Source organism: Agelaius tricolor, unplaced genomic scaffold, assembly GCF_023055355.1.
Source record: "Agelaius tricolor isolate 1412-34295 unplaced genomic scaffold, bAgeTri1.0.p SCAF_4, whole genome shotgun sequence".
NCBI classification, from domain to species: domain Eukaryota; kingdom Metazoa; phylum Chordata; class Aves; order Passeriformes; family Icteridae; genus Agelaius; species Agelaius tricolor.
Genome location: NW_027269264.1, coordinates 42,671,598 through 42,743,686, shown reverse-complemented (window position 1 = coordinate 42,743,686; position 72,089 = coordinate 42,671,598). Strand labels below are relative to the sequence as shown.

Here is a 72,089-nt window from a genome sequence, read left to right as displayed (position 1 = left end):
ATTTTTGAAAATATGAGCCAATACAAATCCATGTAGACTGATCATCCAGTTAAAATTTTCTACCTATTTTTTCTGAAATTTGTGTATCATGAGACAAGTCTTTGTGAGTCTGTGAAATTCCTAACAGTACCTGCATTATCTGAGGGGGAAGAGGAATGCTAGGACAGACAAAAATAAGAGCTGAGGAGCAGAGCACAATACTAATTGGTGTTTGCAAAGGAACTGAGATGTCTGTGAAGCCATCAATGATGTTAAGGCCAATGTGCCCCCTCTCATTTAACAGCCCTGCAGCTGAGCAACACCTTCCCCTTGCTCTGATATAAAGGAGAAAGTTTCATTCTGAGAGAAGAAGTGCAAACTGAGAGCAAAGGTGGCCACTCTGTAGTCTCTCTCCCGCTCCTTTCTAGCAATTCACTACTTCTCCTCCACGGCCAGAAGGGCAGAGAGATTGCAGCAGGCAGAGAAAAAGAATGGAAAGAAAACAGATTTGATAGTGCACACGGGATGATGGAAGATGTGAGCAGACCGGGATTGTTTGAATGGCAGAGAAAGACCAGCAGAGAGGGAAAGGACAATTTTTAGAAATAAGAATAAGGACAGAATTATCTGTCTTACAAAAATGTCCATTATCTGGATCACTCTATCAGCACAAGGGAGCTCTGATGTAGTACTTAGAGTGTACACTGGTGACAGTTCTGCTACATTTATGGCTTGATGGAGAATCGGAAAAGATGCAGTCGTGGGATTTCTCCACTGTCTATTTACTGCTTGCTACAGTTTCCAAACATTCATTAATGTAAAACAGATACTCATGAAAAAATCTTTCTACACTCATAGTGCAGACATTTATTTGTTCCAAAAGTCACACTGGAAGTAGTTTGTTCACTGCCTTTGTGTTCTCCTGGCTTACAAACAATCACAAAGAATGTTATGTGTCAGAAAAATAATTATTTCTTGGAAATATCTCAGAATAAATAAGAAAACAAGTAACAGAGAAATTTCAGTTTTAAATTATTCTTTTCATTTCCTGTTTTGTTCTTCCTGATACATTCCTGGGAGCCACTATATGTCACTCTTACAAATATTTAACTAAGAACACAGATGTTAAGACTGGAATATATCCATGCCAGCTGCACGTGGTACCACCTGAGCTCCCTATGAGTGGGCACAGAGCGGTGTTCAGTGTTTGTGATATTTTAACTGACTTATTCAGAGACAAGAAAAGAATTAGTATTTACAGGGCCAAAATATGAGAACTAGAGAAATATAATTATTTAAATAAAAATTATTTCATATGCTGGTTGAAGAGCAGAGAAGAACAAATTTCTGGCTTCTTATCCAATCACTGAATGCAACATCAAGGAAGAAAATATGTTTATAAGCCTTGAGATAGAGATAACAGCCTGAGTTTTTCTTCTTCCAGGCCAGTAACCAATCACTGAGCTTCAGAATCATGGTTCTTCCTGCCCTTGTGTTCCAGTTCTGCACATCTTTTCTCCACAGCTATACACCTTCAACAGAGTGGATGGATGCTGTCTAGCTTTTTCCCTGTCTCATGCTCTCACCAGGTAATAGTGAGGTGAAAGGAGCTGTCTGAAGGACTTGAAAGGTGTCATCTTGAGCCTTCTCAGGTACCTTGGGCAAAACTCTGTAACCTCTAAGTTATTGTATAACAGGCATCTGATTGTGATGTTGTGCTTTGTTATGTTTTCTGTTGGTTTAGGTTTTTTTTAAATATGTGTCACTGGGCTATTGCTCCCAGACAGACTGAAGTCCTTTTTTGTGAAGAAGTAAAAGCTATGAACAGGGAAAAGACTGAAGACCTAATATTTTTCAGGTGCTTCCCACTCAGGATCACTGCACATCTCTTTGATCAGCATGCTGACTGCAGGCAAGCCTTGTTATGGTGGATACGTACTTGGGACCACATACCTGTCCCCACCCCTGCAAAATGAGACACGTAACACAAGGTTACAGATTGACCTCACTAGCAAGAAAAAAAAAAAATTGGAAGACAAAATGTAAATCTTCTATAATGACATCATTTTTCATGGATCAAACTTTTACTGTATTTAAAATAAGGCATAATAAGCGCACAGCATTTGTGGTATTCAATAGCATGGACCTCAGGATCTCTGCATTTCATTCTGTGTTCTTTTTGTCTGTGCTATTTAATCCTCCAAAACTCAGTTTATGTGCTGTATTTTGTTCCTCTCCTTCTCTTCACTGCCATTACAGATTCTAAAATATTTGAGGCAGATTTTTTTATTATTATTATGTTTTTTATGGTGGCAAACATGCTAAGCCTGGATTCCTGCTGGGGACTGTAATGCTAATAATATCTCTGGTGATGTTCAAGGCAACCAGAACCAGGGCTTTTAAAGAAGGCACAATGAATATTGCCTTAGTATCTTTCTGTATCCATCACGAATGTACTGAGGCATACCCCGAGGGCCACTCTGGCCCTGTTCATGTCATTGATGCACAGAATCTGTTAAGCTTTTTATCCAGCCAGATGCACAGAAAACTGGGTAGCAGCTGGCTCTAAGACATGTTGAAGAGATGCTCTGTAGCCAGAGCACTACTATACTCTAGTGGAGCACACATCATGAGACAGTCCTGTAAAAAGGGCTGTGCATTCTCACTTCAGCTCTCAGGACACTGAGATATAGGAGCTTCAAGGATGGTCTCAGATTCATAATCTACTCCCACAGGGTGTACTGAACAGAGGTTCTTTACAAACATCTGCATACAGCAGTATCTGACATTTCCTCAGCTGTTGGATTTTTTATATCTACTTTTAAATGTATTCAAAATGTTGTATTTTGATAAATTAGAGGTCATATAAGCATTACTTTGCCAGTAAAATGTCCTACAATTGTCCCTTATATTGGGGTTCAGCTCACCCAGATCATCTTTACAACATAATCAATAGTTATAAACTACTAGTAAATATTAATTTTTTAATCTTCATTAATTTTAATAGTTTAATTGTTATTTTTAAGCTGTTGTAGGACTGACCCTGGTATTCAGTGATGATAAAAGTAAGTCTGAAAACCACAACTGTGTCATACATCCACCATACCTTTTTTTGCCATAAGTAATTGAACAGATAACAAGGAATTAATAGTCATTTCAGAATGTAATTGCATCAAGGTCTTTATTTAGTTAGCCAAAATTTTCATAGGTAGGTGTATTATCCAAAAAAAGGAAATATTTGTAGTAAATGAATAACATGCTTATTCTCTGTTGGAAAATTTCCAAAGATCTTTTTGATAGTGGCAGATTAGTTGCATATTTGTTTATGGGTGGGGGGGGGGGTTTCAGAGAACACAACACAACTAAAGAGGAAGTAAAATACAACTTAACTATGTTCTCTGATTACGGTTCTGATAGTAAAGTAAATCTGCTGCTCTACTGATTTGAATCCTAGTTATTCATAATTCTACTAGTACTGTCTAATCACAAGACACCTTTCTTTGAAAAAGACTGCAGTTTGTGCTTAGCATCCCTTAATTTCTCTTCTCTCTCACACTCTCCATGTTTGTTTCCATTTTGTTTCTATGTCATCAGAACATAAACTAGAAAAAAAAATTACTCGTAAAATTGTTCTTTTCTAAGATATACTTTAGCATAAGCATTAAATTTTCAACAGTATTTTAACTGTCTGTAAGTAATTTTGGGTGATCTTCATAATTTCTATAAAAATACTTCTGTCAATTAATTTGCAAAAAATTTGGTTTGTCTTAGGTAAAATTTTGTGAAGCTTATGTAAATTTTACTTCTGTAACTGGACATAGGTGAGCAAGGTATTTCCAGCTTCCGACCAACAGCATTCCAATGATTATGATATACTAATTTTCATTACTTTCTGGGGGAAAAAATATATCTAGTGGATGTATATTAGATGGAAAAAATATTTAAGTGTTTAAGCATGTGGGTTTTTTCTCATATGAAAATTTTATTGACCTGAGTAAAATAACAGCTTTGGCTAAAGTTTCTGACCCAGAACTCTGTACTGAAACATTTATAAAAGAGGTTAAGTGAATAAATCTACATATACATGCAGCCTGATAATCATCAACGTCATTGGTCTTCCGAGTAAGAATTTCTGGGTTTAGACCTCAAAATGCATACTTCTACAGTTTTAGAGAAGTCATACTTCTCTATTCCAGATAATCCTATTAATTTAAGCTGTGTTCATGTACATTCAATAATTTGTTTTTCTTCCATTAAATTATATTGAATCAGAGTAACTCACAGGAAGAAAAGGTAACAGGAAATTATGCTGAAACATTCATAAAAGATGAGCAAGTTGCAAGAAGCTCTTGACTTTCCATAAACAATTTCCAGAAAACCATTGCCCTTTATTTCCCTCAGCCAAAGAACAGCCCTTCTGAATTACATGTCCATGTTTCCTTTTGAGCTCTTAAATTTATAGAGGGCTCCAGATGCAAAGTGTGTTTAGATGCTCCCAATCTATATAAACAAAAACACTTCCAAAAGAGGCTAAAAATATTAATTCAATTCAACAATTCAAGCTGGTGATTTTCAGAAAGACTTTTTTTCCTCTTCTGTAGGAATGGAGTAAGATTTCACCCTAAACAACTATAATTGGTCTTTTGTGGTGATGACAATAAGTGAGAATTATTGTGAATGAATGAAAGATGTCAGGGGCTCAGGAAGCCACATACAACCTGCCTTCAGAAAGGCCTCTTATAACAGTGAACTTACTTGAGTCCTTAGAAATAGCCAAATGCTTGACCACTTTATAAACAGAGCTCTTAAAAGGGTCCACTTGCATAATAAATAATCTCAGAGTCAAAGGAAGAAAGTATTATCCTAATTTTTATGTGGTTTTTTTTTCACTTTATAACTGGTTGTTGGTGGGCAGGAGCACCTGCTAGATTTGCAGATCTAGCTCTTTCATGGATGAAAATTCATGTAAAAATCGCGTTTATATCTGCTGATATGTTAAAGCTTATGCTCCAGTATAATATTACACACAGAGCTACCTTAGAAACACATATTTTTCTGCTGGAACATAAAAATGCAGAGGTTGTGTTACTTTGATCTTTAAAGCTGAGAAGTATCTCTGGTTGTTGCACTGTAAGTAAACAAGAGGCCTCCTCTTCAATAAGCTGATATTTACAGCAGAATTTCACCCTTTTTTACTCAAAGCCTCCTCTTCAATAAGCTGATATTTACAGCAGAATTTCACCCTTTTTTACTCAAAGAAGAGTTCAGTGCATCTGTAAAATGCAAATAACGATTATTGCCTGCCTCAATGTTTTGCTTAGCTAAAAACTTTTGAGTGACTCCTGCAGATGACTCGCCTTGGCAATGACTTTGTGGAGTCCTTGAGACACTGCAAAATCAACAGTTGAGCATGGTATTTTTTTTTTTTTAAGCAGACAATTCCATCTTGCTATAAAGTTAATTCAAAGCCCATTTTCAGTAGTGTTTCTGAGGAGGTTCATGCATCTGGAATACCTAACCTTTGTCTTAAACTATTAGCCATTTGCTGAATTTTTGAATCACAGGTTCAGATTGGTGAAGCTCCACCAAGAAATTCAGGCCAGCTCTCTAGCAGAGATTTGAAAGAGAGGAAGGACTATTCTGCTCACCTGTTCTGACCTCATGTCATAATTCCTGAAATAAAACTGTTTTTTCCTTTTCACCACATAAGCAAATGTTACCAAACTCATCATTATGAGAATAATATTTACAGTACAGCCCAGATAAAGGGGAAGGAGGTCTGAAACAGATAAATAAGGCTGACCCCAAAAATTTCTGAAAAACCAAGTATGGCAAAATATAATAAAAACATCCTTATCTTGTCACACAGAGGTAGAAGATGGCTCATTGCAACATGTGGTGCCAGCATAAGGGTTTCTAATGTCACATAGCAAATCAATTTCTAAATTAAAGAAAAAAAAAGGCAATTTCATGTTTTAAAAATCTGATAAGATTTCTCCATCTGCCGTGTGCTACAGTTGACAGCTGCTTCCTTTTGCATAGCTAAGTTCAACATGACCTTAGCCAGACAGAGTGTGTAGGGTATAAGGCCATTGTTGAACATATTAGTGGGAAAGTATTAAAGCTTGGCAGAATTTTCTTGCTTTTGCCGTCTGTCTTTTACTCTGATTAATACCTATATCTTTCTATACTGTTCCTGTCTGTCTCATATTTCTTCTCTCTGGTAGATGCCTTTTAAGAGTAGCTTGATTCAGCTGTAGTTGACCTTTAATGGAGCAGTGCTGATTCACATCAAGTTTTTATAGGCCTGCAAGTTTCTGCACATATGTGGAGCAGGGGTCCTCTTTGACCTACAGGAGTTACAGAAAGAGACATTTTTGGGGAGGGAGGTTTAGTGGATATTTTCTTTTATAAGAGCAGTGCTTTTTTAAAAACAAAACAAACAAACAAAAAGCATTTCCTTTATTATAAGAAAGAAATCCCACACAAATTCAAGAGTGGCAAGAAAGTAAACAATTACTATGCTGAAATTAATATAGGCATAACCATGTTTTGTCACATACACTAAGACTGATTGTACTCTGACAGAAAAATATATTTATGAAAGCGATTGGAAAACTTCTGTTGTCGAGTGTCAAATCATCATCATTAGTGGCAACATCTGATTTGTCACAGCCTCAGTGTCAATTAGAAACACACTCTGGAAAGAAGCTTTTGTCTTTCCATTTTCTTGCCCTGCTTCCATCTTCCCTCTCTTCATTCTTCATTCTGACATGTTTTTTCTTTTATATTCTTTTCACCACTGGTTTCTTCCCTTCTTCCTTATTTTCTCAATTTCCAATGACACTACATTAAATTTCTTAAACATTTCTCTCACCTTTCCCCCTCCGTCATTCTGTTTGTTCCTCCATACATTTTTGCTCAATACATTTTTCTCCCACCCCTAAAGCCACATTCATCTTTTTTTATCTTTTTCCTACATCACATTCTCTTCACTTTAACCATTCCTTATACATACATTTTATGCTACAACATGAGTCAAATGCATATGGTCTTCAGATCAAATCATATCTAGTCTCTCTCCTAGGCCCTCTATTCATTTTAGTACCCCTGACAAGAGTGGGAATGACACCAGCTCTTTACTGATGGCACTTGCAGTGTTGCCCAGAGTACATGTTGAGTACGGTCCCAAGGTTAGAACACTTTTACTGGCCTGCCTTCTCCAGTTTTGCTTTCTTTTCCAACATGTCATGAAACTGAGTGGACCAGTGCACCCCAGACAACCTACAGGCAAACTGAAAAACTGTCCTAAAGACATCAAATTTCCCCTGACCTGCAGTTCAAATACATTATATACGTAGATAGGAAATTGATACCATTTAAAAATTCCTTATCTGCCACATGTGTTTTTGGCAGTGAAACTGTTAAAGCACACACTGCACTGCAGGATCTTCAGATGCTGAGTTCACCCTGTACATGTTTGTTTACCCAGGGAAACTGAAGCTGTGTGCAACACAGTTGGAAAAGTCACAATATGTGGATACAGCTAACCATACAGCCAGAAATACACACCTTACAGAGGAAGAGAACAAACGCTGACAAGCATCTCAAGCTCTTGCTACACTTAGTCATGGTACATTTCTTGTCATGAGCTGGGATGGAATACGAGATCCTGAGAAATACAAAGGAAACCACAAGTAGCTTTAATAATGATTATATGCTCCAGATGAATGACACAAACATGTAACACATGTACTGGTGGTACCTATTGCATTAATACTCTGACTAGCTTTCTATCTACATACTCATAACACCCAATACCACCATATTGTATGATATGCCTTTCATCTTTGTACATAATGGATGGCACATGTCCCATTAGCAGGAAAAAAATGCTAAGCCACAAGTATATTGTGCATGCTTGTTCCTAATGTAAGAGTTATTATTTATTGATGGCTTTTATTTGCCCCTGTTCAAAAGAGAGACCACTGAACAGTGGACAACACATAAAAACTCACCTCCACAGACCCTGCTTTTGCCTTCATGCATGAAAAATATTGTACAAAGGGTCACAGTCCATCTTTAATTCATCCCACTAACATTCTGGTTGCACTACCTTTCACTTAGGATTCTCGTATTTTGTACGTAGCCACTTTAACAAGTTTGTGCCTGCAGTTTTGAAAGTTGCAGTGTTAGCATTATGCAAATCCTTTTCAGTCGTTTTTGTTTTGATTTTGTTTTTATTTTTTCCTTTTGCAGTGAGGCAACCTCTCCTCCTCAGAAGTATAATAAACTGTATGTGGCTGAGATAGTCTGCCAAAATGTTCTTGTCTTTGGATGAATGAATTCTAACTTTTCCCTCTTTGGACTTGGTGTCCTTTTTGGATATCCCTACTGCTTCTCTTTTAATTTTACCAGATTTATTTGAAGGATCTAAGCAGTGATACCTAATTTTACTGGACATAATTTTTTGTTTACATTATTGACTCTCCTCAGATTATTAACCTAGCCTCTTTAACTTCCATGCAGATAACTCTGTGTTTGGTTTTAAAATGCATAGAAGGTTTTTCAGTTTTGTTGCAGTTGTCAATTTTATTATGTTCATTTAAGAAGCAATAAATACACCTTATAATGAACAAAGACGGGTGGTAGATTCTCTGTTGCGTCTAAAGTAGATCGCTGCCCATCAGACAAGACTAATTCTGAAACTTAGTGTCTTCCAGTTGTTATATTCCTTCATTTGTTTTGTGTTCGCTGCCGATGTTTGAGTCTAGTTGGGTTTTTTAGTTGTTTTTTATTTTGGGGTGGGTGGTTTTTTCCGTCAAGATTTTTTTGGGGTTTTTTTGGGTTTGTTTTTTTTTTTTTTTTTGTGTGTGTGTGTGTGTGTGTGTGTGTGTGCGTGTGGTTTTGGCTTTTTGCTTGGTGGTTTTGCTTTGTTGTCTTTTTTTATCGCCTGAAACCCCGTTGCGAAGGTCAGCGAGGCGCAGGGGAGGAAAGCGAGACTCTCGGAACGACAACCGGGCAGCGCCTTCCTCCGCACGGCGGAATTCGGACTTGGCGAGGCGCTGCAGCCGCTGCCGGAGCGGGCCAGGGCCGAGGCCGGCACCGGCGAACCCACCGCGCCCGAGGGAAGGCTCTTCGCTCCCAGCACGAGTTCCTTGGGCAGCAGCAGCCGGTTCCGCCGGCACCGGGCGGGCTGGCGGGCCCCCGGTGGCCTCGGCCGCGGGCGGGCGGCCCGTACAGCCCCGCGGAGCTGCCGCCCGGCCCGGCGAGATGTGCCGGGCACCCAGCGCCCTCCGGCCGGTCCCGGCGTGCCGAGGGCGGGCAGTCCTCCCTCCATCCCTCCATCCCTCCATCCCTCCCTGCCTGCCTCCCTCCCTCCCCCGCAGCCTTGGCGGCGGCCGCGGGCCCCGGCAGCGCCGGCGCCCTGCGCCCGCCTCGGCTGCTGCTCTGCTGCCGTGCTATGGTTACTGCCGCTGATGAGGACGACGTTATTAATTTTTTAGGTGGGGGGAGGGTGGTGTTTCGGGGTTTTTTCCTTTCCAAAGCCACACTCCAGAGACGGCGTTGTGGGCTGTTTTCCTGGGACGTGAAGAAGCGACCATTGTACCAGTATTAAGGCGGGATGCTGGTTGGGGCTATTTCAGAGAGAGAAATTTCCCAAGGGAATCATCCTGTTTATGACGGGGTAGAATTGGGGTGTCCCCTACGCACATTATGGCAGGATAGACTCGTGAGGGACAGGGTTATTCCCCTGCTGGCATCCCCTCTCTCCTGCCGGTTTTGATCCTTGATGTGGGACGGGCGCCCTTTGGGACCGGCGCAGGGCCGGGCTCGGGTCGCTGCCTCCTCCCCGCCGCCCACTGCGACCCCATGGCCGGCGAGGGGAGCGAAAGGGCCCGATCACCCTGGTGGGACCCCCATCAGAGCCGGCACTTGAAAGTGGGCCTGAAACTCCCTCGCTGCCTTGAGATTTCTGTTCACCCCGGAGACAAAATCGCCGCTGTATTTCCTGTCCTCGAACACTTCCTGACACTGGGAAGATAACAAAGGGGAAAGTTTAAAGCAATAAACATCCCCAAAGTGCCTCGCTCCCCATGTGCGTCCGGGGCTGCCGGCGCTAACGCCAGGCAGCACTCGGCTGACGAGAAACTGGGCTTTTCCATGCCTCGGCCCGACCCGCTCTCTGACACCTCCTTAACATCTTTTGGGGACCTTCTTCTCCCCAGAATTTGGCGGGGATTTATTTTCCCCACCTGCCAAAGACCTTACTCCCCTACCTAGGCTACCCATGCCAGCGTGTCCACTTCTGGCTGGATAAAAAAGCGGCTGCGGTGATGCCCGTCAGTCCTGAGGAGACGCTCCGAGTCTTCCTGAACTCCGAGAAAGGCTTTAGGAGGGAAAGGATGGCTGCGTTCTGCTTTTCTTTTATTTTCTTCCTTTTAAATTTGTTTTAATTAATCAGTAGCGGGATTTAATAAGCTTGATTGTATTATTAAAAGTCAGGAGGGTTTCCTGGGCGTGCAGAAGAAGCCCACTGACAGGTTTTCTTCTGTTTTGATAGATTTAGTGCTATTATGGTACACTTCTCCCTCACATGCAGTAGCTAAGACTTGAAGATTAAAGATCGCACACCTCTAGATGAGTCAAAGCCTACACCCCGGAGCAGCTAATTCATTTCGTGATTGATTTCCCCGCTGAGCTGTTTCCAGTTTCAGCCTTGTGCGAAACCTCTTCCCCTCTCGGCACATCCACAGCACGGGCTCCTCACCACGTTCCGCAAGACAGCGAGGGGAAATCTGAACCTCTGGGAACCACAATTCCAGACACTTCTTGCAAAGCATCTTTTTGGTCCAAAGCTCCTCAAGTTTTAAACCTTGAGCAGACTCAAGGAGACTTTCTGCGTGCCCGATTGGCGAGGCTGCGCTGAGCCACCGACGTACTGTGGGACAAAAATAGCTCTTCCGACCGGAGTGGGAGATTCCCTGTGTCCTGCGGCCAAGTCCCTTCTTCTGAACCCCGGGACGCTGAACGTGACAAGCCCCGGAGGGGCGGCCAAGGAGCCCTGGCTACCCCTGCGCAGCCGGCGCACGGCCGCCGCAGCCCGGTACTGCCTAAGCAAGGGCATCTCACCCTTCTCTCCAACCCCTAGAGAACCCACGTCCTCTCTTCCGAAACCAGCAACACCTCCTTAATCATTTCCCAAAGCTGATTTAGCTGATTTTTTTTTTTTTTTTTGTCTCCCTTGGGAGACCGTCCTGGTTTTTGCCACTAAGCAAACCCAGGACAGAATTTATAGCGGTTCTTTACAGGACGGAAAGGGTTTATCGCCACTGTCGGGTTGGGGTTGGGGGTTGTGATTTTCTTTTTTTTTTTTTTTTTATTTTTTTTGCCCCCGTTCCCTTCCCTCGAATGCCTATAATCTCATTTGAGCCCCTCAACGTGATGAAAGCTATTGATTTCTGTGCAGAGTCACCGACTTTTAGCAGACTTTCCCAGCCCCCATCCCAAAAGTAAATAAATACGATAGAGGGGAGGGAAAAAACATGTATTTTCGGAAGTGTCTCATATATGTACAAATCTCGGTTTACGTCTTCCTATTCACGTGTATACTGATATCCTTCACCAGGGTTTTCCTCTAAATACCTTATTCATTGAAACTGGCATTTCACTCATTATTCCACTCCCTTAAACCTGATTCTGATGCCGGCTAAATATAGAGCTTCGCCTTACTGGTAACGCAAATCGAATACACAGTAAGCAAATCAGTGGCATGGGAGGGGAAAAAACCCCTTGATCAAAGCCCTCCTTTTTTCCCAATCCTGGTTTGCGGGGCGGAGACAGGTTTCTCTCTTATTGCACATCATTTGCAACGATCAAGCTTAAAACGCCGTCACCTCTCCCAGAAGTAGTAGTTAAACCAAAAGTTAGGCGTTGGGGGTTAATACAATTACAATCAGATTGAATTATTTTCAATCAAGGGTCTAACGGTGAGAAATAAGATGTGTTATTTCAAATCTGTGAGGAGCTGTACTTTAAACAGGTCATTTTTTTAAGATATATACAAACATCTAAGACGGGAAAAAATGCCTAGAATGCAGTACGGGAAAGCACCTTCTCTCTTCGAGTCTCATAAAATCCTGGAATTTTCTTTTTCTTAGCCACTGGGTGATTTTTTTTTTTTAATTACTCGGACTTTTTTCCAGCTCGCAGCAAGCGAGGTCACCCCGGGGGGAGGTGGTGGGGTGGGGGACGGAAGGAGGCCCCTGCGTGCCCCTCGGGGAGGGGTAGAGGATGGCATTTGCAGCGCACCAGGAGGAAGGACACAAAAGGTCCGAGACGCGCCCGCGGCCGCCGCGCGGGGCCTCGCTCTCTCGCCCCGCGGCCAGCAGAGGTCGCCGCGCAGCCTGCGCGCCCCGAGCGGCGGGAGGCCGGCCGGGCACCGCGCTGCCCCGCGGAGCGCTCCGCGCCAGCCCCGCACGGGGCCAGCCCCGCACCGCACCATCCCCGCACCGCGCTGCCCCGCACCGCGCCAGCCGCGCACCGCGCCATCCCCGCACCGCTCACCGCGCCAGCCGCGCACCGCACCGGCTCCGCACCGCACCGGCTCCGCACCGCACCGGCTCCGCACCGCACCAGCCCCGCACCGCGCCCGGCAGCGGCAGGGCCGGCAGGGACACGAGCAGAAACCGGGCGCCGCCGCGCTCCCCGGGCCGGACGAGCGATGCAGGGACGACCCTGCAGCTGGGGATTTCAGTGATTTTGCAGGCTATTACTGGCGGTCTGCCCCAAACTTGTGCCGGACTGTCCGAAGCTGCCCGGCTCAGAAGTCTTTCAAACTGCTTTTTGCTTTACTCAAGTAACACAGAGAATTACAGCTACTACTCTGATACATAAATGCCTAAGTATTCATAGTTACACGTATACATAATATTTGATATATACCCATGTACATAACCACCCCCACATATCTGTATACCTCCAGTTTCTTGGGTGTGGAAGTGATCACCCAGAAGAGTTGCATATCACACCGTTTATTTAAACGTCGTATATGTAAATTAACTGTGTGCGCGTGTTTACAACCATATCTTTACCTCCTGACACTATCTCGAGATCATTTCAGGGTAGTTTAGTTATCTCCGCAAGCGGCAACACTGGGTCCCGCTTCTTGTTTGAAATAAACCTGGAGGGTGTGTTTGCTGCCTCAGCTTCGAAAAGAAAAACATCTTGCAAAGTAAGTTAGAAATGCAAGATGGTCCATTGACTATAGCTCTCTCAGCAGCATATGTGAGTTTCAGAACTATTTCTTGGCTGTTTCATCGCAATCAGACTTCCCTGTGGAAAATTATTCTGCATGAATATGGCTTTGCCTCTCTTAGACCCAAACTCGGTTGCCTCTTACAAACATGGGACATTGAAAACAAGTATATTTTCCTGATGAACAGTGATTGGAGGGCACTTCTACCCTGCGTTGATGAGGGCGGTATAATAGCCCATATGGAACAGAAGACAAAAATGGGATCTAAACAAACTCAAAGGGAACGTTTAAATCAGGGTGTGGAGAGGGGGGTGTCGGAAGAGCATGGGGCAGTCGTGCTCGGGTACGGTTTGCACAGACTAAAGGACGGGCACCGAGTAGCCCAAGTGGAATCTGCCCTTTGAAAAACACACAAAGAAATCAGTGCCCCTGTCTAAGATGCGTTTTGCCCAGTTTGGGAAACTTTCAGAGGACTGCCTTCTGGAATCCGAGGGGCGCCGTGCGCCGCTAGGCAGACGAAGGCGCGGACAGCGGACGGCACCTCTCCTGGCCGCTGCTCTCGGGTGAGGACTCCCCACATCGCCTCCAGGGAGCAGCGCCGCAGGTCCGCTCCGACAGCAAATCCGCGTCTTCTCCCCACCCCCTCCCCCTTTTTTCCTTTCTTTTCTTTTTTTTTTTCCCTTATTTTTTTTCTTATTTTCCCCCTCTTTTTTTAATAATAAGAACTTTAAGGGATTCTCTTTGTTGGAGAAAGGCAGAAGTTCTTGAGAGACAATTTAAGGTAAATCTTTGTACCTTCTTCGATCTTGTGTTTCACAGAAATATTGAAGATTTTATCCATGAATTTAAGAGAAAGAGGCTGGAGGAGAAACGTAAACAGTCCCATCTCGTGGCTGGGGTCGTGCTCAGCCAGCCCGCCCTACCCTCCCTCTTCAGGGGCATCTCCGCCTGGGCAAAGCAGAGCGTGGCACCCGCCGGGGAAAGATAAACGCTCCAGAGGAAAACACTTGGATTAACACCACCACCACCAAAAAACATATATATATATATATATATATATATATATATATATATACACATAGCCACACAAATATAGACATAGGTATATGTATACGTATATGCGTGTACATATATAAATATATGTATATGTAAATATACATATGGAAACAGTGCATGTGGCGCAGCAAGCCCGGACGGGGGAAGGGGTATAGGAGCCCGAGCGGGGGCCGGGAAGGAAAATGAAAGGTGTGACGGGAGATAAGCGACGTCGATGGAGGAGAGCGACAAGCCGAAAGTATAAAGGGAAATACAAATAAGGAGCGAGGAAAAGTTGGCCGCGCGAACCCGAGCCGGGCGGCCGCGCCGCCAGACGCTGAAATATGATAATGGAGCAGCTGCGCCGCGCGGCCCGCAGCCAATGGCCGTGCGCGGGCGTGACGTGCCCGCGCGTGACGTCGCGCCAATGGCGAGCGGGCTGAGTTGGAGCAGAGAAGTTTGAGTAAGAGATAAGGGCGAGGCGAGTGCCCGCGCCGCCAGCGCCCAGTCCGGCACCGCCGCGCCTCCGCACCGCACCCGGCACCGCACACCGCACGCCGCACCGCGCCTCCGCCGCGCCGCTCCTGCGCCGCCACTGCTCCGCACCGCTCCCGCGCCCGCGCCGCTACGCGTGGACGGATCCCGCCGCGCCCCCGGCGCCGCGCCCCGCACCGCGCCTCACCGCGCGTCCCCTTCTCTCTCCGCAGCCCTGACAGTGTCTCCCACGCCGGTGGTGTTTTGTACCATTTTCTTTTTTTTTTTTCCTTTTTTTTCCGATTTCGATTTTTTTTCCTTTTTTTTTTTTTTTTTTTTTTTTGCCTCTGTTAATACTTCTATTTTTTTATTATTATTATTATTCTTGTTTTTAGCGACAGCTTTCAAACCTACTTTGGGGTCTTAAAACGAAACCGTACACCATTTCACTGTGGACATTACACCCTCTTACAGATATGGGAGACATGGGAGACCCACCAAAAAGTAAGGCGGAATCTTTACCGTTGTTGGAATAAATGTGCTGTCTATTGTAATCGTCTCAGGCAGACGAACTGCTAAAGTGATGAACTTCATTTGAATGGTAGAGAAGGTGCCTTTGTTACCATGCCTGCATGCTTGCTCTGTCGTAGCCTTATATGTTAACAGCCTGGGGTCCTACTCTCTTTAAAAGTTTGGGGAGCAGACAGGATTTTGATGGGATCTCCAACCACGGAGCCTTAAATTCTTCTCGTGATAGACTGCCGTGAGGCTGTCTGACTATCCAGCACCTAGTCGGTCTAGGAATATTAGCATTAGACTTGCAAAAGAGAGCAAGTGACAACCGTAATGATGCTTGTTCTTGCTAGAAGCCTCGATTCCCTTCTTCTGAGGGAAAGGGCTCAGTGGGAAGTGCACCCCACCATGCTTCATCTTTTCCAGTCAGAGCCTCTTAAAATACGAAATGAAACACATAGGTACTCTCCTCGTAAGGCAGGGCGTTCAAACAAGTCAACAATAAAATAAAAATTGAACAACGTGGGAGTTTGGAGTTTTGATTCCATGCAAGGTTTTTGAAATTAGGACCTTCACTCCAAAGATTCTTCACATTTGCATTTTTAACATATGTTCCCCCTCCTTTCTAAGCGAGGCAAGGTTTTGATGGCACACTACAATTACCATCCAAAAGTGTAATATTCTTTAAAAAAAAAACCTCAAAAACCCAAACCAACACCCCCCCCCCCCAAATATACAAACAAACAAAAAAGGCAGAAACCAAACAACGCTCCCACAATACGCTTTATAAGGGAATTACATTAAAAGTGTGTTTATCTCTGTAGGAGAGTAAACGGTTAGTCAATCATGTATTTATTTTCATTTCAGAAAAACGTCTGATTTCCCTATGTGTTGGTTGCGGCAATCAAATTCACGATCAGTATATTCTGAGGGTTTCTCCGGATTTGGAATGGCATGCGGCGTGTTTGAAGTGTGCAGAGTGTAATCAGTATTTGGACGAGACCTGTACGTGCTTTGTTAGGGATGGCAAAACCTACTGTAAAAGAGATTATATCAGGTACGCCATTTACGTTGTTTAATTGTTTGGTGAGATTTTATTTTTCTTTTTAACTTTACAAATTTGACGGAGGAATTAAGAGGGAAAACTGTGAGGAAGCGGGTAAAAGATAATTGGTATGTCTTTATGTGTTTTCCCATGAAAAAAGTTAGTAGTGAAGTTTTTCTATTTCTTCTTTTCAAATGCACATATCTGTATTACTAGAACTAGGTTCGGGACCGTGTAGGACCTTTCAGAGGACTTTGGCAATGCATCCTGTGATTCTAACCAAGGGGAGAATTGTAGGTAACGAATGATATTTTCAATAGTGTAGTTACTATGAGCAACACGGAACAGATAACTTTCTAAGACGACCTGAGAAATGCATCTCTGTTTCTGCAAAGGCATAGTGGCATTCAAAAGAAAGGCACTTCAAGCATGTATGCCGTAAACATAAATACACGGGTAGGAAAAAAAATAAAAAAGTTAAAGAAAACCTTTCTTAAACTAGGCCTATCAAAAACAAAAAACTAAAAGAAAACAAAACCAAACCCCAAATTTCCTTCGGACTGGAAGATCCTTTTATGGGGACGTTAAAACCTCGACCGAAATGTTTCTTAACTAAAATAACTGACATTTAATCTTTTTTAAATATTAACCCCTTTGGTGATATCTGACTGGCTTTTCTTTCTTATCTTATCTGTACTGATGAATTAGACAGAGCAGATCAAATTGCCCATCATCTGTTCGCGAACAATTGGGTATATTTAGATAATGGAACCGCTTCCTTCCTCACATTAAAATCTGGTAACTGATAAAATGTGAGAGTTGCCAATGCTGACACTATAGAGAAACCAAAGCAGGAATTTCGAGTGTGTTTATTTTTTGTACTCCTGGGTCATGCTGATCCATTTCAGTGTCGCCTACTGGGTTTGCCAAATCATAAGTTTGTGTGACACTGAGGTATGAACAATTTTTTTTTTCTGCAGAAAGTTTTGGAAGTAAATCACCTAGCCACATAAGATATCTTCTGATTTCTGTATAATTCTGAATTGAAATAAAACCCTCGAGTCCTTCCTTCTCTATTATCTCTGCACAATTTATAAGTAGTCCATTCCTTCAAGCCATTGTGAGATTATTCTCCTTCTAAAATGGCAAAAAACAGAGCTTTTTTTTTTTTTAAATTCTTTACTTTTTAAAGAATGCTGGAACCGTTCTCTTAAATGTTGTCCTTTCTCCAAATCCAAATGAAAGGAAAATATATGGACCAAAATGTGTTCACTTACCTTCTTATAGCACTAAGCAGAAGAAATTTGAGCAGAAAAAAAAAAAAATCAGCTCTTTTAAATTCATACGGAATACATTTAATTTGCTACAATTTAAAAAGGAAAAAGTACATTACATGCAAGATGGCTTTGAATTAGACCATGAGCCAACCTCTATGTGTCAAACCTGTGGGCAACCACTGCGCAACTTTTGTACCTATGAATGCACCTACTTTACGATCACTCTGTTCTTTTGCTGTTCAGCCGTTTTTTTTTTTTTTTCTCCTTCTCAAAACTGTGTAATTCGGGTATATGTAGTTCTGAATATAGGATTAGTACACTTCTATAGCCATAAGAGCTAAAGAAGTGTATACTCAGAAGCATACGTAGGCAGACTGTGTCTCTAAGGAAGTATACTGGTGAGGAAATTGGTGGAGATAAATAGTAGCTCAGTTTTAGGAACAGTTTTCACAGTTTATGTACCAGCACATTTTTCAGTGCATGTACCCGTACATATGTGGCAAGATGTTAATTTTAACCATACCAAGGACTTCTGGCTAATAAGCACCCTGTGGGAGACTAGAGAGTGTGCAGTACGACACCCGAGTTGGAGCATTTTCTTATGTTTGTCTACTGGCGGGTGAGCTGTCGTCCTCTCTTCCATGGGAGACGAGGAGCCCGCCACCCACTCCAGAAAATCATAATTTGTTTTGTGGGGCTGTCAGCGAGAGGTTGCCCTCCCATTCCTACCGGAGCGTTTGAGCCCCGGCTCAAGGTGGGAGCGTCAGGAGGAGGAGAGACGGGGCAGGGACGCTGGGGTAGAGACAAGCTGCAGAGTCAGAGCACCGAAACTGCCTTTTTGTTGGGGGCGGGAGAGAGGATTTACGCTACTATACATGCAAGCTTGAGGAGGCATGTGTGTTATGCTTATATTGTTGTATTAAATTAAGCTGGTGAGAGGAGCCCAGGGGAAGAGAGCCGGCGCTGAGTTGACGGCAGCCCGCACACGCATCAAGCGGCACAAATCTTGAGTGGGTTCCGCGCGAAAAAGTATTACAATTTGGTGAAGCTGGCACGTTTGTGTCTCGGATGGCAGCTTCGGCAGTCTCGCCTTTCCCTGGTGTGCCCGGGTAGTCTAGTTCAGACCCAGGCCAGGCTAGGTCAGGTGAGGAGGCAAGGAGAGGGCAGGGATGGCCCCACTCCTGCAGCACCCGGAGCGCTGGGGCAAGAGGGAGAGGTTTCTTCTTGGGAAGAAACGGTGCCGGCTTTTTGTTTCTTCCTACACCTCTGCCTCCCAACTCTCCTCTTTCACCGGTGTGTTTGTGGCACTCCGCCTTTTATGGCACGGGGATCGGGGCACCGACTGAGAGTGAATCCGGCTTATTCCTTTCCTCTTCTGGCTTCTGTATTTTCCATGCTTTTTAAAGCAATGGGTTGCGTGTGGCGCGTCTACGCGGGGCCAGGGGCTGCCCACGAGCGGGAGTGAAAACCTCTTTCTTTTTCCCTTTCCTTTCTCCCCCCACTCCCCCCCCGCCCCTTCCCTGCCCTCCCCCTTCCCCCTCCCGTGCTCTCCCTGCTTCCCTCCCTTCTCCTTCTTTCTGGGCTGGGCCCTGCTCAGGTTATACGGCATCAAGTGCGCCAAATGCAGCATCGGCTTCAGCAAGAATGACTTCGTGATGCGCGCCCGCGCCAAGGTGTACCACATCGAGTGTTTTCGCTGCGTGGCCTGCAGCCGCCAGCTCATCCCCGGCGATGAATTCGCACTGCGGGAGGACGGCCTCTTCTGCCGGGCGGACCACGACGTGGTGGAGAGGGCCAGCCTGGGCGGCGGGGACCCTCTCAGCCCCCTGCATCCCGCTCGGCCGCTGCAGATGGCAGGTACCGCCCGCGCCCGGCGCCGCGGAAACCCGCGGTGTTGGCGATGCCAGGTCCCCCTCCGGGCGGCGGGGAGAGCCCCATGGTCCCAGCGGGTCCCGCGCCTCCGTGGAGAGCCGGGCCTGAGCGTGCGCGCCCGCGGAGAGGCGGCGGCGGAGGCGCGCCCCACGCTCAGGGCTGCTGCGGGTCCGGCTGCCGCGGGGAACGCCCGCGGTCGCGGAGGCGTGGGGCGGAACACCTGCGGAGGGGCCGCGCCCCGCCCGCCAGCCTGCCCTCCTCCTGCCCCCGCCGCGCACCGAGCGCGGGACTCCGCCACCACCCTCCCCGAGCCCGGGACAGCCCTGAGCCTGAGCCGGAGAGGGACGAGCTGCGGAGAGCAGGTCTGAGCTTTCAGACCCCTCCGCTGCCTCAGGAGCGACCGGAGAAACTGTTCTGAGCGCTGGAGGAAGTAGGGTCTGAAAAGAGATAGACTTCATAACTACAGGCTGGCGCTTAGGCTGTAATTTAAAACTGTCAACAAGCTAATCTTCGGTAATTGCCTTTTAAAGTGACTCTTGCCTTCTTGAAACGTTTCATGTAATTTGATGAGAATTTCATCTCAAAACTCAGCCTTGTAACTTCAGAGTCGCCCCACCTTACAACTTCATTCACACTTCCAGTTCGCGACGGGTACGTCAGACACTCAGAGACCCTTAGCTTTAGGAAGGGACACTTCTCTAAAGGCTGACTGGGCTGGACAATACAAGTGTGGCCGGCCTTTTTGCTATGCAAGTGACTGTGACTCGGAAAGTTATTTGTAAATGCAGCTATTCTAAAACGGGTTCATTTTCCTCTTCTGACCTGCTTTCAGGTGACAAATCTATATATAGGGAGAAATAATCCCGTAACTGGTCAGAGCAGAATTCTAGAGAGACTGTGCTCCCTATATCGTGTTTGTGCCATGTCTCCGAAAGGCTTAGTGTGTCGGCAGGTACAATACTGATAAGATTGGAAGCCTTCGTATTGTCGTCATCGCATTTGCTGATGTATTGTTACAATTAGAAAAGTCGGAACCCGACTGTACAAAAGCGAGCACTTCTGACTGTTAGCTAAACAGTTTTAGGAAAAAAAAAAAAAAAAAACAACAACAAACAAATACTGTTTTTATTTTTCCCTCGACTGGGTCAGATTACACATAATAGCTACAGCTACACAACGCACAGAAGAATAGCAGATCAACAGGAACACTTAGAGCTCTTGATGCGATGCCATCTGTAGTTCTGCATTTCTTGGCAGTTTCTTCGAGTTAGTGGGCTTGCTCTCCTTTTAAAAGCACTAGATAGATACTTTTAAATTATTCATCCCAACTATAAGAAAATGCACCTACCACCTCTACTTTTTAAGATAAACCCCATCTCCCGTGCTTTGAGATACGGAGCTCTCACAGGGCTTTTTTTCCATTGGCATGGTGAAGAGGATTTGGCTTGTTTTGCTCTGGTTTGGAAGCGTCAAACTGCAGGGAGCTGTTGCACGTTAACACTACTTCTGGCTAAAATGAGCTAGGTTCACTATACAAGAAGCAGACCCCAATTATGATTAATTTAAGTATTCTTTCATTAATTTTCGGGCCAAAATTCTGTTTGGGTGATTTGTCGAGAAAGAAATATATAGAACCCTCCTGCGCCTTTCCGAGCGCACATACACCTTAGCTAACTTGCCCTCCCCTGTCAAGTTTCATACAGGTTCAAGCTTCTGTCATTAGGGGTTTTAGGGGGGTGGTTTGTTTTTGCAAATTAATTGTCTGTGGAGTCAGAAATGTCAGTCACTCCACCAGTGCATAAAGCAGAGGAGGCTGCAGCAGCTCCGATAGATCTGAGTGCTTGAATGGCCTTTGAAAGAGGGTTCATCGCCCGCCCCCCCGCCCGCCACCTTCCCCTGTCCCACCAGCTTAGATTCATAGTCTCTGCGGACTCCCTGCTTCCTACTCATGGGGATCCTGTTCCTCCCTTCCCCTTCCCTTACAGCAGAACCTATCTCTGCCAGACAGCCAGCTCTGCGGCCCCACGTCCACAAGCAGCCCGAGAAGACAACCCGAGTCCGGACTGTCCTTAATGAAAAACAGCTTCACACCTTGAGGACCTGCTACGCTGCCAACCCCAGACCTGACGCCCTCATGAAAGAGCAACTGGTAGAAATGACTGGCCTCAGCCCAAGGGTCATCAGGGTTTGGTTTCAAAACAAGCGATGCAAGGACAAAAAAAGGAGCATTATGATGAAGCAACTTCAGCAGCAGCAACCCAATGACAAAACTGTAAGTGGCTTCAGCCTCTGTCCGTGTCTGCCTTAATTCCCAAGGAGAAAAGCTTGGTGTATGTCCGGCCCGGACAGCCGCAGGGCTCGGGCTGATGGTGTTAATTTTTTGCGATCTCCCTGAAAACAAAGACAACGATACTACTTAGCCATCACCCGTTAGTTTCTGCTGTCAGTGCAATCGAAACAGACCACAGCAAGGAGCCGACTTAGGCTGCTTAAGCGTACTTAGAATTTGTGGGGCTAAGAATACGCAGTATCTTAGAGTAACTTCTCTGCAGCATGAATGAGACCTGCAGAGCTTATGGGACGTAATAAACCCAGTCTCGTCTAATACTTATACTGCAAATGCAAAGGGCTTCTTAAGGAGAAAATGACGCCTTTGACCTCTTCAGTGTTTTTAAACAGGAGTAAATCCATAAATAAAAAATAGTTAAAAATAAAAAGTAAAAATAAAATAAGAGGGTTCACTTTGTATACTACAAAGTGTGTGTATTTGTCAGTGCACTTACTGCAGAAAAAGACAAATGCAATGCAAATTTTTCGGAATTACCATAGTGTTTACAGGTTAATTTATATATACTTATATCAATGTAGAGCTCTTTTCTGCAGATATATGCATGGGTGATGTAAATTAGCGGCCTGCATTGGGTTCAGCAGAACAAGTGATCTGTTTCCATTTTAAGCCAAATTTGTTTCTTTTTTATTGTTGTTGTAAGTCTACTTGAAGAAGAGTCTGTTACTCTCCCTGTGTATATTGACTGACCCGAGAATGACTATTAATTCATAAGGCTGCCTAATTAAGTGGAATTTAAGGAGTTTCATTTTACCCTGTTGGAATGCAATAAAACACGGTGTTATTAACTCGCCTGAACAATCTATTCGTCGAGGCTTGGAGTTATGTTGTACACTGTGCCTGCACCACAGGGCATACTGAGAGGGCTGGGGGTTTTTTTGGTGGTTTTTTTTTTTTTTTTTTTTTTTTTTTTTTTTGAAAGAGCGCGCTAATGACGTACCCCAGGTTTGCTGTGCGCTGGATATACGATCCAGCTAAGGTCACGCAAAACAAAACCAGACTGGACGCGAACTACAGAGGGGAACAGGATTAGCCATTTCTCGTCCTGAGACGTCCATTGGCAGTCGAGATACAGAGTGCTCATGTTCAAGAGAGCTTGGGGCGGAGGGGATATGCCTTGAGACGAATAGGAGGATTAAAGGGAAAGAAAGTAAACTTCCACCGTGATAAATGCAGCGAGTAGAAACGGGCTGACCTAGAGTAGAATAGAGTGAGACATTCACAGCAGATTAACAAAGCAAATACAAGCGACCGTATAGATAAGATAGAAAGCAGTTTATTGACTCAGCGTTTATACACAATAAAGCTAACCAAGCTCATTAACATCTTTTGCCGGGCTGTTTACAGAATATCCAAGGGATGACAGGAACTCCAATGGTGGCTGCTAGTCCGGAGAGACATGACGGCGGTTTGCAGGCGAACCCCGTGGAGGTGCAGAGTTACCAGCCGCCCTGGAAAGTACTGAGTGACTTCGCATTGCAGAGTGACATAGACCAACCTGCTTTTCAGCAACTAGTAAGTGTCGGTTCCCCGCCCGAGCCAGCCGGTACCCGGGTCAGAGCAATGGGCGATTCACTCCAGGTGTCAGATGCTCTCAGAGAGACAAGCAATCCAGATTAACTGGGTTTTCCAGAAATTGCAAGGCGTACACGACTGCATCTGTAAAGGCAAAGAACTGAATTGATTTCACAGAGGTTGGTGCAAAATGGATCTTAGTGTACAGTAGAGATATTTCTTAGTTGAGTGTGAGTTTGGATAAGGCCCGATTCAGGTCAGGCCTTTATTATCATAATAGCTTGCACACTCCTGAAAACTGAAAGCACTTCACCAAAACATTCTTTATATGTCACTTAATTGTACTTATAACTGTGAAAGCAGTTTCTAGAATTCACCCCTCCCCACTTTCAGGCTGATTTTGCCTTTATGCTGTAGGATGAATTTTAAATACATGATTAGTGTCAGCCACAGCCCTTGTTTTGTCAGACAAATATGACCTCTTAATTAAAATTTCAAAGTCCACGTCTTAAGCATGTACTTCTACATATAACTTTATGTATCTATATATACACATTATTCTATACACATATATAACTTACATTAAGTGTTGTTCTTTGGAGAGGAAATTGCTAGTACGTATTTAGGTGAAAAATTCAAGCCATATAGTAAACTACCTTAAGCCAAAACAAAATAGACCTTTTAGAAGAAATTCTGTCCTTAACTCACTTCCTTATGCCTATGTCACTTGGCAGCCCATATGGGACCATATCACCAACAACACTTAGGCACAACAAGGTGAGTTAAGAAGTTCAGTCTTAAGTCAGTTTCCTGGCCTAAGTCTGTTAAAACCAGATATTTAAAATAGAAAGGTACATTGTGTATAGTATTTCGGGGATTCAGAATAACAGTTATGAAAAATTAACATGCAAATCTTTTTTTGATCTGTTGGGCTTTTTTTTTTTCTGCTTTTTTGTTGGTTTTTTTTTTTTTTTTTTTTTACACCAAGTGATGGAAGACAAAGGTTTGTAGCTGAATCTAGCACTGTGTTCAGACCTTTTTGGTTTAGTACCATGCTCTCCTGCAGAATCCCTTTTCTTTTGCCCAACAGCAGTCTGCAGTGTGTTCCCCTCGCTGGCACACTATGCTTGCTCAGGAAACTGTAGCAGAGCAGCAGGGCTATTTGCATCCTCTTACATCTAAAGCAACCACTGCTTTTCCTGCTTTAATCAAGCTGTCCATCAGACAAAATACAAAAAATTATCTCCTCTGGTTACTTTACTGTGCCTTAACAAAGTACAAGAATTTAAAAATCTTTGACGCAGTGAGGTTTTGTACTTAATAGTTCAAAAAAGGAAATAAAAAAAGGCAGGATGGAAGATGGATAGTCCAAATACACATACATATATAAATAGACCATTAGATTGACAAGTTAATATTGATATATATTCAACATAATATGTGATCCTGAAAAGAGCTAAATTAAAGAATAGTCGAAGGAACAGACCATTCATTGGCCGTTCAAGACACGGCTCTAATCTGGAAAGGGCCTTAATCACAGAATTGGCCAGCTAAATAGGTGCCAAATAAATGCTTCTGGATTAACAAAGCTCCACCCTTCAAGTCATGCCTTTTCCCAGCACTACTCCTAAACTAACGGGAGCAGCGGGGCACATTAAGATGGAATAGCGTGACCTTTTTTATCAAACAGACTCTCATTCAGAAGAGATAGCACCAGCCTCGAATCAGGAATGAAAGCGGATGGCTGGTTTCAAATGCCTTCTGCTCCTGGATGCTCCTTCCAGGTTTATTTTGGTATGTGCACAAAAGGGGAAAAAAGTAATCTTTCAGTTTCATGTCAAGAAAACACATGCACTCCTACATAATTTACTAGAACATCCTCTCGGGATTGCCACTCTTGCAAGACAGGGAAGAAGGCCTCATTAATAAGTTTGTTTGTTTATTTGCTTGATTTTTTCAGTCTTCTTTTTTCCATTTTTTTTAATCTACTTTTTCTTGGTGATTTGGCCAAAGGCCTGAAGAAGGTTCCTGTGAAGTCAATGGGGAAGCTAAACAGAGCAACCAGCAGTGACACAGCCTCCTGTGGAGATTTATCAGGCCTATTGGCTGCATGCCTTGTCTATTTATTTTTGTGTTCTTCTTTGCCTGCTACTTTTCGTTGAGTTTTACAGTTGTAGCAACAGTTCTTTTTCTTATTTTTCTTCTTTTTTTCCTCTCTCTCTCTCTCTTTTTTTTTCCTTTTTTTTTCTTTTTTTTTCTTTTTTTTTCTTTTTGGCAGGTTAATTTTTCAGAAGGAGGACCTGGTTCCAATTCTACTGGAAGTGAAGTAGCATCAATGTCCTCTCAGCTGCCAGATACACCCAACAGCATGGTAGCCAGTCCTATTGAGGCATGAGGAACATTCATTCAAATGTCTGTTGTTGTTGTTTCTGCCCTTACCCTCACCCCTGTTGAAGAGAGTGGGAAAGTGAACGTGTTGGGACTTCGAAATTTAGGGGGAAAGAATACTTAACAACCCTGTAATGAACCTAGCAAGGAACTGCTCCATGAGATGAACGGAGTCATATTTGAAAAGACAAGGTAATATGGTAGCAACACTGTGAAGACAATCATGGGATCTTACTAGAAAAAAAATACTTAAAAGAACCACAAACCCCGTGCTTTTCAATTATCAGAGGAGTATCGAAAAGACGTTTTCCAAATATAAAGGATTTGTACTCGTGGATCTCAAAAAAAAAAAAAAGGAAATCTTTTCATTTGACTGCACATCTTAGGGAGAAACCAAGGTAGAGGGACTTTCTATCCGGTCCCTCCCATTCCGAATGGTGCTGTTTCTATATTGGGGATAGCCTTGCCAAAAGAAGCTCCAGTAGGTTTTCCATCGTCAGGAAGGAGACGATTCAGCCCTGCATTGCTGAAAGATTCCTTGCAGGAAGGTGGAGCTGCATTGGTTTGCAATGTTGTTTTTAGTTGATTCTTAAAAAGGGGTTTTTCCTGGGTCTCTTCTAGCATGCCTGTAGCGGGGTTTTGATTTTGTTTGGTTGAGATCCACCCCCTATTAAGTGTGATGCGATTGAAAATAGGTTTTTGAATTCCTCTTTAAAGGCGAATTTATAAAAACATTGCAACAAGGTATACCTCTATTTTGCCACAAAGCGTCTCGGGATTGTGTTTGAAATGTGTCTGCCCCAGAACCTTCCCCTCCCCCAGAGATGTGTATAGTCATTGGTTATAAAGACTGTTTTTCTCTCTTTCCTTTCTCTTTATCTCTCACTCTCTAGAAAAAAAAATAGGAAAAAAAGTAAAAAAAAGAAAATAGGACAAGTAAAAAGAAAAAAAAATCACTCCTTTTGTTTGCTCTTGCATTGCAAAATTATAAAGTAATTTATTATTTATTATCGGAAGACTTGCCACTTTTCATGTCAGTTGACTTTTTTTGTTTGCTGAAGTAAAAAAGAAAAAAGAAAAAAAAAAAAGAAAAGGTTGTACCGTGGTCTTTGAATTATATGTCTAACTCTATGTGTTTTTGTCCTTTTTCTTTCCTTAAATATGATGTGAAATAAAACTGCCATATGTAGAATTATTATATCTTCAGGACTATTTCACTAGATAAGCGTTTGGAATAGAAATAATAATAATAATAATGATGATAATAATAATAATAATAATATTAACATTAAATAATGAACAAAGTTCCCTCTTTTAAATATTTACAGGTTAGCAGCTAAAATACCTGAAATAAAATATTGCATGCAAAGCCGGTCGTTAGTGAATAAAAGGAGTGTGATATTTTATTGCAAGTATTAACGACCAGCTTGTAAATTTCCATTTCAACAACTGTATCAGGGCTAGTTGGATGCCTTAGCTTTCAATCAATAACGTTAGAAAGTCTCTTGTTCCCCCACCCCATCCCTTGCCCTTAAAAGTGATATTACTCTAGGCATGATCAGACATAACGTTAAGACATCTAAAGAACTGAGAGCTCAGGCTTTTTGCTGAGTTCTGCTATTTTTAAAAAATAATAAAAAGAAAGTGCTGTATACCAAAGCCTCGTTGTTGAGATTGTTGAAGTGACCTGTACTTTAAGTATAAGCTCCTGATAAAAGGGAGCTTTTTGCTTAACAAGTCAAGTATGACCATTATTTATCAATGTCTGCTGTCAAAACAATTAAATAATGCTGCAGGAGGAATAGTTGTGGGGATATTTCTGTCGGGGATATTGCTGTGAAATTGCACGAATATGTTCCTTATTTTCTGTCGACTTCCCTCTCTTCACTCCCTCTTTTCTTCCTTTTTTAATTTGCGGGGGAGAGGGTGGTGAAAGCTAGAAATGTGGGCGATTTCTTGGGGAAAAGTAGAAAGAAGTAAATAAAAAAAAATGGGAAAGGGTTGTTTTTGCTCCAATCCAAGTGCTCCCTAGTGCTCGCGGGCAGCACAAGACAAAGGTTCACTTTAAAACACCCTTAAGGACTGGAACATACAGAGATTTTCAGTCTGACAAAGACAAGTTGGTTTGCATGTCAGTTACTCCAAACCCCAATGTTTTCTTAACATAACCTTCTTTTCCTTCCCTCCTCACCATCTCAGCCCACTCTGAGCAAGCTCAGCTATAGACAAACCATTTCGACAGTACAGAGAACATTAAAAAAATGTTAAAATCTAATACAAGGATTTCAATCATCCTGATTAGAAACTGGATTCATTTTGTATGCTCAAGTGTAATACATTTTTGAGTACTTGATAAATATTTAAATAAATATGAAATCTACCTTAAACTGTGTGATCAGTAACCCTTGTGTTTTCATGCAGGATCAGAGGATTGGTACGGCGCTTCGGGGGGCGGGAGGGAGAAGGGGTATCATTTCTGCCCGGTGGTCTGACCTGTGAGTTCTTGGAGTCGCTCTTACTTGGGTGAGTTTGGAGACGGAGTCTCCGACTCGGGAGGCGCTGGAAACCTGTAAGGGCAGGGCAACCTGGGGCCCTTGGCGCTCGCCTCTTCCCGCCGGGAGGCTGGCGCGTAGGTGGCAGGAACGGGGGAGACGCGGGGTCACGCAGGGCGGGGGTGACCCCGAGAGAGAGAAACCAGCACGCCGGGGGCTGCTGAGAGCTGCCCCTCTGTCCCCCGCCCCGGGAGGACCTTGGGGCGGCTGAATGCCTTTCGGCTCCGAGGGCCATGCAGGAGGGAGACTTTGGGCTGTCGGTCCTTGCGAGGGAAAGGCCCCCCCAGCCCTGCTAGGCGCCCCACGGTCCCGGCGCGCCCTCGGGGCGGCTGGGCAGCCGTCGAGATAAGCCGCCCGCCGGCAGGCAGGGATTGACGCTTGGGCTGCCAGCACAGTGTCTTGCACCTTGGAACAAACACACAGGGCAGCAGCGCTTCTTTGGAGCCGGAGCGCTGCCGCGGCTCTGCAGCTGCCGGCCGGGAGCCCACTCGGGATGTGCCTGCACACACACCCATCGCCAGGGCTGTGCCTGCACACACACCCATCGCCAGGGCTGTGCCTGCACACACACCCATCGCCAGGGCTGTGCCTGCACACACACCCATCGCCAGGGATGTGCCTGCACACACACCCATCGCCAGGGATGTGCCTGCACACACACCCATCGCCAGGGCTGTGCCTGCACACACACCCATCGCCAGGGATGTGCCTGCACACACACCCATCGCCAGGGATGTGCCTGCACACACACCCATCGCCAGGCTCCTGCCTGCGCCCCCGCAGAGGGCCTGAGACCCCCAGCCCTGTCCGGGGTAGGAAGAGTCGGGTCGCTCCCGCGGCGGCCACACCGGGGTCTCTGCATCCCCATGGCCACTGTGGCCCCCACACCCGCGGTCAGCCCGGAACCTCCATCCTCGAAACTTTGGTTAAACAATTCCCGTTTGATTTTCAGAGGTTTGTTTTGGTGGTTTTTTTTTTTTTTTTTGGTGTTTTGTGTTTTTGTTTTTTTTTTTTTTTTTTTTTTTGGTTTTTTTTTTGGTGGTTTGTTTTTTTTTTTGGTTTTTTTTTTTTTCCTTTTATGGTCTCTGATTCCCTTTTTCATTACATGCATTTGTGAGGCCCCACAAACTCTCCAGTGTTTTCCACCCTGAAGTGAATAAAGACAAACTTTCGAGTGGATCCTCCTAGTGTCTTCGGTAGAGCACTTCTTGAGCTTGGGCAGCAGCCTCTTCGTGAAATGCATGTCCTGATGGTGCTCTGTCAGGTTTCTGCTATGATTCCTCTTTCCGGTCTGGACCGAGGGTGGCGATTAGCAGTCCCAGATCCGCCAGTTTAGCTCTTGCTGCAGCTACTCTTAATAGTATCAAATAAGCCCGCTATAATTTCTCTGAGGACTTCGTTTGCACACACTGAGATCAATATTCAAACTCTTCTCATCTCAATATTTGTACCCAGGTTAATTAGCTCTCAGCATCCCCAGCCAACGTGGCGGTGTGACGCAGAAGCCGGGTACGTGAATTCCAGAGTTGAGATCAGTTAAACACGTCAACAGTAAGTGTTTGCATTTATATACATCTGTATGCATACATATATTAACAAATTCAAGTTGGGTTACCGAAGAACGGATGCCAGGGAAGGAGTAGGGGGCCTTCAGGTGATGCCAGGCCTCAGGCCGCAGTGTCCCCAGCCCCAGCACAGGGCCCGGGACCGTGCCGGGGAGGGGTCAGGGTCCTGGTGCCGAGTGGGTTTCACGGGCACTGATCTTCCCTGGCCCTCTCTACACACCCGAAACGCCGAAAGCGTTTCACGGTGAGATGCTGCTGCTGGGCGCTTTGCGTGCTTTAGCGGAGCTGTAAGTAGTTAATAAAGGGGTTGGGAAGAGATCCTGTTTACTGATTGTTCCTGATTGTTGTTTTCTTGATAACAGAGCAAGCCACTGAATGACTGTTTGAGTTCAGGCGCCACAAACATAAACTTAACAGCTCCCAGTGTGCCGGCCCTTCTGGAGGATCACTCCTCACCTCCCAGGGCTTGTGAAGTGCAGGAGGAGAAGCCAGTTCCCAAGGAAGCAGGCTCTGGGATGGTGGGGGTGGTGGTGGGGAGCGGAGAAAACTCGCCTGTATATCCGATTTTTCCATATTGCACGGTATCTGCCCTCATTAGCTAGGAGCAAAGCGTATAAAATCAATAGGTGTTTTTCTCTGAGCCTTCTACCCGTACCGGAGCTCGGGGCAGGCTCTGGATCCTGCTCTGCTCAGCATTCCAGCCGAGAGATGCTGCTTTTATATCACGCTGCAGTGTCGTGTGAATATTTCTTCAAATTTTCTTGCAGCGGCTAAGGGCACCAAACAAGTGCTTTCTCTAGGCCAGGGAGGGAGGACGAAGGAGACGAGGAGGGCACAGCCTTGCCGCGGCAGATCCGCGCCGGGTCGGCCCTGCCGGGATCGGCAGCACCGGGGCAGCCGCGGCTGCCGCTGCACGAACCACCTGCAGCGCCGGCCCTTTCCTGGGCTGTGTGGAGCAGGGAAGAAGGAGGGGAAGGAAGGAGGGAGGTTGCAAAGCAGGAATTTTTTTCTGGAGCGTGTCTTCTTCTTTGTTTTCTTCTGAAAGACAAAACAGGGGTAAGGTGTGTTTGTGGGAAAGAGACAAGACAGAAAATTTTCCAGAAATAAGTGACACCGACCAAAGCAGAACTCGACTTCTATCTCCGGGCAGACCTCGTGTGGCAGTGGGAAGAGGAAAATAGGGTGTTACTGTGGCTTTTCTTTAGGAGGGCTGTTCAGGTCGGTAGATCTCCAAGGCTAATCCAAACAAGCCGTTTGACTTGTGAGGTCCGGTGTCTAGACATAGCTGGTGACTCGGCGGCTCCTTATCTAGTTTTGGAATCAGCCAAAAGAGACTTTTCTTAATGTCCACAGCAGCACTAGGATCTGCCGGGGCTGGGGAGCCACCGCACCTCCCAGACAGGACAACAAATACACCCACCACCTGGAGGCTTTACAGCCCACTTTGTTGTTCCCGAGCCGCCGCTGCTGCGGCCCGGCCTCCCCCAGCCCCGGCCGCCGGGCAGGGATGACCGCAGGGCTGCCCAGCCAAACCCACACCGCGCTGCTGACCACTGCCGTGCCCCGCTCGCCCCCGGGCACCGACGGGCCGCCTCTGAGCAGCAGGAAGCGACAGTGCGCACCCAGGCCCCGCTGGGGTCAGAACTGCTGCCTTCTCGACCCCCACCACAACACCCCCTCCACTGTGTGTGCGTGTGTGTGTATGTGTGTGTTTGTCACTACAAATTTTTTGGAATTTTTTCCCCCAGCTGACGTTTTGCAGAGAATGGGTAAAATTTTCCAAACTCAGTCTTGTTCATGAACCTTAAGGAAATGATCAAAGCAAATCAATTAAACGAGAGGAAGTCAGTTTAGATAAAAGATCTTCTTTGGGACTAGAACATTGCCTTCTGTATCAGTCCTTCATGCTGGATTTGTGAATATTGCAAGCTGTAAAGCTTGTCTGAGGTGGTTAGAATCAATAAAAGCATTTAACTCAAAAATAAGCAGCATTTGAAAGTGAAGAGAGAGGCATCTTTTGCTTGGATGTCACTCATTCCATTCAGTCATTTGTTTTGGTTTTTTTTTTTTTTTTTTTTTTTGAGATTTCAAACTCTCCTGGAGTGCTGAGTGGCTGGATAGTGGGTTTTCAGATTCCTGAACAGTGCATGAGCCCATCCACTGCCCTTGCTGTTTTTCTGCTGAAATGCAAGACGATGTGCTGTGTAATTCCTCTTCAAACGCTGTGCTGCTTCTCAGTGTGGTTGAGTTCAGGGCCATGATATCCCATTTTGGGAGCTGATTGCTGCAAGTATGATGCACTGATATGCTGTTTGCAGTGGATATTGTAATTGAGTCTGCTAATGTGGAATTACAAAATTTACCAGGGGGTAGGACTCTCTCTGTGCAGTTTAGGAGGGTTGTGAATAAGTGCTATTTTCTAGATTTAGTAGTTGCAAATTTCTTCATGTACAGAGGAAATTATATTCCAAGGCTTTTGGAATAATTTTTCATCAAACACATTTAAGCCATTTCAAATTCCCAATAACTCAGGGAATTCAGGATAAAGAGAGCAACATTTCTTAGAAGAGGAATCTTAACCATGATCCTGGTACTCCTCTTTTTTTTTTCTCATGGGTAAAATTTTGTGTTTATTTTTAACTGTCACAAATACAAGGTGTTGTTTGAAAAGTGTTAAACTTAGCAGGTATATAGAGATAATACTGACGTGTCACAGTGCATGATAAAGTAAAATATGGTGGGAATTAACTTGAAAAGTTTATGAAGGTTTTAACTACAGCCCATAAATTAACCTTTTTTACAAAGATATGATGATATGTAGAAGATCTTACAATATTTATGACACTTAAAAATACTCTAAAATTTGGAGGCCAAACATTTTTCCCCCAACTTGTAGACACAATCTGAGTTCTCAGCCATTGAAGATCTTTCTGTAAGTAATCTGAAGTAATTAATATTAGAGAACTCTAGGGAATCAGAAATTGCAGGAGCAAACTTTCCAGCTTACACAGGGCCTTCTGTGAAGTTAGTGAAAGATTTGTTGCTAACTTCTAGTGAGGCAGGAATGCAAAGCTTTGAAGGCTCAAGTCCAACTCTCATTGAAGCTAGTGACAAAACCCTCCTAGACATGTGGGTAAAAAATCAGTGTATAAAATCCATATGGAAATTGTGTAGACTCAGTGTTTAAAAAAATCATATAAAATCACTGTTGTGATTTTGTAGGGAAAAGTAATTTCCTTTCTACCACACTGATTCTTCTTCCATATTTTAATTTAAATGATACAATTTTCTACTATAAGACATAAAACACTATTAAGATATTAGTGTATCACTAAAAGCATCTTGCTTGGTGTGGAAATCAGAAATAGGATAATAACTCTTCTGAATGTAGAGGATAGTGTAAAATAAAACAACCACTCCCTGTCTTGCTCATTCCTGCCTAAGGGAAATTTCGTATGTGCAAGACCTGGGGTAGGAGACTACATATAAATTACCTATGTTATATTATAAGGGAGAGAACTGTTGGCAAAACCTAATGGAATTATCCCCATACCAGGTCTGAAGGTCTAATTGGCATGTATTTCACCTCTGTGATATGAAGTAAGGAAGGTTTTGCAAGATTGACCTTACTGGTATGACTCAAGTTCAGGCTCATTCTGAGCTCGGCAGCTGCCCAATTTGCTGTTGCAGAATGATCCCAAACTTCTTACACAGCACAGTCAGTGGGATCTGAGGTGTTCTAAAGATGTAGGGATTCCTTTTGACAAAATGAGCACTTGAAAGGCCAGAGTACTTCAGTTACTCAAGTAACTTTATTCAGGGCTGGGCCTCTTCTCTCTGAAATTTGTGGATAGTTCTGATAATTAAGTCAGGATGATCAAGATTGAGCACTTTGTGATCAGAAAGCTCAAGCTCTTGTATTAGCTTAAATAGATGTGTTTTAGTCAAGCACTGAGTCAAGCACTGAGATCTTACTGGTTTACTAGGTAGTGTAAAGTAGGAAAACAGCTTAACTCCCACTGCTCATGCAGGAGCAGTATTTTGAAATCTCTGTTCACTGTTTTTCTTCTAATGAATACATTTTCAAGGCATCTTTGCCTGTCATTCCAATAAGCATAGCTGTTTTATGCTCTGATCCTAATTTTTTTTTCTGAGCAAAGCCCCAATGGACTTTTAGAGAGTCAAGTGTCCTCAATTCAGTTGAGCCCATCCCATTTCAAAGTCAGCAATCCTTGCCAGTTATATAGTAGTAAAGGAAAGAGCATTTAGATTTTTGCAAGGACTGCTGCATATCATATTTCTTCATGGTACCAATGCTATTATGAGGTTCTTCAAAACAGGTCATTAAATTAGTCCTGGAAGTGAAATTTCAACATTTAGGATCTTGGTCCCACAGTGAATTGGTTCTCCGAGACGGATCACATTAGGCAAAGGTACTTGCAGTTTTAATTTAACTTACCTGATCATTGCCAAAAAAACAACCTCTTCCCTGCTCTCCCCCCTGCCCCACCCCAGAAAGAAAAAAAAAAACCAGGAAAAAAAAAAGGCAAAACCAACCAACCCACCAAATAAGAAAAACAAACCACAAGTCTAGAAGGTTATGAAAGATAACTTCTTACAACTATTAAATCAAAATTATTCTTCATCAGTTTGACATTTTTTTTTCCTGGTCAATATTTTGCCTATTGAAATGCATTTCTTTCTGAAATAATTGTATCATTTAAGCAGGTATTTATTTGAGGATGCTTATGGCTCCTCCACAGATATGTAGTGATTAGTGCAATGGACTGTGCTCCTCACATGTCCTTAGAGCAATTCTGTAACCTTTGTAGCCCATAAAAGTAAATAGAACAACACAGTGCTGTTAATACAACTCTGCAATAATAACTGACTAATATAGACTGAAAGCCTTGTGTCTTATAAATGCTAAATTATGATAAAATAATTTTTTCAACACTGCACTTATTCCTATTTCTATGGTGAAATTGTTGCCAACTTTCACAGGAGAATTTGGTCTCTTCATTCAGTAAGTGCTTCATAGAAGAAATGGGAATTAAGAATGAAAGAGCATGACAAGTAGCAACATTGCAATTATCACTGCAAATTTTATATTGCAAGGACTGAGTGTGGATGGAACACCCCCTGAAAACTGAAAGTCTTGTTCTGGAAGATCAAACGCATGTCTGTCTATTATAGTCACTAAAGCAATATGTTCATTCACAAGAGTTTTATTTGCCTTTTAATTATTATTGTAGAGTAAGATAACTCTATACCTTATATTGTCTTATATTTTAGTAGATAGTTTTGATATGCTTTTTAATATAATGCTGGACAAAAGGCAGTAATTAAAGCAGCTGTTGATCAAGCAGAGAATAAAAACTTACTAGTTAATGATGAATTAAGTTTGGTGAGTTACCTGATCCAGTTTTAATAATTTCTGTTATTGAGGTGGTGCTAATCTGAGTCACCCTTTAGTCAATCTTTGTTTTATACATTTTTAAGTATTACAAGATATTTGTAATTTGGCAATAAAAGTGAATAGAGCCAGAGAATGTATGAACTCTTGTGACTGTGAAGTCTAAAAGGAACAAATAATCAGTGATTCCAGTTAGGTCAGTGAAGCTGCCAGGTGCAGTAGATTGGTAAATACAATTTTAAGAAAAACATGGAAGAGAAAAAGAGAGGTTGGAAGTGGTTTATATCTGCCTGTGTCATTCCACAGAGTCTGTTACACCCTGACAATGATCTCTGGTACCGGAGCCCTTATTTCATGGCACAGTCTTGATATGCATGGGCTTGTGAAGGGTTTCACTGGTGTCAAGAGCCAGCAGAACTTCTCTGGGAAAGTAGATTTCCCTCCTCTTCAACAGAGGTTGAGCTGATTTTGGGGGGGATGGTTAGACAGGTACTTTCTTCCTTGAAGGGATGCTGAAAAAAGTTGTGGCAGGATAGTTCCCAAAGTACAGAGCTGACTTCACATCTGTGTGGGAAGAGGCACTGACCACAATGAGAACTGATTCCTCGATGATGAAAAGAGATCAGGTGTCCCCAATAAACTTCACCATGCCTTTGTGACAGTGGAAATAGAGCATTGCTAGGGAGGTCTGGGCTTGTGTTTCTGTCACTGCTTTCTACCTCATCACGAAAGGCCCTCCAGAGTGGCTGCTGGGAATCTGAGTCAGGGACCTTGAAACTTGTCTGTTCTCAGGAGTGTGGCTGCCTGCCCATGCCTTAATGCATCGCTGCTCTTTTTCCCACTGCGCTGCTTGGGTTGTGACCTGGAACTCTGCAGATGTGAGAGGGCCCTGCTCTGGCCGGCTCCTCATCCTGAGTTCCCACACTCCTGGGGCCTTCCTCTGGCACAGCGTGCTCCTACTCCAGTGCTGCAGACTCATCTATGTGCAGGATATTGTGGCTTGCTTGGGCAAAGCTCTGCCTGGGCCTTCTCTATCCCCTCAGTCAACACGGGATCCATGTATGTGCTTCATGATGGAATACAGGCCTCTGTTCATAAAGAAAGCTAGGACTCAGCACATGGCAACCTCTTTGGAAAGGTTCTGCTGGTAAAGGGCATGGGCCCCTGTGCTACTGGGTGTCATCCCTCTCAGAATTTACAGCCGAGGACCTTTCTTAAGTGCACACACTAATTTTTTTTTCCCTTTTTTTATTTGAGGTTTGTAAGGTATTATTTTTAACTTCAGGAGGTGCCTGGAGCAGTAGCTTCCCCTGCTCTAAAAGAGATCATTAGTCTCAGCATTTATTTAGGATAACCATATTAGGAAACCAGGCAAACCTCGTTTCAAACTCCCTCCATGCCTGATAGAGCCATGCATCCCTCCACCATCCCAGGCAGTCCTGTGTACGTGTGAAGCTGCTGTGTGTCTGGTGGGGAGCTTCCATCCCACTCACTGAAGTTATTCAGCAGTGGAGGTGAGGAATCAAGAGCTTAAATGTTGAAACTTCTGTCATGGAAAGCATCTTTGAGCCTGGTTGGTTCGACTCAATGATCTTGGCGGTGTTTTCCAAATGTAATGATTTTCTGTTTCTGTAATTTGGAGGATGACTCTTGCCTGAAGCATGTGGCTTGTCAGAAACAGACTAGGCATCCCTGCAGGCTGAGCTCTGGGTGTTTAAGAAATTCCAACATAGAAATCTGGGTCTTCTGTAGAGGTCATTAATCTCTGGGAAGGGTCATCAGCTAAACAAAGTTTTGAGGATCTCATTTTGGGCCCTAACTACTTAAACATCTCCACCCCTCTTTGAGTAGCTATCACTGAGGAGGGTGTCTGCAGTGTCAGAAGGGGTCCAAAGACTACACAGGAGGAAAGATCTGGACAACTTCCATTTTTCAGCAGCATCAGAGTGGTCTGCAGGGCTCCTGCAATGGAAAAGGGAGACTGTGAATATCTGCCTCATTTAACTCAATCATTGCTGTCAAGTGCCTTGCCAAGTTTGTGGGTGAGACTGAGAAATGACTGCAAGCTCTCTGGCCACTGCTTGGTGAGAATCAGGCTGAAGGAACTGCCACAGCTTGAAGGACACTTCCAGCAGGTAAAACAGAGCTTGTACCTGCCCTGCTCACTAGGAACTCTGCTGGCTGCTGGAAGCATTACTGTTATTTTGACAGCAATTAGGTGATCCCATCTCAGCAGATGAAAGGCAGATTCCCCAGAACACTTCCCCTTCATTTACTTCTAAAACATTTGTTATCAATGGATGAAGATGCTCTGGTGATCCATGCCCTGGCACATGTCCTTGCAATGATCTGTTACAGCAAATTTAGTCACTCTGTGCTACAATTCAGAGTGTCATATCTGTTCACTAAGCATTATACCTTGCTGGGAACATGAGACCAGTGCTCACAGAGCTCTGCTAACCAGTGCTTGGTTAGTGCTTGGTCTCCAAGTGGAGCTTTAAAGCATAATTTTGACCTGTGTGCATGAGAACATGGGCATTCACCTGCACAAGCTGTCCACACCTGAAACATGCAGTAGCTGGTTTCAAGCTGGAGAAGACACAATATGAAAATGGAAAAGAAATGCCTGCCAGTAAGTCCTTCCAAGTCTCTGCTTCTGAGTTCTTTGGTATTCTCTCGTATTGCCTGTTGGCAATGTAGCCAGAATACACTGACCTGCAGTACATGACCAAGTCTTCTTGGGAAGGGAGGAAGAGATTATAGAGGAAGAGGTAATTATTTGAGAGATATGGGTAAGGTTTTGTGCCCATCTTCTAGTTAGAGGTTAGAGTTAGAATATTTAATTTTCAAAAATACTCTCTTAGTGTCTGTAATAGCTGATACAGCTTTTCTCTTCAATCTGTAACTGTTGTGTTTCTTTCTTGAGTACTAGTAGATATAGTCTACTCTTCCTGAGCTCCTCAGAAGTTCTTTGTCATATTTATGTCAGGAATACCACAGCTTACTGAGACATTTCCAAACTCTTGTATTTGTTGTGCAACTATTGAGTGCAGTTTGTGAACGATTGAACAGTTCCTGTGCAAGAACTTGACCTTACACAGAGCTCTAAGTGCTGTAACCTCTTCAAATTAAGTTTGGTAATCCTTGCTTTATTCAGTTCTACAGAGTCAGTCAAACACCAGCAGCTTTAGACAAGTAGACTTGTCTAAAAGCACATTCTAAGTATAATTTGGATAATAATTGCAATTTGTAATGCAACTGACTCCGTGAATATTAGGAGAAATCTCTTGGCAATGGAAGGCTGAATCAGAGAGTGCAAAAGAATCCATTAAAAACCAGGGTTTTTAATGGAAACTGTTGTTCCAACTGTTTAAAATTATCAGCTACAATTTTATGGAAAGTAGTGGTAGGGTGATGTGGTCAATATAAAAATTTAGAAGCATGTGGGAAGATATGCTTTTTTTTCACTATTATTCATGAAAAATAAAACAGTGAAACTAAGGACAAGGGTGAGCAGAGCAGAAGGGCAATGTCTTGGTTTCTTTTCTCAGAATAATGAGGTTTTAATGTTTAGGAGTTCATTCTGATCATATTTTTCATCAGCATACAATAGATATGCTACAGGATAGTTCAGTGCCATCTAAACCAGAGTTTAAATGCAAGTGAGGAAACCGTAGCAGTTTTCTTTCTTCTCACATTTTGCCTCGATTAGGTGCACTGCTGTGTCCAGATTCACAACACAGCACAAGCTCAGGGAGGTGCGACAGAGACCTGCAAGGGCAGCTTCTTTCTTTTGTACCACACCCACAGCACAAAGAAGCTGGGGCATAGTTTGAAGAGCTGATCCAGGATGTTTAAAAATACTACATATCTAATGACTAAGCTAACCCTCCTCAAAGACATTTTGAAAGAATCTATCCTATGCTTAATCACTAAAATGGTCTTTCTGCTTGCCCCTAGCAAGATTCATGATTATAAAGAAAAGTTAGGGATTTTCCCACAGGAAGGCTGTCTGTCTGAGGTTTGGAGATTCTGCTTGGTAAAGCGTTGTACAGCAGAAGATCAGAGTATAAGGCTTTGTATACTTTTCTATGGATCAAGTGAAACCCACCCAAGCTGCAAGGCTGTTGTGGACTTAAGCGTGCTTTTCCTGCTTTTTGATATTAAATAAATCTCTAACTGTTTCTTCTTTCAGCTAGCTTGTATGTCCCATTTAAAGACAATGTTTGCTTTGTAAAAAATACTTGCAGTGCTTCTATCATATGCCAGTGTTATCACACTATTAATTCTTTGCCATAATACGCTAGACTGCAAGTTTACTCAAATGTGCAGACAAACATTATTTATTTTAAATATAACTACACAATCAAATATATTCTAGTTATTTTTTATGTCTCGGGATATAGAGACAGGTGGTGACTTACTACTCTCACTTTCATACTGCTTAATTTCACTGGTATGAATACAATTTGATGGGTATAAGCCAGAATTTGACCCTGAAGTATCCCATAGCTATTTGATGCAGTAATTTTTGTAAGAATGTATAATGTAAAACAAATATCCATGGAGACTTTAATTTCATTAAGTAAGCCAGAGTGCTGTTTTCCTCAAAAGCAGCATTTGTCTGCCTCTGTCTGCAGCAGGCAGAAATCATGTGTAAGCTTCATATGGCAGCAACAGCAGCAGCAGCAGCAGAAGAAGAAGAAGAAGTATACATCTTCTGGTGAGTCCCAGAACAGGTAAGGAGACAGTAAGAAGGTCACTGAAAGAGAGCAGCCTCACACTGACGCGGCCAGTTGCTGTTACACCTCATGCATCCTCAGCAAGCTGCTGCCATCTGTGTGGGCTCTGAGGCCTGACATCAGCCATTGCTCCTAACAAGAGCAACAGAGGACTGACTGGCCACCATTGGTCGATGAGTTATAAACATGATCTTACACAACGCCTCACTGGAAATAGGACCTACTGGATGTTTCTGAGGAAGAGATAACTGAGCACAAGCCTGTGCTGCACCAAATATCTTGCAAAACTATATAAAAATGAAAATAGCATTTTTTTTTCTCCTTGGAAAGACCTGTAAAGGGAGAGTACATTTTCGTTCTTAGCAGATGCACAGGTTCTGTGCCTATGTTTCTGTATCCTGAATTTTTAGTAAACACACTTTACTTAATAGTCCTTTTACTTCAAAGTAAAGCTACAGTACTGTGTATAAAATAAATAGTAAATTATGAAAGTTTGTAAAAACTATGGTAAAAACCCAACACACTTTTAGAGAGAAACTAAATTTACCTCAATAAAGACCATAGATCCTAAAATATTCTTATAGAAGAAAGTGAAAGCTCTTCCACCATAAAATAGTTGGCCCAAATAATCCTAGAATCATGGAATGCTTTAGTTTGGAAGGGACCTTAGGTATCATCTGATTTCAACCTTCCTGCCAGAGACAGGCACTTCCCACTCAATTCCCCATCCAACCTGGCCTTCAATATAGCGAGGGATGAGGCATCCACAATTTTTCTGGGCAACCTCTTCCAGTGCCTTGCCAACCTTGCAGTAAAGAATTTCTCCCAAATATCTAATCTAAGTTTTTCTTCTTTCACTTTGAAGCCTTTGTTCCTTGCTCTATCACTACAGTTCCTGGAAAAGAGTCCCTCTCCAGCTTCCCTGTAGGCCCTCTTCAGATACTGGCAGGTTTCTATGAGGTCTCCACACAACCTCCTCTTCTGCAGGCTGAACAGCCTCAAATTTCTCAGCCTGTCTTCATATGGGAGATGCGTTATTGCCCTTATCAAGGACACTGGTTCCTTATCATCCCTCCTCTCTTGTCCCTCTGCTTGAACTTGCTTCAGCAGTTCCATGTCTTATGCTGGGGACCCCAGAGCTGGACACAGTACTTCTGGTAGGGTTTCTCAGGAGAATGGAGGAGCAGAATTCCCTCCCTTGATCTGCTGGCCATGCTCCTTTGGATGCAGCCCAGGATTCCTGTGGCTTTCTGGGCTGGGAGCACTCACTGCTGGCTCATGGTGAGTTTTTCATCAGCCACCACCCCCAAGTCCCTCCCCTAAGGGCTGCTCTCAATCACTTCTCTGCCCAGCCTGTGGGTGTGTCTGGGATTGCCCCAGTGCAGGTGCAGGACCTTGCCCTTGGCCTTGCTGAGCTCCCTGAGGTTTGCATGGTCCCACCTCTCAAGCCTGTCCAGGTCCCTGTGGATGCCATCCCTTCCCTCCCTGTGTGGACAGCCCCACCCAGCTCAGTGTCAGCAGCAAACTTGCTGAGACTGCCCTGGACCCCACTGTCCACATCCCTGACAAAGGTGTGGGACAGTATTGGCCCCAGGACCCATCTCTTTTTAAGAATGGGGGTTATATTTGCCTTTTTCAAGTAATTGGAAACTTCACCTGACTGCCACATTTTTTCAAAAATGGCAATGTCTTGGCAATGTCAAGACCTGTGGATGAATCTCATTGGACCTGGGCGCATTCAGTCTCCTTAGATGGTCTTGAACCTAGTCCTCTCCTACAGTGCCTAAGGGTCTTCCAGTGCCTGCATTTGCTTTTCTCAGGTTGAGTAATGTGGCTAAAGCCCTTGCCGTTGAATACTGAGACACAGAAGTCATTGAGAACCTCAGCTTTCTACTTATGCAGAACAGGGCTGTCTCTCGTTTCCTTCCAGCATGGGCCCACATTATCCTAGTCCTTCTTTGGCTTGCAAGATACCTAAGAAGCTCTTCCTGTGGGCCAGACTCAATTCTATCTGGACCTTAGTTTTCCTAACCTTCTTCCTAGTTTCCCATACAATTTTCCTTTTCTCCTCCCAGGCCACCTATTGTGTTTCCACCTTCTGGAAGTTCCCTTTTTTTTCCTCTGAGTTTGCTCAACAGCTCCTTATCCATCCATGCCGGCCTCCTGGCATTTTTGCCTGATTTTCTCCTTGTCAGGATGCATTGTTCTTGAACTTGGAGGGGGTCCTTAAAGATTAGAAAACATTCTTGGGTCTCTTGGCTCTCCAAGGCTCCAAGGCTCTGCCCTCTGGACTTCTACTGATTAGGTCCTAAAGAGACCAAAGTCTGCTCTGCTGAAGTCCAGGGCAGTTAGCTTGTTGCGTGAGGTCTTCACTGCCATGAGGATCTGGAACTCTACCATGTGGTCATTGCAGCCTAGCTCTGTTGGGACATCACCTTCCCCACCAGCTCCTTCCTGCTGCTTAGCACAAGATCCAGAATCAGACCTCTCCTTGTTGGCTCCTCTATCACATCTGTGGCGAAGTTGTCATCACACTCCAGGAACCTCCTAGATTTGCCTGTGCCCTTCTGGGCTGTTCCTCCAAGAGATATTGGGGTAGTTGAAGACCCCAATGAGGACTAGGTGTTTGGGAGTGTGAGACTGCTCCTATCTGCCTTTAGAGGGCTTCGTCCACACCATCCTCCTGATTGGAGGATTGTAGCAGGACCCCCACTATGACATCCTCTGTCCCCATACTCCCTTTAATCTTGACCTACAAGCTGACTCCTCACACACTGCAGGCAGAGTTCCATACTCTCCCAGCCAGTCATTGATATAGAGGGTTATGCCCCCTCCTCGTCTCCCTAACCTGTCTTTCCTAAAAAGTCTTCCATGACAATACTGTTGTTATAGGAACCATCCCACTATGTTTCTGTGATGCCAGTGGTATCACATCCACACAGGCATGTGCAAGTGTCTGATTCTTCTTGTTCCCTATAGTACGAGTGTTTGTGTAGAGGCATCTGAACAATCTCATAACGCTGACTCACTGTCTGAATCAGTTGAAATACCTTTGAACTGCTCCTGATGTCAATTAGAAGAGATGGCATCTGACTGGTAGGACTGGGATGGATAGGCGCCCCCCCCCCCCCCTCAATAAATCTAGCTTACAGCCCCCTTCATCAGCTTGGAAATTCCCTGACAAAAGATGCTTTTCCCTTTCTTTGTCACGTAGACACCATGGGCCCCTGGTAGACCAGGCTTCCTAAAACATGTCCCATGATCGAAGTAACCAAAACCCTGACAGTTGCACCACCCCTCTAACCATTTCTTAACCTGCCAGGGTTGGCTAGCCACGATATTGGATAAGTAAAAGACACAGAATAAAATATCTATTTATCACTTGAGCTACTCCAATTTATCAGGCAGCAGATTTAAAAGCAAATAATAAGCAGTATTTTTTCAGCCAATATATCATTATTAACACTGAGGTGCTGACTGTCACAAGTTTTAATGGGTACTGAGGGGTAAATAGATTGCCCAAGGAATAAAATCAGTGTTGGCCTCTAGAAGGCTCTATCAGGGAAGGGTCAGTCTGTATGCATCTTGTTTTCTTATGATTTTCCTAGAGACAGGATAAAAGTATCTTGTCAGATGTGATGCTGTAGTTTTTGATCAGGACTCAGTCTTGTCTCATTGAACAGCACAGAATTTCATTTTACTGACTTCGCTCTTAGGATGATTGAGTCCTTGCAATTTCTAGCCTTTGTCCTCCTCATTAAAATAAAGTTTTGACTCATTTGTTCAGATGCGAAGGTAATTGACATCCCTCACTTTCTCTCACTGGAGAAAGGTGAAAGAAAAAAAGGTGAAATAAAAAGGTTCTTGACCCCTCCTTGAAGTTCTTCTTGAAAGACTGAGATCTCCCTTTTTTCAACCCATATAATACCAGTTTGTTTGTACTATACAAGTGTTAAAAGATATTAAACATTCTATTTGAAACTAAATTTAATATTTCTCTGTAGTAAAATGTCTGAACCTTTTAAACTGATTGATAATGTTGTAACATTTTAAACAACCATCTTAATAATTATTTGAATATTTTTAAGATGAATTTACCAATATTTATATCACATGTATGAATTATCATTCTCATCTACTGTCCTTGAAGTTGTAGTTTGAATTCTCCATGTCAAAAAGGCATTTAAAATTTGCTACAACCTCTCCTTTTGCTAACTCTCAACAACTTTCCTACCTTTATTTCTAATGTTTGATAAAAACTGTAGATAAAATTATTATGCTAACTTCTCCCTTTGATTTTCATTTCCATTCAAATGGTAACGGATTTTCTAGAAATGCTTATTGTATGGTCAGTTACTTTTATTTCATGTCACATCATATATTAACAGTTTCATGCAGCTCTTTCAGACTACAAAGCCTTGTCTACCTTAAATGTATTTTTCAAGTCCTACATTGTATATAATTTATTAATGACTCTGCTCTTTGTATGCACAGACTGTACCCTCAGTGAAGGTCATTCCTAAGGAAACCGTATTTCAAAAACCTTGATAAGGGCAACGCCTCCTTCTTATCATTCAGGATTTTGTCCAAATATATTAACTTAAGCATGAACTGAGTTGACATAACCTGATAGGATTCTGAAAATAGAAAAGTTGGGATAGGTTTTGTCACCAAAAAAACAAAACAAAACAAAAACTCTATTGCTCCAAGACAAGTAAATGATAAATGATTGGATTAAAAATAATTTCAAGAAGAGTGAAACCTAAGATGTGGGATCAAATCTCTTGACCATCATGTTGTGCTACTTCCAGCCTGGAGTTTTGCTGTGCTAACTACGAGAAGATGTTCTCATGCACTGCAGCAATAAAACAGGACAAGTGACAATTTTAAATAAAAACTGCATTTACACTCCTATTCCCAATGGAGAAAAAAGAAAACCTATGTAATTATAACATTTAGAACTCAACTAGTAAAATATTTACAAGAAGCCACTATCACTATAAATCACACATTCACTTTAGAGATATGCTAAGAACAGTTCAGTGGTATTGATGTGAGCTTTTGTTTTTTCTACCAATCTCAGCCTTTTGAATCTATAGGCTTTTAGTAGCCAGGATAATGGCATTTTCTCCTCATTCTGATGTGCTCCTGATAGAGGTGGATGTGTTCTCCATGTACATAAGGAAACTAGGCAGAGTGCAGTATCAACACACATGTGCTGATGCTGTGAAAATGAGAGGGCAACTGACCTAGAAGCAGGGACAGAATTCCTTAGGTGTCCCATTTCTATGTCAGCTTCTGACCAAAATTTGTCTGTGTCCCCTGTTCAGTGCTTGCATTATTCTCTCCATGACTTTGTAGTCACTGGTCGGCCTTCTGAAAGAAACATTTCTTTTGTAGTAACACCAAAGCAGTAAAGAAAAGGTATTATGGCATACTCAACACTCTTAAAGTACATTTACCGAATAAAATAAAATGTCTCTCTACAGGCAATTTCCTCTAATCCCAAGTCATGTTATGTCTCAATATGATTTTTAAAGCTATTCCTTCTTTTCTCAAAAAAACCCCATTATCCTCTTTTTGGTCTTTTGGGTTTTGGCACACCTGCAATTATTTTGTAGTTGTCTGGAGAAAACATAAAATATTCAAAACTAACAGTGTAGAGACTGTCTTTTAAATATTACTGAATTAATATCACACAACAACTACTCCAATGAAATTGTTTCCTTTGCTCTTCTTCTGCTTTAGTAAAACTTCTAAGCCAATATGACCACAGAACACATGTGCCACTGACATAACATAACTAAATATCAGAGGCTTTCTATCTTTCAATTCAATTATAATACAAAAATAAAACTGCAGACTAACATCTGTCCCTTCTCTTGGAGTTGCAGACAGTAATAGGAGCCGTCTAAGAACACATTGAAGAAGGGGACTGCTCCACCATCTGACTCAAAGATACAGAATAAACAGGTGGTAGAAATGCTATCTCCATAAATTCTTTTATTTCTTCTTCATTGCTCAATATTTTATTTTTAAAGTCCTCCCATAATCAAAATCTTTCATGAACCTGGAGTTTATGATTTTTCCTGCCCTCTGCTGAGAAGAAAATTATTCTCAAATCATTATTTGAGAGAAATTACACATTTCTTAGAAAATACAGAGAAAATACCATGACAAGGCATGATTTATATTAGTTTCAAAGAAAAATACAAAAAGAATGTCTATGCTGTATTTTTGTTTAAATCTTTGAAGGTGTACATGATTCTTAAAACGCCACTGAGATTTTTTTATTCAGTATTTTCCAAAAAAACATGAGTACATCTTTGTGTCTACTTATGGTAAAATACCACTAGCTCCACCCATTCACAATCAAGCCCCAAAGGAATAAAACAGTGGGAAGAATAATTATATCGCAGGAGCCACACTTTATTAATCAGTAATATTTTTATGACTCTAAGTCAGTGCTGCAAATTTTTATTCACCCACTTGCCCTGTGAAGGTTTGGGGGGTTTTTTTGCCAATGTTATAAAACACCACTAGATTTTTTTATTAGCATTAATTGCAATGGTAAAGGGCAGTCAGGTATAGTAAATTTTAGTGACAGCTGTGTGAAGCAGGGTTAGGATGAGTACTATTCAAACATTATTTGCGAAACAATTTTCTCAATTATTTTTCTCTGCATTATAACAAATACATTATTTATGCACATATTGTCTGGTTCCCCTAGAGATGATTGATTTATATTCTGCTTAACTACTTGTGCTATTTTTCTTCTCAAGTAGACTGATTATTCAGTATTAATTTTCTGTTGTTTCTTAGAATGGAAATCAGGATTTGAATCTATGACATGCTACAGAGATGTGGGTGAAAGGATGTAGTGCTTTCTTCAAATGATACCAGAGAAGTGGTTTCAGGTGGCATCAGTAAACGTTAGTGAAATTCAGGAGCATCTGACCAGTTGTGTCACAACCTGAAAAGGAGGCAGCTTAGTTTTTCTGGCTTTCCTGAAGCAGCTGCATGGCTGCTCTTGTGTTCTGCCAAATACAGTGAAGAGGCAATCTTTTGGTTTTTTCAGATGAAGGATCTATCCTTCATTTAATTATGTAAGTTGGGCTGTATTGGACAGTTTCTAGGTCCCAGCCTGGCTCCTCTGACAAGATACTTCAGCATAAACCTAGGGGTCTTGTCATGTCCCAACATTCCAGTTTTAACTGACTTGCCTTGACTCCTCTCCTGGATGATTTTGAGAAGATATTCAAGGTTCGGGTGGCAAATACATAGTGAGAGACGAAGCTTGTTGCTGGAGACTAAGGAAAATTATAGAACCACAGCATTACTTAGAGGCAGCTCTTTTCTGACTCTCAATTTTTTAAGAATATGATCCAAATATGGGTTTGAGCCTAATAAATTTTAGATGCCTCACTGATGTGTATTTCTATTCCTAATTTTGAATTCTGTTCTTACCTTTCTGATTTTCAGTACTAGGCTGGGGAGGTAGAGGCAGTCAGATCTCAAAAAGTGGTAGTGAAATCACTTGATTAAAGAACTATAGGAGTGTTTGTCAGGGAAATAAAATATGCAATGGGAATAATTTCTGTAGTGAACAAAAGCTTTAATACAGTTAATATGGGATACCTGGATTTAAATTTTTGATTTAGAAAAAAGCCCTACTGCCAGATTGGTTCTCCTTGCCCTTGTCCTTTCTTTCTCTCTCATGGCCTGCAGTATGACCATGAGTGAGGTCTCAGTGTGCTCTCTCTCTGGTGGCTGGGCAGCTCCTGCAGGCACAGTGAAAGCCCTGTGATTCACCCTCTTGGCTGACAGGCAGCTCGCTGCCCATGGCATGATTCATTCTGTTAGCACTATTCATATGGTTACGTAACACGAGCAATACAGCAAGAGTCTCTGATGTGATGGTTTCTTTTACATCAGATGAGCTGATTTTAGACAGACAGGTTGGATAGCAGAGTTCCAGTCAGCAATTTGCTTTTCTACTGATATTTCTCTCTTCTCTTCAATATGCCTGTACCTCAGCCACTTATGATACAATTTATTAGCACTCTGGCAAATTGCTGGTCTGAATTAAGGTTGTTGAATTTACATTCTTCCACAGACACTGATGAAATTTACTGCAAAGTTTGTCCAGTATGTTTCAAATGAGGGATCCATATTGTGAGTCATGTTAAAATTGCTTTTACTTACATAAATCTTTCAAACCCAGAACCTTCATTACTGTTCTATTGCACTTGCTAACTTAGATGGAATCAGAAATGCACAGATAAGTGAAAAAATCCGCTAAGATAGGAAAAGTGAGACATTGACTTTTAAATTGCAAGAATTTAAAAAAGAGGTATATAAAGCAGTTCTAATCACAGCCTGACACTACAGGTGATGTATTGCTGGAGGCAAGACAGATGCTTCAACAAGCAGAAAAATTGTAAGGTCTTTGAGAAGAGAATCTCACCTTCCAGAATCTCACCTTCATTCTTCAGTATCTGTTACTCTGGTTTCACTGTACTTTATAGCAGTTGGAAGCTGCTGAAGAGGAATTCAGTATGGAAGGATGTTTTACATTCGAGTGCAGTAGATCATGATCCTATTTAAAGCTCCATTGCTTGCCAGCCACAATACAGTGACTGTTTGAAAGTTAAATGCTCATGGTTAGCCTACACTTGGATTTTTCACATCTGCTTCATGTCACAAAGGCATTCTACCTCTGGTTACACCTGAGTATCCCCATTGAAATCACTGTGACAGTCACATGTGTGTAATTGAGAGTAGAATTTGGCCCCCTGTGTTGAAGTTGCTCCTTTGAAAGCTGTTCCACCTCCTTTGGCTTAATCCTACCCCATTAGGGGAATGTAATCCCACTCTTGTATAAGTGTAATGTGACTCAAGTTTCAGCCTGATAACTGGAGGGGGGAACCCAGAGGCAGCGTAGCTTAAATTGAAAGCCTCATTATATGTTTCTCCTGTGGAAATTACATGAACAGTTGAGTCAGATAAAGAGCACATTCTCATTTTTCTTTCACATATCCCTTTTATGTTCTTTCAAATCCAACAGAGGGACTGTGTATCAATACACCATACACATTTTTCTATGTACTTTAAATAATTCTTTTTTTTTTTATTTTAGAAAGTGAGAGTAGTTTTAGGGAAAAGATAAGATCTTCAAAAATAGAGCAAGAATACCAATAAAGAAAAACTAAATAATTCAGAAATCATTAATTAAAGGAGTGGAAGGGATGTTGGGGAACCTGATTCAAACTTCTATCGAATGCAAATCTTTAGACAAAGTTTTCCAGGACCTTGTTAAGCCATATGTTCAATACTTCATGCATGGGAGTTTCCACCACTTCTTTGGGTAATGTTTAGTTGTTCTCACAGTGAAGAATATTTTTCTTATATCCAAACAGAATTTCTTATGAAGAAGTTGTTCTCTTTGTCATGTTGCCCGGCTTCCTTCAAAAATTTACACGTGGTATTGGTAGAGTGTGGGTAAGTTCCTCCTGAGCCTCTTAGTTGAATAAATTCAATTTCATCAATGTTTCTTTATGTATGAAGTTCTCCAGTGTTGTAACCATTTTGGTGGCCCTCCACTGGACCTTCTCAATTTTTCGATTCTTCTCCTGCACTTGGGGATGAAAGCTAAACCTTTTTTCCAGGTGTGGCCTAAAAAGTGCTGAGAAGAGTGGAAAAATGATATTACTTCTCTTTCTGATGCACCACAGGATGCTGCTGGCCTTTACTGCTGGCAAGCCCACAGTACTCCTGGGCAATTTGCTGTCTCGTAGCTATTAGATGGCAGACTAAATTTCAAGTCCTGTTTTCTCTGCTTTTGAAAAAAAATATGAAACGTAAGCTGGGTTTGCCATAACAGCCATGACATCAGATTTTAATTCATTGAGATTAACACCTAAGTAGATGTTTGATTCTGGTAGAGAAAATGAATTCCTTTTGCTCAACCTTGTTAAACTAGGATTATTAAAAAGATAAAGAATGTTGAAATAACCTGTAAGGGATGTAACTTCCATGAGATATAGATGGCTCAGTCATTTCTGTACTGAAAGATGACCAGAATTAAGCCAGGATGTGTGTATATGAGTTCAAACTGGCTGCTTCAGGCCATGCAGACATAGTGAAGTCTGCATCACGATGGATAGGTTTTCTTATGCACCTGTTTTTTTGCAACTGAAAATTAAACCCTTGTATTTATTTTTGTATACAGATTGTTTGCAAGCAAATAATTTGATAGAATATTTAAGGCAAAACACACCTGGGCTGATGCCTGGAAAATCTTCCTGAAGTGGCAGTGAACCCATAATTAGAGTAGAATACATGAATGAATAGGTACAGCATGGAAGTATGAATATGCATAGGACTGCAAAAAGTTTTAAATATTCCTTCCTGATGAGAGTGCATGATGGAGAACAGAGCTGCATGGTTCGGGGCAGAAACTCAGATCTCACCCCACCTTCTTTCCACTTGCTTTTCCCAGATGGTCCCCTTACAAAGAACTATTTTGTTGGTGAATCAGAGATGGTTGGGCATTATGCCAATTTTTTAATTTGTTTATCATCCATTTACTATAGAAATTGACCTTACCTGCTGTGGCCCATCAAGCTGTTAAGGCCTGGGGGAGAACTTTTGGTCTTTTTTTCTTTTTTTACTTTTACTAAATATTCTTCCATTAATTTCTGGACAAGGAGAGAATTGAGAATTGGGGAATCTCAGTTATACTTTTGTCATGTTTTTTTCTTCCTTACTCTAAGGTGAATTAAATAAAAAGAAATGTATTTTTGAGAGAAGTTGACTAAGCAACCATTCCTTTTAGAAAATATATGTCCTGATTATTTTCTGTTTTCAGTGTTGCACTGTAGGTAGTTAGTGTTTTTTTTTTTTTTTCACTTTTGTTTTTTGGAGTTTTTTGTTTAGTTGGTTTGGTTTTTTTCTTTTCTTTTTAGATTTTAGTTTTATTAGATGAGGGGTTTATTTTCTTTACCTTTTTTCTTTTAATTTTAATTTGAAAAAAGATTTACTTAGTTGCAAAAAATACCATAACATCTTGTGCAAAGATGAGATTACAACAGGTTTTCATAGGAAAAGGATCAAGCTGTGAGAGAAAAGCAAATTCTGCATTTGCATAGATTAGGAGGTATTTCTTCCTTTGGTTTCTTTCCTCTTTTCCTTTTTTTTTCCCTAAGAATTTTATATCTATTTTACCTGGTTAATTTTTTTTAAATTTTTTTTTAAGGAGGAAAATATATATCTCAGTGAAATTTACTCAGTCTTACATTTAACCCTTGCTCAAGGCCAAAGTCAGCCTGGTTTTATGATGCTCCTTTGCTTGAAATGGAATTTCACTCATGGCTTCAGCAACAGTTTGTGAGGGGACAGTACCTCAGTAGTATCATAAGGAGAGTTTGTAAAATGACCCGAGCTCTGGCTGAAGAATCCACTTTTTCTATTGAATTTACCCTCAGAGTCTGCAGAACAGAATGTGCTAACTTTATTTTAAAGATTGGAATGTTTACCACTGCTTGATTATCAAAGGGCTATCAGCCCAATTTTAATATGTTGTCTGTTTAAAATGCTGTCACTTAGAACCATAAAATGCAGCACTTAAATTAATAGAAGGTTTAGGAACTTCAGGGGTGGACTTACACTAATCTTATAGCAATACCACGTTTGGCAAGATTCAAAGTTTTTTGTTAAACCACGAGTTCTTTATACTATTTCTCTAGAGTGTTTATCCTTCAGCCAGTCAATCAGTTGAACAAATTGTCCTAAAAGCTCTAGTTTCCTGTGGCTGTGGGAAAAAACCCAACAAAACAAAACATGTGATATGAGCATTTGTTAATGATTTCGAAATTAGAAGACGAACAGAAAGAAACTAACAGTATTTGTGATTTTTTAAGGTAAGTAATGACTTGAGACACTTCCATTTCACTTTGTTCATCAAAAAATTCCTATTAGCAAATACTATATGTAGTTAAAAAGCAAATCTGGAAAAAAATTTTTTTTTCCCCAAATGTAGAATTGACAGACCCTGTCAATTTCAAGAATTTGTCTTTGGGAATCCTACATATTCCAGGGAGAGCCACAGGACCAGAAAGCACAGAGGAAAAGATAGCTGTACTAACTTTAAAAGTCGAATGAGGTCAGGAAACATCACAGGAGAGATGAAAATAAAGAATTTTACCACTGGCTGTCAAGAAGGGTTGATTTTTTTCCTTCCAAAAGGCAAACAGCCTTCTGTCTTCTGATTGCTCTACTGTATCACCAGGCAGGAGACAATCCTTAGGGCATTCATTGTCTCCTACTGTTCAAATATATGTTCTAAACAGTAGGAAACTCACTCATTTCCAACGCACACTTTATGGTAAAAAGAAGATTTTGCTTCTTTTTTGTATTCTCACTCCCATAATTTCCTTTCATTTGAAAAATACCTAAGCAAATATTGGCAAAGGTATGCTAGTTTTTGCAGACAAAAAGAGAGTAGTTTAGATGGAAATCATTATAGCTCTTCAGCTCACTTCCTTCCTGTTATGAAACATGGTTTGGAAAAAAATCTTCAGTGATGATGAAACACAAAGGAATCAAAGGAAATAAAGAGGTGTGTGCACAATATCAGCGTGCCTGATGCTCTCACTTGCTAAATTAGCAGCTATATTAGGTATGAATTATCAACCCAGCAAGTGAAATTAACTGGCTATTAGTGTCTCATGATGTCTGAATTTTAAAACAATGGAAGTTTAGTCTAATTTAGAGGAAACTGTGTGATTTTACACTAAATGGTTATTCATTGATTATGGCAGAAATCCAGGCAGAATTCTATAGCTGCTGTTCTTCTTAAGTCAATACCCACATGGGGGAATAACTAGCCACTTTTTATAAAACAGGGGCAATAATCTGATTGGGCTCTACCCTCTTCCATTGATGTATTGCCCCTAGCCTGTGACTAGAAGCATATCTATTCTGAGATAATAGTGAGGGATACCTGTATTTGGTTACGTGATGGATGTAACTCTAGTCATTTGACAAAAGAAGGATATGTAAATCATTGTGAGCAAAACCAACAGAGGGTGAACATGCAGGGCGTGCTGTGAAAGAAGGCATTAAGGGGAGAACCACAGTCTGGATAAACTGCCTGGATTCAGTGCAGAAGTTCACTGCCCTGCTACTGCTTTTGTGCAATGCAGTTTCCTTTTTGAAGTCAGTAAATCCAAGTGTAATTTACCCATCTTTTAATTTTTTTTTTCTAAATTTAGATAAACTTATCTTTCTCTTATATTAAAAAAAAAAAAAAAAGAGAGAAAACTTTTGGGGCATTTTCATCTTTTTATTTCCTATCCTATCCCACTTTCGTTCCATGATTTTGTGAGTCTCCTTTTTTTTTAGATACCTCAGTGTAAAAAATAATATTATTTTTCAATGCAGAATTTAATCCCAGGCCACTCTAGGCACAAAAGTAGTGCACAGTCATTTAACAATTAGGGCAACATTGAAGTGTTATGGGTGTGCCTCAAGCACAGTAGAAGCATACTCAAGGCTAGGAAAAGTCACATCTCTGAGGCAGTTTCAGGCTATCTTCAGACTCAAGTGGGGATCACTTCCAACAAGAAGGAATTGCCTCTGCAGTCGAAAGGGCTGGAGGTTGTTAGATTTTAGTGAGTGGGAAAGCTGGAAAAGGCACTGAAATACATGATGTATGGTAGCTGCAGCATAGGCAAAAAATTCCAGTACTCCAGGGTATCAATACTTTTATGGAAGATAGTGAATTCAGCTGACTGAGTTTTTCATTCATACTGAACTCTCTGGAGCCCAGACTAACATTTTTCTTATTGTTATGACACTTATACAATTTGCAGTAGAGGTAGGAAGCAATTAGGTCGACTTTAAAAGAATGCAAACCCACAATTAATGATGTGCATATAGCTATGATGGGAACTTACAACTTCTGTGATTAACAAAAATGTTTCTAAGCCTGAAGCAATTTTCATCAGGCTGATCTCATTCAAACTAAATTAAGCAATCCTCAAAACAAGGTTCACAGCTGGATATGGCCATGGTTTAAGAACTAAACTAGAAGATTGAGGGGAAATTAAAATGTGCAACAAATGCTGGTTTGTAATAATGATTCAAGTTATTAGAACAGGTTGATCTGCTGTTGTCTCTTTAGGAGATAATGGTAGGTGTAGACACTCAGGGGAAAAATCCCCATATCCATCAGATTTGTAGCAGGATGGAGACAACTTTGTTCATGTTTTATTAGACATACTGTGCCTTTCTGGTATGTAATAGACATATTCTAAGTTATAACATTCAAACTCATTTTCAGTGAACTGCTCTGTACTACTGTTTCAATAGAAAACCATAAAAAGAAAAACCATAAAGAGAAAACCATACAAAGTCATTGATACTGAAAAACTCAGGACCACTCCCTAAAAAAAGATACCTGTAATCTGATGAAGGAACATGTAAAAGAAAGACTGGAAGAGCCAGAGAACAGATCCATTTGATTACAGAAACAAAGTAAAGAAAAAAATAAATCTGACCCATTTCCCTAGGAGTTGCCTGAATGAGAAGTACCTGCAGTAGCAAAGAACTCATATTCTTCTCTATTCTATTACAGATGTTCATACAGAAAGAACCAAACTATCCTGTTCCCCCAAACACTTCCATCTATCAAGCTGATTTCCAATTATTCAATCCTCTAAAATATGACAAATTCAGACATTGAAAAGGGGCTGATATGTAAAATTTTGGAGAGTCAAAAATCTAGTCCTGCAATACCATAACACTATATATGTGAGCATAAACTAACTCCCAGATGGACAATGAAAGCAGATTTTCAGGCCCAAATTCTCTTTAGTTTGTTAAGATTTCTGCTAGGAAGACACGTATGCTTGAACTCAACACAGAAATGAAGAGGTTTGTATGGCACTCAGCACAAGGGAATCATTGGCAATGATTCACTGGTGAATTAAGAAACACCCTGGAAGTAGCAAGAAGTAATTGTAAAATATGAATGTATACTTTACAAACATTTTCTGAGTCTAAATATTCTAAAATTTCCTAGCTGTGCACTCTATTTTTTAAAACTGATTTTCTGTGTCCTGTGGAATGTCTGTGTTTGCAGATTTTTATTTTTACACAGTCGGTATTTGCAGCTGACAGGCTGCTGTGAAAGGCTGTGCCCACTGGCTCCATCAGGCACGATTCTGCCTGGAGCCTTGGAGAATTCCATGTTCAGCACTTGTCAAGTTGGTGAGTCCCACCAGATGAAACCTTACTTCATCAAATCCTTTCCCAGGCATTGCCTGGGATCCAGCAATGTTACTGTTTGAATGCACTACTGTTCCATGCTCTCCTGCAGGACAGTGCTGTAAAATACATTTTCCACAGTTCTGGATCAAGTCTGCCCAGGACCCGAGGGAAGATGGTGAGAAAGCCATTGCTTGCATTCCCATGGTGATTTTGGGAGGGGTGGGTCAGTCATGCTTTATTGCATCCTCCCAAAGTAGATCTCAGCTTTGCTATCCTCAACTTGATTTTATGTAAAGCGGAGTTATTACTAGCCTGGACTTGGGAAGAGAGGAAGCATTTATATTCTGACTGTCATGATATGCAATCCTTCAGAGTAATGGTCTCTTGCATATGTAGTCTCACAGAAGATGTAAGCAGAGAACTAAGAAAACCCAAAAAGTTTTAGAATGTCCAAGATGAAAAAATTAGTTTGATGGAGAAAACTGGATAATTTTTATTTTTTCTTGTTTTGTTAATCTTCAAAGAAGGATGGCCCTGTACTTCACTAAAGACATGTTATAATGTAGGCAGAGCCCTCAAATTTTCAATACTATCAGCTTTATGGTAGCTGCTCATCTTGCACTACTCTGACTGCTAGCACTGATGATTCATTTGGATGGATTTTTCCAAAGAAAAGATCTGTGTGCAATCAACAGACCCCTGTAAATTTTGTGTCCAGTGGAATACAGAACTGCATTAAGATCCTCTACCCTGCACATATAATTAAAAGTAAATATTTGTATTTTAAACATATTTTAAGTTATGTGCTTTAAAACAAAATAAATTCACCATTCTCAAAATGAAAATGTATAATTTTTCTTCCCCATATATTTTGTTGTTTATGTTTCTGGCAAGTACGATTTTATTGACTGAACAAAGGCATTACAGTATGATTGACCAGAGTTGGTGCAATGGTCTACTCAGAGAAAGAGAGAGAGAGAGAGACTGCATAGTCTTTCTTTAAATGTGGGTTCTTCTCCTGGGAACATTTTTTACTTGATGCCTTTGGCTTAATTTGTAGTCACCCACTTCAAAGATGGAGTAGTCCATGGAGATTGGTCATGAACAACCTGATATCCCAACATGTTTTAAGAGAATAACTTTGCTAGTTGAAGACATGTGAGTGTGGAGGAAATTGAATTGCCTTGATCCTCCTGGGTGCCAGTCTGGAGAGAGGTTTCTCTCTTTTTCCCGACAAGATCCTTTGCAGGAAGCAGAGGGTGGCCCCAGGCAGCTGTACTGATGGGGACCCAGGGGAAAGCAGAGACTCCTGGAGAGCAGCACAGAGCTGGTGGGCTCCGAGAGGGGGCAGGTGGAGGGCTGTGGGGCACTGTGGAGGGTGGGTGTCCAGGCCCTTTGCTGCGTGTCCCTCTGTCACCAGCTGTCTCTGCCTGGTGCTGGGCGGCGCCCTGGCTAACAAAGGACACTCTGTGCCAGCAGGTGTTAGCCCAAGTCAATTTAATTTCATTTACAACTCTTGCTCTTCAGTAATATCTTCCATTTTACCAATCTCTGTGTGAACAGAGGCGGGTTAAAGTTTAGGAAGCAATAATAGTGGTCCAGAAGTTTCTCCAACACCCAAAGAGTGTTGACATTGTTAAAATTACAGTTTTTTTTCTCTGTAAGTCTAAGTTCAGGATTTCTCAAGTGCTAGTCACAGTTTAAAGTTAAACTTAACATAATAAACTATATTATGTTTAGAGGATTTTTATCTGACTGCCCACTGAATATTCAATATGTATTAAAAAGATGAAAGAGAGAATGTCAAAAATCACCTGCAGGTACTTGAAATTCTTAAATTTCAAAACTCCCAAGTCACTACAAATTTTCTTTCAATTTCTTTTGCATGTAATGTTGGGTTACATACAATTCTTGTTTTGAAACATCAACTTCTTTTTTCTTTTCTGTTGGTGCAAAGCCAGCATTGTAGAGGGGATGCAAGTTGGCAATAAGCCTAAACACCAGTGGGAATACATTGTCTAGGATAGATTTGTGTTATTAAACACTACCTTAAATGCTCTGTATAATGATTATTAAAATGATCTTGAAAATATCAATCAGAAAAGTAGCTACTAATTACTAGGCCTGTAACAGAACACGAACTAATTAGACTAAACTGCAGATTTTGTATCTGTGTTTGTGTAATTGATGAAGACACATTCCAGGGACTTGCCTGGCATGAAGAAAAACTGCTTGTTTCTGTTTATAAACTCCTTGACGTAATATAAAAAGAAAAAAGCAGAAGGTGGACAAGACCAATTACCTAGCATTGATTTCTTCTATGGGCAGAACACCTTCAGATGCATGCAGCTCTTGTAAAATATAAGATTGTTCCTGTCACACATCAATCAGGTTTAAGAAAAAGTTAATTCTTCAATGTGTGTTATGAATTATCCGCCCAAAACTGTGCTTTGTGTATGGTATTTTCCACTGTTACGCAGAACAATATGTGTAGTTCTCAAGCTAGGTTATAGGTTTTGCCTCACACTTCATCAGAAACAGTCTTCCAGTTTTGGTTGTAAAATTAGGACCTCAATCACATTAGCGTTTTACCTTATTCCTGGATTGTGTGTTTGGTAACATATACAAACAGATAAACTTGCATATAGTTAGAAATGTGGCAAGGAAGGGTGATGCAGCTTCTTCTCTGCAGTGCATGCTCTGCAAGACCAACAGAAAGGAAAGACTGTAAGGCTTAAATTTTGTTTCTGCAGGCAGCAGATATGATGCCAACTCATTATAAATAAGGAACAGCTGTGCAGAATAAGGAGGTGTCATTTTTATATTACCCCTTTACAGAAATGAGCAGTACTTTAAGAATGTTTAAAGACCCATTGGTAGGAGAATATCCTGGATTCTTCATGCTCTCTGGTTGTTTTGGACACATTATTAAAAATAACACCTGGTAAATGCCCTGTGACATCAAAACAGTGGCATGAATTCTTTGTGGCTCCTTTTCTGACATCATGCTAGGAGACACTGCCAAACGTGCAGGTGATGTGTAAATCTGCATAAGTTAAGTTCCCTTGAGGTTACTCAGACTCTCCTGCATTTTTCTAGGCTCAGTGGGCTGAAGGTTTGGGTAACTTTTAAATGAGGAGATATAAATAACAAACTGGCAGTTGGCAGTGAGTCCTTGTATAGGTTTGTTAGGAAGAGTGTGCAATAAATAAGCAGAGCAGGGGGTCATAAATTGGATTTCTGGACATACCTGCTCAGCACCTGTATAAATCATGAACAGTTTTGAGTTCATGATTACCTGAACATATTTTATACACAGTGTACTGGGATTCTAACTTCTGGCCTAAATAGAGTTGCAGTCTCAGATATTAAGTTGTGTAAGCTGAGACCTGAAGTTACTTAAAAGTCACTCTTAGGACCAAGATTGAATAGACAACATGAAAAATTAGCATGTTGTATAAAAAATTAGTGCTTTTACTGTTTTGTGCAGGCAAATTGAACACATGATAACCTAGCCATCTTTGATTTGAAGATACCTTGGGTATCAGATTGGATGCAAGTAACACAGTTTCTCTGTCTTTATTGTAAAAACTATAGGCCAGAAGTAACAGAAATAAATCTGTCACTGTTTTACATCTGAGTACCTTTGTACATGTCAGATATTAGCAGAGCAGTACAGTTAACAGAGTAAACTCACAATTCTCTCATAGTTAGAATCAGCTGGTATTGTGAAGAGTCAGGTGAAGAAACCTGTGCTAACATTTCAAACATAGTATTATAAATGCTTCACAAAATATTAACTAGCTCTATTTTATGGTAATATGCAAAAACCATTTCTCTGAACATCTGGATGTAGACTCTATTAACCCATTTTTATCGAGTGGCAGTTGGCTAGTACCATGAAATCAAAGTATTTATATGTATTATCATCTTCTTTTTCTTATTTGATATAGCTACAGAAATTCTCATAATCCATATAAATATCTAATCCTGTATGACTTCTAATTTGACATTTGTTTTGGTAATGTCTTACAAAAATTTTTCCTTCAAAATCGTTCTTATTTACTTAACATGCCCACACAATTTTATGTGTCTATTGATCATTATCTGCATCATTCAAATACTATTGAAGTATTTGTGAGAAAAAAACACCTTCTCTTTTCTTCCTATAATATTGTCTGTGTTGTCATGCACAAATTATCTACTTCCTATTCTAATGCAATTGCTGTAATCTCTGAACATTTCTTCCTATAGCTTCATGTTTCTTTATTCTATTTCTTCAATAAAACTCAAAATAATTTCACTGAATTTTAGGCTCATAACTGGAGCCCTTGATATTAGACCCATTTAATTCTAGACTCTATAATGTGATGAGAAGACCTTTGGAAGTGAGTTTTGTATACTCTGACTATAAAGAAATCAAGGCTCCTAATCAAACAAGATTAGATGTCTCAAACAAGCATCTAAATTTATGGATATGGTCTTGAAGAGTGAGAAAAGCTCCATCAATTTTCAACAATGTTTAATAACCCGTTGCACTAGTGTAAATGCTGCTGTGCCAATAACCAGTGCTGCACTCTGAGCACAATTGCTGTGGAGTAATTTGCAGACATCTAACTATACCATTCAGGAGTCCTAGAGCTTACTTTGATAACTAAGGAGATATAACACTAAATTTTGATGAAATATACATGTTAAAATTTTGAGAAAAACTATTCAACATGCAAGACTTCAATTCTGTTAACTTCTTTAGATTTTGGTTCCTCCTAGGTTACTTTAAAATGCTCCATAACTTTTGTTGAGATGAGCTACACATCTGTAAACAACTGAGGCTAATTCACCATCTCTTTCATGATTTTAATGGAGCCTGTTTGAACAAGTTACTTTTTGCATCCTAATTATAAAATGACATGAATAGAGTTTCCATTTTAACTTAATACCAATTATTTCTGTCTGATTTAACTTGAAATCTTTATTGACACTGTTGGTCTGTTCTTGATATTGTTTCTTTTGGTGTTGGTATTACAGTGTCAATAATTTGCTCAGTACTGGTCAAGGCAAGTTTCTAAAATGAAAACATACATGCTACTTATGACCCCTACTTTCTTGTTAAGCCCATAGCAGTTCCAGCTAAGGAAAATAGATGATGCCAGCTGAGCAACAAGTCCTTAAAGATTAAATATCTGATGAATTGAAAAAGAGATATGGAATTGCATCCACTACTGGAAAAACAGTGCAAGAAACAGTAATTACAACTGCACACTTATTTTTTTGTGGTCTGCTTGTATTTGCATGCAACTCCCTTGGGAGGCAAGCAAAAGTTATTGCAGTTTTAGGATGCCAGAATATTCAAGATGAATACAAAAACTGAAATATTAAAATCCACATGCAAGCACTTGAAGAAATATTTTACACCTCAGGGGTGCTCAAAATTTTTAGCGAAACCACATGGACTTCTGATGAGTTTGGGGAAAATACTCATTATGCATTTATGCACCTCTCCAGATATTCTGCTTTGAAACTCAAAGGTTTCAAAACCAACTTTTAATTAAAACCCTGCCATTTGAGAAAAAGGTTTTAATTTTTGATAAATAGTGAAAAGTTTTTAGTATCTGGCAGGTGTTTTCATTTTGTTCTTTATTTCATACTGTTTCTTGGTTTCGCTTGCTTTAAACATAACTGACGTCTAAGTTTTAATTATATCTGTTAATTTTACCTGTCTCTTTAAACACTTTTCAATCAACATGTACTTCCTCTGGAAGAATATTGTGTTCAGATTATTTTTTAATCAATTTTACTGCCAAATCCTGTTTGCCTTACTCATGCAAGTATTCCTGCAGAAATCAATTGGACTACTTGTATGAGAAAAGCAAGCAGTTCTTGCCTTTATTTGGTAAAGCAACAGACTTGAACAAAAGCAGTACTGTACCTGCTATGGGCAGCCAGAAACAATGACGAGCTCCTTGATAAGATTAGATGTAATTTTAAATGCAATGAGGACAAAGAATCCCTCCCACCAACCCCAACTCATAACTCTCTTCAGTAATACCACTGCAGCAAAGCAGTTGAAGAATTACTGACAAGAGCCAGACTGCCCAGTAAGCACCACCTAACAGACACAGAAACATGATCCGCATTAATTTTAAGCTTGGCAGACATTTTGTACTTCTTTCAAAAAAGGAAAAAGAAAAGAAAAAAAAGTCTTTCAAACCAGGCACACATAAACCTTATACATTCCTTGTTTTAATGTTCCAGGAAGACCTTGCATTTTAAACCTCCTTATAGATGCACAATGAAAATACTAAAATACCAGCTACTTGTGGCTGATTGTTTCAGAATAAACAAATGTTCTGCATTGTTATTGTGTGTGAATAGATTGGTTGAACTTTAAAACAGAAAGGTTCTCCCCAGTCTCAAGTTAATTACTGAACTTTCATTCACAAAATTTATGCCAGCAACCTGAAAGCTTAGTTTGCAGCTGTTAAATGGGTGCAGGACTACATGCAACACAGAATCTCAGGCTGACTTTCTATTTGGTTTTTGAAATAATGTATTTGATTAATTCTGTCCTTAACAACCAAGAGAAACCTCCAGTGTAATATTTACTCACTATTCCCAGCCCTGAGATAAGCAGTATGCAAATTCACACACAGTGAGATTCAGACATGATTTGCTTTTTAGCATGAATTCCTTTTTTGGGGGGTGTTTGGTTGTTTTTATTTTCCTTTTTTCTTTTTTTTTTTTCTTTGCTTTTGTCCATTTAAATATACTGGCTTATACATGGGTCAAATATATTCAGCTTGTAATCTTAAGGCTAATAATATGTGTTTAGACATGCAGCAGCTTGAGGTAGTGGGCACTGAAGACAGTGGATTAGTACCTGTAGGCTTTGGATCAAACCCAGATGGAGGACGAGAGATCTAGATTAGGAAAATCGAATAGCATGGGAAATGTTTCTGAGCATGTGGCAAAGGTGATGAAGCAGAGGAGGTTAGGGTGTTATACAAAGTGTCACACAACATCTTGCTCTGACACATAGTTTGTTAATGAAAAAATAAAACATTTTTGTCCTATTACCTAAACAATATGAAGGAGTGTTCTCTGCGGCTAGCCTGGGACAGTGACTCTGGCAGCCAGCGCAGGACTTCAGGGGAGTAAAAAGTGGAACACTGAAAGTGAAATACCTTGGCTGTTAACTCCCTCAGCTGCGGTGAGCTGCTGGCCCCAGGGGGTGGAAGACACCAGCCTCCATCCTCCACCACCTTCTGAGAGCAGGTGTTCTCCAAGGCCACAGTGGATGATGGCTTGTTTCATTCACTGAAAGCCAGGAACTGCTGTAGCACTGTGTTAACAGAAGTGGCTTTTCTTTCACAGTTTTTCAGCATTTCTTAACAATTTTCAGGCCTTGTCTTTATCTGGAAGTATGTTATCCTTGACCAAGAAGGCTTTGTCCTTGGCTGTCACATACTTTGTCCTAGACTTTATGATCTGTGCTGTTCTCAGAAGCACAAGAGCCCTTACCATCTAGATGGTCTTGGCACACATCTGTGACACATTTAACTCAGGTACAAATGCATGGTGTGACTGTTCTCAGTTTACTTGGACTTCACTTCTCCACCTGAATACTGGAGATAGGACCAATTTTGCTCTATCTCAAAGAAGTAATGGGAGGATAAAACAGATTTGTGATTGTTAAGTGCTGAGATAGTCATGACAAAGGCCAGCAAGTACCTTGAGAGATAGCACCCCTCATTGAAGATATGAGGTTTGCTATGGATCTTTTACAGTTGTAACTAATTTTGTTACTTTTCCTCTCTTGAAATGTAAGAAATTCACATCACTCTAGAACATGGGAGAGTAAATATATTAGAAATGAGATTAAAAATAAATAGTAACTAATATTTATTGAGTTTAATACAGCTTTAAGTATTCAGTATTCTTATCCTCTACAAAAAAATTAGAAACTGAGCAACAAAGATATTAAGTGGTATGTATGAGATCTGAGAATTAACTGCTAATGGGACTGATACTCATTGATGGAACTGAAATATAGCCCAGAACTCATCTTTTCCCTATTTTTTTTAAGAAAGCATATCAATACCAGTGGATCATGGCAAGAGAGTTTTCACACAGCATTCATGACATAGGAGTTTTGCAGTTCCCACATTTTAAACACACCAAAATTATTTTCTGTGATTTTTTTTCATAACATAAATAAGTTTTTGATGCATTAAGCATCATCTAAAATCTGAAATTTTAGTATGAAAAAGTATAAAATTCTGATTTTATTGGTTTCTGTTTCTTGGCCTGCAAGATTTGCTATTGGTTTGCAAGGAGGAATTAAGATATATATTATGCAATACTTGTCTTTTCTACCTTTATTAGGGTTCTAACAGAAGAAAGCCAGCCTTCCAGGTTCTCAGTTGTTCATTCTGGTGGCATGTGAGTTTGTCATTACTGTCTGTGGAACAGACTATTCAAAAAAGATGGCTGTCCACTGCTATAAACTTCTGAGAATGCTGTGTGATAAGACAGAGCCATCGTAGCCATGGCTAGATTGCCTTCAGGAGTTGTCTTTATGATCACAGAGAACTAGCTCCTGCAGAGTGACAAGCTGCTTCATTTCAGACTGTGGGGAAAGCAAGAAACTACCCATAAATAAGATCCTTCAGGTGATCCTCAGTGCCTCCTATAAAGTGGAATGACAATACACACTGATTGACCAAACAACACAAATGATGGTATGGGTGTGGCCTATCTCAGTGCCATCAATTTATGTTCAGCTGAACTGAATTTATACAAATATTAAAGATTTTTCATCATGGCTTTGATTGCCCCATATCTGATATTAAGTAATGAGTTTTTTCAGAAGTGAGGTGCTCAGCACATGTCAGTAGCCAGCATATGCATTTTTGTGATATCAAAGCCCAACAGCACCTAAGACCATGAGTCACTCTGAAAGCATGAGCTTGGATCCCTCTTCCCCTGGAGATAGTCAAACCCTTATTTGTGATAAATCTATATTTTGCACACAGGCAATCTATACTGCAGCAGTTGCTAAGAGTTAAAACAGGGAGCAAAACCTAGAGTGCCAATGGCTTAAAAGTCTCACATTTCTGAGACATGCCTCATCCCCCCATATCATTCTCCTACAGGGTTATCAGAGCAACTTTCTGCATTCAAAAGAGCTGTGGTTCACAGCTCAGCTAAAGTGACCACAGCACAGTGTGAAGTGACATGTCACTCCCTCGCTTGTTTTTTTTCTTTTCCCTTTAAGCCTCCCTGGACCGATTTGAGTTGCCTGTCATCAGCCAAGATCATGGCTCTGCCAGGCACAGCTTCCCAGGACGTGTCAGTGAAGGGGATGCTCCAGGCAGCCTCTGGACCCATTGGCCACCGGGGTGTGAAGGCAAATGCTGAGAGCCCCCAGCGCCAGTGTCACCGCAGGCATCAGCTGGGGAACGGCAGCTGGCCTGCTGGGAATGGGTCTGGGTGCTGAAAGGGTGCACTTCAACCTTTCAGTTTGTACACAAGTCTCCGTGTAACAGCATTATCTGGCAATTGGCATGCTTAGGCCTAATTTTCAATCCACAAGTAGGAGGCAGGTCATTGAGGATATCCTCACTATTAGAGTTATTCAGTTTGCATAAAGGCTCTACTTAACACTTGAGGAAGGAGTGCTGATTTCCAGAGTGTTGATTTGATCCCTAGTCACTGCTGTGTGCACAGCAAGGCAGCGTGCCACTGGCAGCCAAAATTTTGCTGATGATCAGAGAAGGCAATGTACATACAGAAATGTCCAGGACTATGTGTAAAATGCCCAAACTTCCATAAATAGGGATGTGATACCTGCCCTGCAGTTAAAGATTCTGTCCAGAGTACCAAAAATATTTTGTAATCATCACTGAAGTCATCAGTTCTAAATATGAGGAACAAAAGTGCCAATATAGATATTAATTAGAATAAACTTCAAGAATGGACAGTATCAGATAAAGTTTGTCATATATATATATATTTATAAGGTACAGATATGTTTGAAATCATAGATGTTCCTTGTACTTTAAAGGTCCTAATACAGTTGTTTTTAAGAGAGCAGTAGTTGGTAAAGGGGATCAAGGAAATCATTAAAGATGTAAAAAAGACAGTAATGATGCTGGGGTTGAAAGCATACAAGCACTAGATTTATTTTGCCTGGCTCCTCTTTCATCCTAATTTACATCTCAGTTATCCTATGTATGTAAACTTCTGAAAAAAAAAGTTGTGTTTCTTTTTTTGCCTCAAATATGTTTTCCTTTTTAAAGGAATTTATATGGGATAAAGAGAAACACTTGAATTTTGTTTTTTAATGGATTTATGATTTCCAAGCTTTCTCATGGAATAAGAAGATGCAATTCCACCTGGGAAAATTCCCTATTATGGAGTACTGTAATAGTTTTACTCAGGAAAACCCTGTCTTAAACACTGAAAAGGGACTGCTTTTACAATATTAATGTTAGCAAAAAAAGGGACCAAAACAAAACTCAGTAGTAGAGAACATTTTTTTTTATCCCACATTCAGATCTATATGTTGTGCCTGATATCTTTCACAGTAATTGAACAAGTTGTACCCCCCTCTAAACTTCAGTATTTATCAGTTGAAAAGAAGTTCAGCTCAGGTTTATTGCTAGTGGTTAATAGGCAGCTAATATTAACACAGGATTTTTACCTGCAGGCAAGTATCTAACTCTGCTATGGGAATAAGCCCTGCTATCCTTAAAAGGATACTTTTTTCTTACCTAAAAATAGATATGGAACTGCTCCCCCACATTTGTGAATTCCTGCTGTTGAATGAATGACTGAGATTCAAGAAACAGCATGCCCACTTTTCTGTACATTATTAGGCTATTATAAACAAAGATGAATGTGAATTCTTGAGTTACTGGTCTACACAGAAGTCCCTATGTGCAGAAAGAGATCAGTGCTGGAAGTACGATAGAATTCTTTTTTTATTTCACGTTTGTTTTTACTCATAAGATGAGCAACTTCAGCATAGGCAAAAAAAACCCCACCAAACCAACTTCGTCAAGTTCTAACACAGAAGGGTTTTCAAATCAAAACAGCTGTTATTTACCCTTATTTTTGTAAGTAATAACTGTTACATTTAGCTTCTTCAATACAGGTGTGGAAATCTTAATCTAATTCATTCTTTTCAGAACAAAAATTCCACCCTAATTTTTTTTAAGAATGCTCTTAACAACACATGTAAGCAAAGGAGGGACTACATTATTGCTATTGAATTCTGTAGCCTGAAGCAGAGAACGTGCAAGTTAGTACTAATAACAGATGACAGTTTTTAGTCTTTCTGAGATGCTTTTCTATTTTCCAACTATCTAGGAAGTCCCCAGTAAGTATGAATGTACAGCAGGAATATACCAGGAGTGCTGCAATGTACTACTTCCAATTACAGCATTTCTAATACAGAAAAAAAAATCAGGAAAACTTCTTAATTTTGAACTTTTCTGATTTTGATAAAGTAAATTAAAACCACTAAACATCAATCTCTGCTTTTGATTCTTCACAATTGCTTCATTGGTGATCAGAGATACCCAAACCATATAATCAGAAATAGTATTTATCTCAGAGAAACTGCAAATGTGCTGTCTCACAAACATGATTAGCCCTAAAATTCCTCTTTCTTTTCTCTGTTATTATTTGAATTTATTTTCAAATGTACATATTTGCAGACAATGGCAAATTTCAGGGTGTTGATGTATTTTACACTTTCATTTACAGTAAGGAAAATAAAAATGTTTTGACCTTATCCACAGGTTAAGTATCCATTGCTTACTTAAGAGAGAAAAACTGCAAAGATGGCATAGCTGTTTCATTACTCTTTTGTAATCCACCGGTGTGGTTAGCTAAATAACAACATTTGAGTCTAAGCATTGATCAGACTCAAACAGCACAACTGATTTGTTATTAGGATGGTTGATGGTTTAAAAGGAATTAATGAGCTATCAGTGAAGTCATAAAGCCTTAATACAGCACAAAGTCTTGTTCAGAGATATATTCTCCTTTATGGGATAACCCTGTTTCCAGCTGATGTCAATCAGAAATTCTGCACTGACTTCTCCCTTCCATTGATCAGCAAGGTGTGCCCATATTTTTAGGGATGAGAGGGATGGAAGAGATGGAGCCCCACTCTTAGGCTTTTGATGACAACTACAGCAACAATAGCACTAATATTTGGTAAATTGAAAGGCAGGAATGAATTCAGTGTTTGAGGACTGCCATTTCAATGGCACTAAGAGAAAACCAAAAGGTCTCTGAGGAATTCTTAGAATGTAATGTTTGGTGTTCACTATGAAGTTTATTCTGTAAAACTTCAGATGAAGTTCAAATGTTTCTTTTTGGGTTTTTGGAGAGGATGGGAAGGTCTTTTTCTAATGTCCTCAAGGAGACTAAAAATTATCCTTATCTGATCTTGAAATACAGAAAATTTAACTGCCAGGAACTTTTGAAGACAAACCTGTTGGAGGTTCTACATTTAGTTAAAAAGTCAGTGTGGTTGTTGATGAAACACTATAAAATTCAAACATTACAGAGTATTTTTATTTTGAAAGGACCTGATGAATTCTTTTTTGCATTAATGGGAAGTCCCCCTTTATTTAGTTATCTAAATAAAGATCTATGTAATTCGATAGCTCTTACTAAACAGAAATTTTCTATGTTTACAGTCATAATCTGCATAGTTTGGCATTTGCATGGTCAATTTATCTGCATAAAAATATAACCTAGGTGTTTATAACTGCCACACTAGGCAAAGGTACTTCTCTTTCTGAAGTGAATTCAAAATCATAGTTTAATCAGTCATTTTCATAAATTAACTGCTTTATATTAGATTTGGCCCTTGAATTCCATTCAACCTGTTGATATACCATAACAAATAATCACTTTCATCAGTACTTACTTTTACTTAGATAAATTAATGGAAACATATAGTGATGGAAATGCATATAATATCTGAAGTTTTTCCACAATGGTGAGGGACTCCAAGGGAATCTAGGAGTGAAATTTTCCTGGCACACAGGCCTATGCATAATCACAAGACAAGTGATTGTAAAAATTATTTGGTTCCTGACTACAGTGTTGTTGTTGATGTGTTTCTAATGCTTGGGAATAATATACAAAATTCAACAGAAACTCTTTTCTTGGAAAGCAATTCTTGTTTCTCCAGGCTGTCATCTTTTGTAAAGCCTTTAATAGTAGTTGACATCATGTGCCATTATGTGTCAGACTGGTTAGCAAAATCTTTTGATACATAGACTTATTTGTCAAGTAGCAGATTCCCCATACTCCTTTTCACCTTTAAACTGTTATATCCTTCTTTGGTCAAAAATATCTGAAAACATTGCTTCAGCATGAATCTTGTCACATGGAGTTGGCATTTTCCTCTTCTTCATTTTTTTATCAAGCAATTTATTTTTAAATACTTGTCATGTTCAGCTTGTTACTGCTGCTCTACTTCACCAGGAAAAAAAAATCACTACATGCATGTAATTCATAGAGAAATATGGTAACTGGCTTTGGGTTTTTAGGAGGAAATCAATGACAAGATTTGGTTTGTGCTAAAAATATAAATATTTGATTTTTTTGGTGAAAATGAATTGTCAGCCATGACATGTTTTTAATTCTTTGTTCTTTCATTTTTACAGTGATAATAAAATAAAACCCTTTTGAATAAGAACTGCATTAATATGGCTGTGTGGTGCAGCACATAGAGTTCAGCCCTGGTGCTCATGTTACAGAGTAAGTAACAGGTAAAAGATAATTTTTCTAAATGTAAATGGTTTTGATTTTTTCAGTTAAAATAGATTATGTAAGCAATTCAGTCCTAAGGCTTCATCCTGAATACCCATTGGTTTCCCAAATGTAGACACTCCCTGCGATTCTCTCACTGTGAGGACATAGCATGAGTGGCCCCAGGCAGAGTTAGCAGGAAAGAGAAGAAGCCTGAGTCTGAGAAACTGATGTTTTGCAGCATTGTGTCTTTGTAAAGTGACAACTGTACAGATGTCCTGTCCAAAGAGAAACCAAATAGTGAGATTCTGTACTTTCCTTGATTTCTAGATTTGAAAACAAATTATATATAAATTATATAAAATTATATATAAAATACCATGTATAATTCTAAAATTCTACCTATTTTATCAACTATATGTGTTTTTTTTAATGGTTGTCTCCTGACTGAAACAACATGCAGTAATTTTATCTGGCTGTGTAAAACCTTTTGTGGCTGTTTTTAATTTCAAGAGTCCATCACAGCAGTAATTTTTGCCCTGGGTTTTCTTAATCTTTGACTGTCTTGGGATTATTTATCTGAAACATACTAGCAAAATGACAAATGATGATGATTTTTGAAAAATTAGAATTAATTACATGATAATACGTCAATATCAATTTAGTAACACAATGGTAAATATCTTTATGTATTTCAAGAAAATAAAAAATCCAAGATTTATTCGTCAAGATATACTATATAAAGAAAAGAAAAAAATGTTAACAATAATAAAAATAAATACATATCCGTGAAAACTCCATTAATCTGGAGGGACTTTCATCTTCTAAGTGAGAAAAAGCTGACTAAAATTAATGCCTTCTTTTTTTCTGTACCATTTCTATTGTTCTCAACAAGAGTCATTTTACTGACTTAAGAGACTGGCTGGTAAAGGGTTACTAAATCAGAGGAGTTCAGAGACAGATTAGGGTTTCCCAGCGGCACATATCTCTAGCAGCAAGTGTGGAAGCCAACTCGGAAGAAACACGTTTGAAGTGGCAGAACTAATCATGCAGAAGCAATTTGCGATTTTCTCTCTCTCAGCCTAGATAAAGCAGAGCATTATGACATTGGCTGCATGGAACAAGGTCAATTTACTGTGAAAAGGCAGCTATAGTCTCCAACTTCAAATAAACTTTCATCCTGAATGACGAAAAAGAGGATTTACCCTATTGCTTATACCATAGAACAGAGAAAACCAAATGAACAATTCAATTGGGACATGCTAGTTTACATATTTTTTTCCCACCACTGACTCTGTCACCGTTTTAGTCATTCATAATGCAATTATATCTCAAGGTATTTCTCTTGACATAACAGAAAGGGAGCTACTCAACTGCTGATAGACTTGACCTCAACTGAAGCTATGGGCTTCCCTGAAAGTAAAAGGATTAAAATGCAAAATTTCACATGATTACTTCAAATGAGGCTGAGCTTCTTTCTCATGTTTCAAATTTTAAAAATGTTACTGAAAGTAAAGTAGCCAAGACATAATGCGTAACACTTATTGTATATATTCTTTTAATTGTCATTATTTCTTCACTGTGACCTGAAATTTCCATATGCTAAGGTCAACCCTTTGCATGAGTGATGTTGTTGCACATTAAAGTCTTAAATCTACATCACTTGGACAAATTTTGATTCTTTCTCTGTGCCCTCCTTACTTTCAGCCAATGATGAATATCCTTCAGCAGGAATAAGGATTAAAGATAATTTCTGCAATGCATATGCTGAAGTTTGCTTCCTAAGAAGTTAAGAAGTAACACCAAAATTTTAGTAATTTTCCATTTTCCTTACCCATGGATGTAGTAGAGTCCTCCAATCTTAGCTCACAAATAAATTTTTTAAACAGTCACGTTCTTCCAATTCCTCTGTCTTGCAGTGTTAGTATCACACATAGCTTATTTTCCATGATATAGAGAATAGATTCTTACACTAAAAAAATAACCTTACCTATACTACCTATTTCATTAGTGAGACTGTGCAGTTATGCTAAACAATTTGGGGAAGATGGTCTAAGAATGGTCAAAAAAGTAGTTTTAGTCGTGTATGACTAAGCACAAATTTTCCTTTATGCAATGGAAAAAACACAGAAAAACCTTCACCTACCTATAGCTGGCAGATAGCTAAAGCAGATAATTCTTGGGAAAAATTAAACAAGGCTTCATTTTAATTAGTTGTTCAGGGATTCAGCCAGCTGTGATGTACATGTTTTTCTGCATTTATGCTTATCAGTTGAATCCAAAAGCCTTTCTCTTTCCTCTCCTGCCCTTCTGTTGTAGTTTGTATTTATATTGATGGCAATAATCAAGATATAGAGTATTTTATATGCATTCTGAAATCATAGTTGGAAGGTAAATGAAGATATGATTAAATGCCATAGCTGCTGTAGTTCATGTTAAAAAATGCACAACCAGTCTAAGGGCAGAGAGGCTCAGTGAATTAATGCATTAGTCTATTACTCTTCCTCTGCCAGACTAGAACTCCAGATTGAGTTCTGGTGAGCAATGAACCTCTATAGGGCTGACATTTGCTCCTGGAAAGGAGTAGAAAACAGTTCATTAACCTTCGCATTAGTATAAAATCAGCTGCTGAGTTCAGGAGCTACTGGCCAGCTGAATTCAGCAGGATATGTGTGTGGACAGGTCTGTCCTTTCACTACTCATATGGTTTCAATGAGCAGGGCTGCTAATATAACCATATTATAATCATACTTCACAGGAGAAAAAAAATGAAACATTCCCCCTAGTTCGAATAACTTTGAATCAAAAGACAAACACTACCACCACCCCACCAGTACCCCTTGCCTCATTCACACTATTTTGGTACAAGCAAACAGAAATTTCAGTTTTCAGTGTTCAGATTTACAGCAGGTGTTAGAAAATTCCGGAATAATCTTTCCTAATTTAACAGCCCCAGACAAAAGGGATGAAAAGCATAAAGACAATTATCTGAGAGAAAAGATAAAACTGCCTTGGTGTCCAGTTGGTGTAGGTCCTATGGAATGAGCCTCCAGTCTTTA

At 40.9% G+C, this 72,089-nt stretch overlaps 1 protein-coding gene across 3 annotated transcripts; it reads left to right on the top strand.

The window, feature by feature from the left end:
- The first annotated feature begins 14,731 nt into the window (after positions 1-14,731).
- On the top strand, positions 14,732-28,090 carry ISL1 (ISL LIM homeobox 1). 3 transcript variants are annotated; one of them, XM_071425439.1, is made up of 7 exons: positions 14,732-15,002; positions 15,142-15,250; positions 16,127-16,316; positions 19,179-19,438; positions 21,442-21,725; positions 23,148-23,315; positions 25,594-28,090. In XM_071425439.1, the coding sequence occupies exons 2-7, from the start codon at positions 15,223-15,225 to the stop codon at positions 25,708-25,710; spliced, it is 1,047 nt and encodes a 348-aa protein (XP_071281540.1). In that variant the 5' UTR covers positions 14,732-15,002; positions 15,142-15,222; the 3' UTR covers positions 25,711-28,090. The 3 variants fall into 3 exon arrangements, with proteins under 3 accessions (XP_071281540.1, XP_071281538.1, XP_071281539.1); XM_071425437.1 differs by having other exon boundaries at positions 21,439-21,725; XM_071425438.1 differs by lacking the exon at positions 14,732-15,002 and having other exon boundaries at positions 15,019-15,250; positions 21,439-21,725.
- Positions 28,091-72,089: the final 43,999 nt, after the last annotated feature.

Coding starts and splice junctions, on each gene's coding strand:
- ISL1 (XM_071425437.1), top strand. CDS start 15,223: ATGGGAGACATGGGAGACCCACCAAAAA. Junction 15,251..16,126: donor CATGGGAGACCCACCAAAAA/GTAAGGCGGAAT, acceptor TTTTCATTTCAG/AAAAACGTCTGATTTCCCTA. Junction 19,439..21,438: donor TCGGCCGCTGCAGATGGCAG/GTACCGCCCGCG, acceptor CTTCCCTTACAG/CAGAACCTATCTCTGCCAGA.